Here is a 51593-nt window from a genome sequence, read left to right as displayed (position 1 = left end):
AAAATGTACCTTTTTGGTAGATTCGGGAAAGTTTCTAGGTTGTTGGGTTTCAAAGGAAGGACTCAAGGCAAATCCGCTAAAAGTTCAAGTTGTTCAGAACATGGCAATGCCGAAGTCCATACATGATGTGCAAAGGCTAACTGGATGTCTAGCCGCACTGAATAGATTCCTTTCCCAAGCAGCCGAAAAGCAAATACCATTCTTCAAAGTGTTAAAGAAGGCACCAAAGTTTGAGTGGGGAGTCGAGCAGAAAAAGGCTTTTGACGAGCTCAAAAGTTATTTAGCCGAGCTTCCTATTCTCTCTGCTCCAACAGATGCTGAAGTGATATTCTTATACTTAGCGGCATCGGATCAGACCATTAGCGCGGTGCTTGTACGAGAAGAAGGCCTAAAGCAGCTTCCCATCTACTTTACAAGCCGAGCATTAAGAGGTCCAGAAACAAGGTATCAACCTCTGGAAAAAATTGCTCTGGCATTAGTAAATGCAGCAAGGAGACTGCGGCCATATTTCTATGCTCACAAGGTATGCGTCTTAACCGATCTTCCACTTCGGCAAGTTTTGACCAAGCCAGAAGCATCAGGCAGAATCGCCAAATGGGCCATAGAGTTGGGAGAACACTCAATCGAATACCTACCTCGGAAAGCCATCAAGGGACAAGCCTTGGCAGATTTTCTTGCAGAAGCAAAGTTCGATCAAGCAATCCCTGTCATTGCCGAACAGAAAAATTCTACCAATGCCGAACTAGCACAGCCCCTGGAATCCGAAGTAGAGCCACCGGACTGCTGGAGCGGATTCGTAGATGGAGCTTCGAATAAAACGGGAAGTGGAGCTGGTATTTTACTTATCGCTCCCGACGGACACGAGGTAACTTACTCACTTCGGTTCTTATTCCCAACTACTAATAATGAAGCCGAATACGAAGCTCTCCTTGCCGGACTCAAGCTAGCGCAAAGTCTATTTATCAAGTCTCTCAAAATCCATTGTGATTCACAAGTCGTAGTGAATCACATGTTGGGTACAAGTGAAGCCCGTGATGAGAGGATGAGGAAATATTGGGACAAAGCGCAAAGCATTAGCCGAAGTTTCTCTTATTTTCGGATAATCCGCATTCCCAGAGCGGAAAACAGCCGAGCGGATATTTTAAGTAAGTTAGCCTCATATCCAAGTTCAAAGGTGGAGGAATTGATGCACAGAAGCATTGATGAAGCTGAGGTACTTTCAGTAGCCAGCTCGCCGAACTGGATGACGCCGATCTTACAGTATCTAGATCAAGGACAACTGCCCGAGGATAAGAGAGAAGCTCGGAAAATCACATGCCGAGCCCTTCGGTACGAACTTCATGGAGGAGTCCTATACAGAAAGTCCTACCTTCAGCCGTTATTGCGATGTGTAGGGCCAGAAGAGACGGACTACATCCTTAGAGAAGTTCATGAAGGATCTTGCGGTAGCCACATCGGAGCTAGAGCTTTAGCTAAAAAAGTTCTGAGATGGGGGTATTATTGGCCAACTTTGGTACAAGACGCAGTGCAGCTCGTCAAGACATGCACGAAGTGCCAAATCCATGCAAATATCCCAAAGATGCCGCAGACCGATCTATATGCTATGCAAAGCCCTTGGCCTTTTATGCAATGGGGCATAGACATAGTGGGACCACTACCACAAGCTCCTCGGCAAATGAAATTCCTTATCGTTGCCGTGGATTACTTTACAAAGTGGGTAGAAGCTGAACCATTAGCTACGATAACGAGCTCGAAGGCATTGGATTTCGTCTGGAAGAACATAGTGTGCCGATTTGGCTTACCCCACATCCTCATTTCGGATAACGGGACTCAGTTCACCGACAAGACATTCAAGAATTGGTGCCAAGAGCTGAATATTCAACAGCGGTTCACTTCGGTCTCCCACCCACAAGCAAACGGACAAACGGAGGTAACAAACCGTATCTTGGTGAAAGGGTTGAAAGCTCGGTTAGAACAAGCCAAAGGACAATGGGTAGAAAATCTCCCTCAAGTCCTATGGTCCTACCGAACTACACCCAAAGCTTCCAACGGTGAAACTCCGTACAGTCTGGTGTACGGCACTGAAGCCGTGATTCCGGTTGAGATCGGCGTACCCAGTCCCCGAACTCTAAATTTCTCCTCAGAAATGAATGATGACGGACTGAGAGCCGAACTAGATCTGGCCGAAGAAAGAAGAGAATTGGCCTGCATAAAAACAGCCAAGTACAAGGAGCAAGTAGCCCGGTATTATAACCAAAGGGTGAAAAAGCTGCAATTTCAAGTGGGAGATCTTGTCTTGAGAAACAACGAAGTAAGCCGAGCAGAAAAGCTGGGCAAGCTCGAACCCACATGGGAAGGTCCATATCGGGTGTCAGAAGTCCTCGGCAAAGGGTCTTACAAATTGACTCACATGTCAGGAGAACAAGTACCCCGAACATGGCACATTTCCAACCTCAAGAAGTTCCATTTGTAAGAGACAGTCCGGTCAGTCCGTCCTGTGTCTAGTTCGGTCCTAGAGGTATGTGTTTTCTTTGTTTTTTTTTTACTTTGTCTATGTGCTTTTTGTTTGTCTATGTGCGTCTCGTTCGTTTATGTGCGTCTTGCTTGTCTAGGTGTGTTTTGTCTGTCTATGTGCGTGTCGTCTCTTACAAATGTTACTGAGGTATCTTGTTCTTCAAAGGCTGATCCCCTTTTTAGAACATATATAAGCCAACGATTGTGAGTCCAAGCTTCTAAGGAGGATACAAGACCACAATTCAGCTTAAAAAACAAGCAGTTCGTCTGAAACGAACTGCAACAATAAGCCAACGATTGTGAGTCCAAGCTTCTAAGGAGGATACAAGACCACAATTCGGCTTAAGAAACAAGCAGTTCGTCTGAAACGAACTGCAACAAAGGGAAAGTCCGATCCACGCGATAAAACTCGCCGAATTAGGACAAGGGAAAGTCCGATCCAAGCGATAAAACTCGCCAAATTAGGACACAAGCTTAGTCCGGTCAAAGAAATTTACTTCATAAGACACGAGTCCGGTCAAAGAAGTTTACTTCATAAGACCAAAGACGAGTCCGGTCAAAGAAGCTTACTTCATAAGACCGAGGACGAGTCCGGTCAAAGAAGTCTACTTCATAAGACCGAGGACGAGCACGATGAAATTTTTTCGCTGAGCTGTAAATACGCAGTGATAGAAGCGAAATGAAGATTTCATTTATTAAAACTTGTTCGGCATACAACTCCGCTGCCCTACGAGAAGGCGTTACGCTATTACAAAGGACTTTTCTACTGTCCCTGGTTGCTAAAGTTGAGCCATCTATTCACAAAATCCTCGTGAAGCCGAGTTCGGGCGTTCTCGGCAGCTGAAGAATAAGCAGGTCGACGAGATGATCTAATCGACCTACCGCCTCTTCCCTGAGCCCGGGAAGCTCTAGCACCTCGGCGGCGAAGAGTCTCTTCACGAAGCATTTGTTGATCTTGCTCACTCATAATAACAGCTCCTCTACGAACTTCAGTCCGTCCTTGTCTTGACGTTTCCGGTTGCTCCTGAGTCCGTTCTCGTCTTGACGTTTCCGGCTGTTCCTGAGTTCGTTGCTGACTTGGAGTAGGGTTTTGAGCAAGTGAATCAGGGGTTTGAGCTGGAGTGCGACCATCTGTTGGCGGGAAATGCCTAAGGAATCTCTCGATTGAAGGACGCCGGGAAAGAATGATGTCGTACCGAGAAGCCCAGCGCCGCAATGATGTCACGACTTGTTGGCAAGCCGAGCTCTCCAGCGCATTGTTCCTCCGGAGTACGTGATATTCCTCCCACAGTTCGTCAACTCGTTCCTGAACTTCAGAGATGGTCATTCCCCCGCGCCTGCAGATGAAATCCTCATACGCAGTCCTCTCAGCGACGGCGGTATTCAGCTCGGCCTCCAGATCTTTCTTTTCGGACTCTAAGTCCTTATTGTCGGCCTCCAGCTTCACTGAACGAGCCAAGAGTTCGTCATTCTTCACCTGGTCAGCTATGGCTCTTTTCTCAGCTTCGTCTAAAGCCGAAGAGTACAGCCGCTTCCAGTGAAGTACCTCCAGCTCCTTAAGAGTTCAGAATTTAGAGCAGCTATGTCAGTTCGGCATTTCAGATTACTGAGCAGGTAGTAAACCACAACAGGAGTAAAAGAAAGTACGAAAGGCTATACGAAGACACAAGAGCAGAAAGAAGAATTTTTTCATTCATAAGAAAAAATTTTTTCTACACAAGGGCTTCAAGGCCGTTTTACAAGAAGGAAGAAACTAAACTAAGAGAAGGGAGACGAAATCATACTCCGCCAGCTTCGTCTCCGCCTTCTCGGTGAGGTTCAGCTTCCTTCTCCTTGTCTGCTTCAGCTTCAGCCTCGGCCTCCCTGCTCTCCCCAGCCTGCTCGGCGCCACCGTAGCCGATCTGCTGCGCCTCCTGCTCGGCCTGCTCATCGCCGGCCTGCCGCTCATGCTGCTCGGTCTCACCCTCTCCATGGAAAATTGGAGCGGGTGAAACTGACCCTATGGAGGCAAAGATAGCCTCCATGTTCTCATCGCGGTCAGCTCGGCAACTACGAACTTGGTCTGCAGAAAGCAGGACCGAAGACGAAGCAAGCTCCTCAAGCACCGGCAGACTCTGAAGCCGAGCTGCTATCTCTCGGCCGTACAGCGGCAGGATGACTTCGGGACCCTGCTCGGCTTTATCGGTCATCAGTTTCAGCAGATCACCGACAAAGGCTGAAAATTGGTTGCTCAGAAAGAGTTTCTCCGCGAAAGCACGGAGAACCTCCCCTTGGGCAACCACGGCGGCAGCATCCCTCCGTTTCGTCTACTCTCGCTGGATGACGAGCTGGTTTTTGGCAAACTGAGCTTCATCTTGGGCCGAAATCCTAGCAGCTCTGGCTTTCTCAAAGTTTGCCTCAGCCTGCTCGGCCCGGTGACAAGCAGCCGCCAACTTCCTCTGCATCTCAGCATAGTCGTTGGACGCTTTGGAGAGTTCAACGGCGACGAGCTTGGAGAGCATATCGTTCCTCTGAAAATGGAAAAAGCAAAAGTCAACAGAGGGGCCACAAAAAATACAAGAAAAAAAGCAAGGCCAGAAAATCAAGAAGAGAATTCACCTCGGCGAAGTCCGTGGGCCATAAAAATGGCTCACAGATATGCTCCGAAGGAGGCGCCAAGACCACGTCTTTCTCTGGCGCTCTTGGGGGCTTCTGGGTCTTCCCCTTCCTACTTGCCGAAGTCGACTCCGGCTTCTTTGGATCCGAAGAGGTCTTTTGCCTCTTCGGATTCTTCTCGGCATCAGACGCCGAGCTGGTGGTTTTTGGCCTCTCCGGTTCCTTAGATTCGGAGGATTTGCGGCTAATCTTATTCAGCATGTACACTGCCAAAAAGTAAGAAAACAAGGTTAGTTTTCGTCGTCAAGGCAGTAATGCATAAAAAAGAATTCCTCACCCTCAGTCTCTTCGTCCGAAGACGAGGAGTCGAACACGAAGTCGCCCTTGACGAGCTCAGACTCCAGGTACTGCTTCCTAATCATAGGAATCTTATTGAGCTCGGCCTCGAGCTCGTCCAACGGTTCTACCCGAGGATGAGGAATAACGGACTTCGGCCCCCTCCAGGAAAAGTCCGAAGCCGAAGTCCTATTATAAAAAAAGAAGCGATTTTGCCATTTCGGCCATTTGGTTTTGCAGAAGGCCCTAAAAGGCTGTAAAGGGATCAAGTAAAACCAAGATCCCTTCCTCTTAAACTGGAAGAAATTAAGGATTGCCCTCAGAGACAGATCCTTATCTAGCCTACGCAGTTCGGCAGCAAAGGCCGATAAGTGCCTCCAAGAGTTCGGAGTCACCTGACCTAAAGGGAGTTGAAAAAAATCTAGCAGCTCTACAAAGGCAGGGGGAAGAGGGAAACGAAGCCCGCATTCCAAGCTGGCTTCATAAACGGTGGCGTAACCCTCCGGCGGCGAGTCAGCCCTATGAAGGTCGTCGGGAATCGCAACCTTCCCCCCAGGGAAAAAATATTTTTCGTGTAAGGATATCACAGTATCCTTACTCAAGATGCTGTGAAAATACTCTACGGTCTTCTCCCCGGATTCCTTCCGGCTAGAAGACCCCTTATCCCCTTTCCTACCGCTACCTGACTCAGAAGAAGAAGAAGAAGACATGGTTCTTACTCTTTGAAAGTCTGAAGAAATTCTGAAGAAATTCTCGAAAGCGGAAGGAAATTTTTACGCAAAAGAGAGAGATTGCAGAAGAAGCAATAGCAAAAGTGTTCAACTGATGAAGAAAGGACGTATTTATCAGATTCGGAGAAGATTTCAAAATCATCGCACCGTTTCGAATCCCACCTTTTCAGGATTCAACGGCCGGATTTTACTGTCGCATTTAATGCAGTCACGCGCAAGGCACGTCCCCTGACGTCAGCCTCCCCCGTACCTTTATCCAGAATGCCGAAGTGACTCCCTTCGCCGAAGTGATTCACTTCGCTTTTCGGGGGGGGTAGTGATGGAGTACGTACTAAACAAGCCCAATAGCAGTGACGGCCCATCAACCCAAAGCCCAAGGAAGAGTATCAGTTCGGCATTACCAAAGAGTTCGGCCCTAGCCTACAGCTCGGTAAAAGCCGACCAATTAGTTCGGCATTACCAAAGAGTTCGGTCCCAGCCTACTGCTCGGTAAAAGCCGACCAATCAAGCTCTACTCTCAGATCGGCAAAAGCTGCTCGGCAATAGTTCAGCAGTTCGGTCTCAGTATTCGACCGAACTGGGAGATAGTGGACCCATGCAGGATCTCATGACCACTACACGATCTATTTAGTGGTGTCAAATCATGCAGGATCTCATGCGGGATAAGCGGACCAAACAAAGAGGTAGTGGACCCATGCAGGATCTCCATGACCTCCACGACATCCACAACCATCATTAGTGGTGATGCAAGCCACGATCTTAGTTCAATGTATAAATAGAACTTAGATCAGATAGACTGGGGTTAAGTTCTCTAGAGATCAAATATCAAATAGCAAGTCTGTATTGTAAGCTGTAGAAAACAGATCAAGCAATACAACTCTGCCCTCTTTTCTTCCCGTGGACGTAGATTTACCTCAGTAAATCGAACCACATAAATCTCTGTGTCGTGATCTGCATTTTCCTGCATTCATCACTATCAAAAATTCGCCAAACCATCACTACCTTCCTTAAAGTTGGAAGATTTTTTCAGATAATGACCCATATTAAACAAACATACTTAGGAGTCGTTTGGTTAGCATGATATCTCCAGTTAAATGTTTGTATCATGACTTAACCCAGTGTTTGGTTGCACTGATGGATAACATGAGGCCCGATGTTGGCCCAACAAAGCCCGCACTGTTCACACAAACAACATGAGTTTCGTATCAGCATTTGAGCTGCCGATTACAATCATACCTCGACTCCCGTGCCCGATACATCAACAACATTTCCATTTTGCCCTCGGTAGTTGATTTGAATTTTGGAAACACCTCCTCCAATCATTCATCCCCAAACCTTGTGTGTTCCTGTGCAGGCAAACCCTACAATTGAAGCTGGAGTTGTTACAACAATTGAGGACTCCATACCCCCACGCACAAACGGTAGGCCAAAATTGTTGTATTATTCCCCTCTATAACTGTTTGGATTGGTGTGTGTATATGGTCACAAATCCCGTCTGAATGTTGCGCCCACATACAGGGGGGTCGTCGTTAGGGTCGTCGTTAGGGCTCCGATCCAGCTACCGGAATCGGTCGACATAAACATCAGCAAGTTTTCTCCCAATTTCAGACGGTTAGTAATTGATGCTGCAGTCCGTGACAATCGAATGCCTCCATTTGTGTTTTTATTTTTTATGTGCTTGATTTTCCTGATCTCATTTTGTGCTTTATTTTTACGTGCTTGATTTTCCTGATCTCACAGTGTAATTGATCTCACAGTGCAAAGATTAGAAATTGTATATGTTCATACTTTGAGTTTTTCAAATTTGACTATGTGTATGTGCATCACAGGTTTGTGTTTTTGCCGCAAAAGAATACATTACTGAATCTACAGTTCTTCAATTGGAATTTTATGTCATGTGGTCCATAAATTATTGTGCGATTTGGGTCTGAAACACACGATATAGCTAACCTGAAATTCCCCACCGAGATGCACTAAGCGAGTCGCCGCAGGTTGGGGGAAATTTGCTGGGGAAAACTGCATGGGACTGAAAAAACAAAGGAGGAAGGTGTGGTATTAATATTTGGTGGATTATTAAAATAATGAGAAAACCCTAGGGGCAAAAAAGTAATCACACATTATGTCACTATATAATTCAATCAATCAAACAGCCGAATGAGCATTGTCTCATTTTAGTAAATGTGCAACCAAACACCAGTAATGCTATAATTAATAACATGCTTTGATTATAAACCAATTGGTGGCCCCGAACGTCTTCGTAACCCATGTTAACAACCAAACGACTCCTTAGTTTTGGAGAAAGTGATAGTTGCCTCTGACTTCCATTCTTTAATTGCGCAGAAATTAGTTGCGAATTCGACAAACGACATTAGGTTGGTTATATTTGGTGTCTAATTGTCTCAATTATGTCTTAAAATAAAATCCTTATAACAATTCACATGCACGTTAATAATTATAGATTATATATTGTCGCACACTTCTACAAATGTAAACAAAAAATTATTTGATTTTTCTCAAAAACTAAATTTTAGATTTTAAATTATTGATAAATTGCTAAAATTGAACAATAAAATGAGTAACGAAATGAAAATTTTGATGGCATAATATTTCTAATATATTATATTTAACATTTAAAATCCTATATAAATATTACAGTTGCACTCAAAGTTACCTTCCAAAAAACGGTAAAAAAGGGGAAAAAAAAGGATCAAATTGAATTCTGAGGAACAGTGGATGAAGCAGAAACCGAGCAAAATCCAACACTGTTTCGATTATCCTTAAATTTTCCGATGACGAAATGCCCCAACAAATCTTTAGTTTCCACCAAATTCTCCGCACACAGGAATTCCTCGCTGCAAACCCTCTCCACCTCCCGATCGAATTCGTGCACAAACACGTGCGTCTCCGCCGCGCCGCCCCTCTTGCTCCTCGCCATCACTCCGGCGGTGAAAATCGCCGACATCCTCCCCGGCGCCGCCCCGAAGTACCCCCTCGGCCCGTCGATCAGGATCACATCCCAAGCGACGTCGTACAGGTGATTCGGCAGGTCGTTGACGGCCAATTTGCAATCGGAGAAGAGGAGATTCTGCACCGGCCGGCACTCCCCCCTCAATTCCCCTTTTGAATACTCGATCAGATCGTACAATTCGCTCACCTTCGTCGTGAATTGGACGTCGTACGCCTCGATCGACGGCTGCTTCTCCTCCAATTTCGACACGAGGTAAGCGCTGTCGCTGACGAACACGGTGCGGCCGTTGTGGTTGAGGGAATTCCACAGTAGGGTTTCGTGGCTGAGCCCGAAGACGAGGAGGTTGCAAGGGGCGGCGCAGCGGCGGAGCACGGCGGCGACGGTGTTCAGCTCGTCGCCGGACATGCGGCCGGTGGAGGAGGCGTTGAGGGCGGCGTAGTGGAGGAGCGCGTCGAAGACGGAGTTGGGGAGGCTGGATTTGGAATTCTCCGCCGCGGCGGGGGTCCTGGACGCGGCGTCCCTGGTGGTGAAGAGGGTGAAGGCGAAGGTGAAGATGAAGAAGAGGACGAAGACGAAGAGCCACGCGCGGTGGGAAGGCCCCGCCGGCGCTCCGTGGTGGAGAACGATGAACTTGGCGCCGGTCTTCATGAGGATGAAGGCAAGGTGTTTGATGAAATGCGGCTTTGCTTCTTTTTTCTTTGTCAAATCTTTGATGTGGAATTAAAGAGAGAATGAAGGAGTATTTTATAATTAGGATTTTTTTTAAAATTTTGAAAGCTTAACTTTTTACTTTACTTTTTTTATGGCGGAAAAGGGTAAATAATGGGGAAATGATTTGAAATATGAAATTATGAAGATTTTGAACTTGGGTCCCAATTTATTGTGGTAGAGGGGTCAGAATTAAAGAGCTTGAAGAAAAAAGATATACCCACACCGATTGGCAAAAGATTTAAACAATGTTATCAAAAGAAAATAAATAAATAACCAATCAAATATTGACAGGACACTGAAAAACCAATGTCACTTCTTGAAATTGGTTTAGGGGGAAAAGAATTGGCTTAATCAAAGGTTTGTGTAGCGTCTAAACCGGCAATTTACATGAACTGTTATTAAATTGAAAAGGTAGAAATTTTGTGGAAAAGAAAAGTAGGTCAAGAGGAATTTAGTGGGACATGACACGCGTATAACATATGTGAGAATTTTGATACAAATGTAGAGTGGAAAATGGCTTGAATTAAGGGATTCTTGATAGAGTAGTGTGTGTGTGTATGTGTGTGTGTGTGTGTGTGGAGAGTGGAGTTTATGCTTTTTATACAAACAGTTTATCAGATGCAATGAATGAAGAAATCCATAAATGTTATAAAAATAATAGCGCCGACAATGGAATTCGCATATTTTATGGTGTAACATATAAGGCGTGACATGTTCAAATCGATGTTGTGATATTTTTCCATATAAAGTTGGATGATGCATAAGGTTACTACTTGTATTTAAAATGGTTGTTTCCTTTATGGGTTGATTATAATTTATGATTTGATCTCTAGAGCGATTTATACAGATTGTGTGCTCTTTCAAAAATATATACTATACTAACAAGGAAAGAACTTTATATGAAGATTGCAAACTGAATGGACTTATATTTAAAAGTTAAAATTTGTTAATAAATTGATAGAGAAATAAAATTTGTCGGACACAATACAGTGAAATGAGAAAGAGTACACTTATACAAATTGCATAATAAAAAATTGTAGTTTAACTCGAACAAAAAAAATTAAACATATAAATTATAATTATGAATAGACGAGTCGAGAAAGGTCCTTATCTGCAAGACGAGATATGCTCTGTTCGTGCTCTTGGTTCATGCAAATAATCACCAAAGATGAAACGACTTTGTTTTAGGAGCACTGCTAACCAAAAGAGTTTCGATAATCTGGAAGAAGCAAGAGTAGAGTTTCGACAATGAAGGGTACAAAGAACATTTTGTATGATTTGTGATATACCTATAAGATTTGGAGTGAAAATGCATGAATGACTACCCTTTTATACTGCAGGAGGAACCTTCTAAAATCAATATTGCACGAATTTTGTCATTCATACATAGTCGAATGTTGAATTACAAGCCCATTCATGTCGCCTCCTTATGGCTGATGTAACAAACCGACAGTTACAGACGTGCATTACAGGGAAACGCATCTATACAGGTGTTCAAGGTCAGTGGCGAAGTCAGAATTTTAATGTTGGGGACCCAACTTACTCATCATGGTTGTGAGATATTTTTTGTTTTTTCATCGCCAAAAACCGATGCGACCTAAACGAGGATTATGAAATAAATGAAAAATTACTTTACCATTTCTCCACTTTAACTATTTATTATCATTTTTATAAAACGAGTGCACAAAACTGACCAGGACTCCTAATGGCGGACAGAGGGAGTACTTACTAATAACATTTATAAGATACATTTATGGAAAAAACTAAGGAGTAATAAATATAAAAAATACATTGTGAAACACTAAAACTAATGGGATTCAAACTCAATAACTGGTGGTAAAAAGGCTGAGTGGTAAACCACCTGCACTAAGTATTAATAGTACATGATTTATATATATATATATATATATATATATATATATATATATATATATAGTAAACAATGAAATTAATGGGGGGATTGGCCCTCATGTGGCTTCGCCACTGTTCACGTTGTTGGTCGTTCGGAAGACGCATCTGGACGATCATATGTGCATGCATGAGCCAAATGTAGAAACTAGGTCATATCTAATTGGTCTTTTACTTTGGTCTAAAAGAATTAAGTTGAGTCTAAATCAAGCCCAACGATTTATTACCAACCCATCACTTGTGCATGAGGCGAGGTGGGTGGCGTGTGGGTTTCATAACCCGAACCCGTCACTTGTGCACATAGTATTGTACTAGGTGATGAATTCTCTTGAATGCAACATTAATTAAAGTTTATTTTTCATGAAATTAAACACAATTACCGATCTCATAGTAATTCCAAATTCGACAAATAAACTTCCAATTATTATTCTCATTCACTGGAAATAGATTTTAAAATGAGTATATCATGATTATCTACAGCTTGAAATATATATTAATTCTATAGGAGTAGTTAATTTTACAAAATTTATATTTTTGCACTCGTATGTATCAAACAACATTGACCTAGCATGATTTCAACAAAATCCACATCTTTAAGTTTTGTGTTAAGACAAATTGAATCTGTTAATCATTTTTGCAATTCATACGGAAAGTCATTTCCCTTTTTTAGCTTTTAATTTTTTTTTAAATGTTCGGACATCTTTATGTCTACAGTATATCTCTATTTTAAGATGAGAAATTGCAACATAATGGTTCAAATCGGAATTCAATGCAATTTTGAACGTTATCTCTACATTGATGTACAAGTATTATTTATGTAATAGTGTAATTATGATACATGTGCTATGCGTGTCTCGATAAAGTGAAGCAGAAGATGAAAGAAAATTATATATTGCGAATAGAAAAATTGCTAATGTGACATTCTAACTTATCCCATTAGGAATCATATTACTGTGATAATTACTTTGATAAAATAATGTCTACCTTTATCTTATAATCATGCTTGTTGAAAATGAATTAATTTACCAAACATCCTTTAGCAGACTCATTTGAAAGTTATCAATTACTTTTTGAAATGGATAATTGAATTGCATTTGGCATGACAAGAAAGTGCAGTATTGATTTAAATCTCACCAGTATTTATTTCCTTTAGGAGCGTTGTATGTCTGGTCCTATTTTTACACTCCCAAGGAAAATAAATTACTAACATTTAGTAATAATAATTGGCCTACTTTAAAACTCCAAATTTAACCAATATTATCCGTAGCTACATTATTATCAGAAATTAAAATTCCGATTGTATTATTGTTGTAATAAAATAACTGACGTGCACACATTAATTGTTCAACTTAGAAAATTTATACTGTATTCCGTAAGTGATACTGTTAAAATAAAAAAATCCTAAAATATATTGCACAGATTGGAACGGTTAATTACTTTTATTAAATGTTTTTGACGATTATTTCGAGCCTTCCGACGTCACCAACATCGAATGAAACCTATAATTATTAATAGTGACTTGGACTCTATCGAAATAATCCTGGCTTTGCTACTGTGAAGGAGTATAATTTTCTGCATAGTATTAATAAATGATAAAGGTTCTCAAATGAAGAGAGAGATTTCGGAATGTATGGTTGTTTTCTTATATTCCAAAATATTGACCAACCAAATGCCATTTTGATGCATGCCCTCCTAGTGTATACTCACTCCGTCCTAACTTAATTGTCACACTTCAATTTTATCATAAATGGTAAGTAAGTCGTATATTCCACTAACTCACTATACTCACATTTTATTATAAAACTAATGTAAAAAAATGGGTCTCACATTCCACTAACTTTTCCAACCAACTTTTCTTTACATTTCTTAATGTTTGTGCCCGCTCCAAAAGTGACAATTAAGTTGGGACGAAGAGAGTATCGTTTTTGGTACCCCATGATAAAAATAACTAGGGATGTCAGTGTAGGCCGCAACCAGTGGGCTGACCCGAATAACCCGCTAAATTTACATGGTTAGGGCCGGAAATTTCTACCCCGTTAAGCCCTCACCCGATTAACCCGCAACCCGTTAGGGCCAGACCCAAAAATCCGATGGACTGGCCCAAAAACCCGATAAAATTTCTATTATTCTATATTTTTACTCCTAATTTGACACTTTATTGACTAATTTTATGATATAGATAACTACAAAAATTACTTTCAATTTTATATTAAATATACAAATTATATATTGATTTTTTATTAATATTATAACTGTTAAATAAATTAAACTCAATAAAAATAATATTAAAATTTCTAAAACATACATTAAAATTTCACGAAATATCTCAAATGTTAGTATTTGATCATGTTTGTGATTGAGTTTAAGCATATATCTCAAATTTATCATAATTAAATATTTTATATTTTATAAATATAACTAATTTCAATCATGATTTATTGGATTGTTCGCATCTTAATCTTATCAGTAGAAACTGGATTAACCAGCTGGGCTAGCCTGAAACCCGAGCTTTTAGGGTTATGGTTGAACTTTTATAAACCCTGTTAGTCCGCACCTGATTGACACGCAACCCGAGTAGAGTTGACCCGAACCCGGTGGGCCGGCCCGATTGACATCCCTAAAAATAACCCTAGGTACCAAACATGTGATATTTTAGTTATGGAGGATATTTTTGTAAATTTCAATTAAATAGTACTCCCCCGTTCAACGTTACTTGAGCGTTTCTTTTCGTCACGAGATTTAAGAAAGTTGAGTGAGTTAAATAAAGAGTGATAATAAACAACCAAATTTTGTACAACTAAAATAAAGTTATATTAATAATTTAATGTATTAATTATATATTAAAATAAAGTGAACAAGTTAAAAAGACTTGATTAACCTTCAGTCTCATTTTCAATTTTTTATTTTTATATTTGAATTGTCTGTATATTGCTTTTCAAATTTGAATTAAATTATGCATTAATTATATTTTAAAGTTCCAAAAAGTAAAACATTTATTCACAATTCATTAATACGTGACCACAATATTATGCACGCCCATATGTTTAATTAAATGCATAAATAAACCGATTTTTTTTCAAATATATAAGTTTTTTGTTATACAAAATTTGGTCATAATCATAAAGAATAATTTTTATAATTTAAGAATATAAAATAATTATTTAATTCCATAAATATTTTAAAATATTATGTGATATTAGTTATATTAATTTTAATGTGATGCCCTTTATTACAAAAATCTACTATAGAAAATAACTCTTTGAAAATATGAAAATATATCATAAAAATATTAGTAAAATATATGTTTGTGCTCTAAAAAATCTACTTATTAACTAATAAAATTTCCCACCATCAATTTTTCGCTGGCGACTTTTTATGTGGCTCGCGGTTTCGTGTCATTAGCACTGATCACACTCAATTAATTCTAGTGGTGGTTTGGACTCCCCCACTTTTAAAATTCTGACTCCACCACTAAAAATGAGACTATTTTTCGTAAACCGATGAATTACCTTTCAACATCTAAAATTTCATTCTTTATTCCACACGTTTATCCTTTCTCTCTCTATAAAATATGAATTCGACGCTTTATGAAATACTCTTATCGATCGAGCCATGAATTTGATTGTAGTTGCACTGCCTAAATTCACTCAAAAAATTGGAAATGCGTATGTAATTACGAGAAAAAGTGGGAACATGTCATCTTGTAGCACTCATCATACTTGTTCACACAACTCGACTCGTGATAGCATTTCGGAGTCTGTTCATAACATCCATGTGAATATGACGAAGGATACATCAAAGATGATCGAGGAGGAGTTTAAGTCCACAACCTCAGTACTCCCTCCCCTCCGTCCTAACTAAGTTGGATTGTATTCCTTTTTTGGATATTCTAACTAAGTTAGTCATTTTCTTTTTTTAAGAAAAAAATCAAAACATCTAATCGCTCTTACTTTATTTCATCACCTATTTTACCCTCTCTTTATCGTTTCTACTTTATTTCTTTCTCCTACTTTTCAATATAATTTTTTAATCTTCGTGTTCCATAAGTTTTACTCAACTTAGTTGGAACGGAGGGGAGAGAGTACCTATTCATTTGTACTACTACTTACTCCCTTCATTTTTTAAAAATAGTAACTATTTTTATTTTCTTTTCCTCTCTTTTATTTTATCAATTTTTCTCACTTTACTTTACCAATTATGCATTAAAACAAATGTTTTTATTTTTCAAATAAGGAGGGAGTATTTTATTTTCTTTGGAGTCTTACTTTTAATTTATTTTATGCCAAAATTTCCAATTACCACTCTCTCCGACGCAGCTTCACTCGACGCCGCCGCGCCCTTCACTCTCCGAAGCTTCCGCCGCCGCGCCCATACTTTCTCCTTTAAGCTCCATGGACGTGAGAATTGGAGCTTGAAGTTCAACACCCTCTACATCAATTTTGCGAAATTAAGGTGACAAATTGTTCTAACCCACTCGTGTTACCTATTATTCTTGAATTTGATACAACTCTTTGATTTATTGCTTTGGTTTTTGATTGGGCCTCTAATAGTAGGTAACTAAGTGTGAATTAATCAAAAGAATGAATTTTGACAATGGCTGGGGAAGAAGTGCAAGATTTCTTGTTTATTTGATACTGTTGGAATAAGATTTGGCCACATGTTATTGGGGGATTTTGTTTTTATCATTGAATTGTTAGTTTCTTTATTTTATCATACTGTTTGGAAAGAAAAAGATTATGGTTGGAAAGAAAGACTAATTAGAAACGATAGAGAACGAAGGTCTTGTTCTGTTTCTGCTTATGTTGTGTGTATTTATAATCATGATTCTTAATTGATGAAGAAATGTGAATTAGTTGTTTTATGAATTCATTTGGGGCGGTTCTTGGTATATTCTTTGGTTAATAGTTGGGTTTTTTAGCAGATTATTTTCTTGAAATTTTATACTCCCATGATTATTTTCTTGCTATCCCATGTTGTTACTGCTACAGCCTCTTGGAACCTAAAAACTTGCATTTTAAATTAGTGAAATAAAATACTAGCAAAGTAGACAAAAATCATACATAAAAATAGTCCTAATACGTGTCTTGTTTGGTTGGGGCAACATAGTTGCTCAATTCCTCAATAAGAGCATTCAAACTATTATAAGAAGATCCACCTTCTTCAACAGCCTTTGTCGCCATTCCCTTATAATTCTGAGCTCTTCTTCTCATCTCCGCCGCTCCTACACCCACCATAACCTCCTCCACTGCCCTCGCCACCGCGTCCTGTTCCACTCCCTCGCTCTCCCTCATCATCCACTTTTTTATTCCCAACAGAAACCCCAGTCCCCAAAACCTCTGTCACCAGCTTCTCATTGAAAAACTGATCTGCTAACACTGGCCACGTCACCATCGGCACGCCCGCGCAAACCCCCTCCAGAATTGAGTTCCACCCACATTGCGTCACTAAAGCCCCCACCGCCGCATGATCGAGAATCATCACTTGAGGTGCCCACTCCCTTATGATCAGCCCTCTGTTCCCCACTCTCTCCTCGAATCCTAGAGGCACCCAATCCTCGTCGTCTTCTTGAGCTAATAACTCTAAGGACACCAAAAGGTAAGACAAATAGATTGGATAAGAGCTTGGAATTGTGCATCGAATCCTTGAGTTCTACATTTTTCTTCATATTATCTTTTCACATCTTGTTTACTTGTTCTCATTTGTTTACTTACTTATTATATGCTTTTATTAGTTGTTAGAACAAACCAAATTGTTTCTGACTGTTTAGATAGTAGTTAATTTTTGTTCGTGGTAGTTAAGTTGGTACAAATTTGTGTCTGTGGGATATGATACTCTTGTTTGCTAATTGCTACACTAGCCTTGTACACTTACGAGTATTACTTGTGTTAAAATAAGTTGAGTCAGCTAGCATCAATTATTTGGTTTAAGTCTATATGTTTGCAATGATATCAGTCATCTATTATAATTTGCTAGTGGTAACCTGTGCGATGCACATATATTATGTGTTTATATTTTTATAATTTGTGAATTATATGTCCAACATTGTATATATAATATGTTATATGTCCGAAAAATTCCAAAAGGTTGAGATAATGAGAATCAATCTGTCATTAGGAACTAGCTTTTAGAACATTACGAAAAGGGGAACGAGCGTGTTTAATGAAATACGCTTGACGGTGTCGCATCACCAAAACACATAAGGCTCTTGCATAAACGTGTGTCTACCTCAAATACATAAAACCCCATTTCCCTACCCCCTGCGCGCAAACAACTTCATTTCACCACTCCAGCTCGTGAAAATCAACAAGAATCCGACTTCCAGCGGCTCAAGACTATTTTTTTAGACGGAGGAAGTATATGTTTGTGTTTAGTTATATATGTCTTTGTTTATCTAGTAAATGGATAAATTGTTGTTGTAGTTTATTTGGATGTCGTACGTGGATTGCAAGTTGCCAAACTTGTGCCACGGCATGAACAGTACTTGGAGTTGATCAGTTACATATATGGTGTGTTGGCTACTGTCGAGGCTCATGTGCCTGAGTGTGTTGTGCGGCAATTTGGAGGGACTCATTTCATTCCACAAATGTGTGATTGAGGTTTCGACGTGAATCAGTTGTGGGGATGAACACTGGTGCATCATCATCAACGATAGTTGTAACTTGTAAGTATCATTTTATGTAGTAATTGTTTTATCATTGCATTTATTTATTTCATTTACTATGCATGGCATGTTCTTTGTCACAATTTCAGTTTTGAATCATTCGGCCTAGCATGCATATTTGACTGAAAGACTGTCATTTGAATTGAACACTCACTGTTTTTTTCATGATTGAATAACCTGGAAATTCAACTCTTTTAAGTCAGCTCAGCTAAATTCAACTAGAAATTACATATGTTAGCCTTTGATATCTGGTGTGGAGATGGATTCCTAGCCCTTGCCAGTAGCTCAAATAGTGAAAGAGTCAGTAGAAAATGTATATGCGAACTAGGGAAATGGAGAAATCTTGTATTTTCTTACTTAGTTTACATAATTTATTAGTTTACGATAGAGCTATGATGATCAAGGCTGTTGAAAATCGTCCCTCAGCTTAAAGGAGAGGGGGGCGAAATTTGATGAAAATAATGTATATTTTATGTCTCATTTATTCTCCTATTTACATTAAGTCACATATTGGGCTTAGTCAGGGATATATGGAAGAATTTGGATATGGCATCCCCCAATTAGTTTCTTACTAATTAAATTGAACTCACAATTTAATATAAGCTTATATTGGAATATTACGAGCAACCACTACAGAAGTAATATTGCACTGCCCATCCAAATCCAAAATTACAAGTATTTCGGGTTTCCATTTGTTTGTCATTTATTTCTCATGCTTAAGATAGAAACGTCCATTAATTAATAAATGTTTACTATGGATTTAATTAATTAACATATTATTATCTCCAAGAGTGGACTTAGCAAGAAACGCTTATTTATTATTCATAGAGTAACTAAACTTCAACTAGCTAGGTTCCGAATAATAATACCTTGTTTTGAACTCCTCTTGTGGACATTATCAAACGAGACTCACCTCGCGCACGATTCAACATAATAGCAATCCTAGCACTTCTAGATATTAATCATCACTACCTAATATACCAGGATTCTTGGGTTGCAAAAAATCTGCACCTTTTGGTAAGTCAAAGTAGTGCATAATCAATACCGTATGCTCAATGCTAACGTACATTGATTAAGAAATTAATTATCAAGACTTCGTCTTTCAGTGGATACAATAAAGACTCGTCTTGCTGTTAGATCTAATTCAGTGCTATACCACACCAATATCATCTTATATCAGTAAGGCTTAGAAATATGCAGACTGACATTGCAACATTTCACGATAGGTAGTCTAGGCCTATTTAGGCTGTGAAATTTTTATTTTTCTTTGTTCAGAACTGACTGTGTTACCTTAAAGTGGACGACGCCCACAACCAGTCTACTAAAACAAAGACTTAGACTTTGTTATGTTGCTTATACATTTAAATATGCAATAAACATCCATTAAATATAAAACATAACAACATTATGACAAAAATAATCGGTTGCGTTCATTGGAAAATAAAATATAGAGTTTTACAGTATTCAATAACTCGAAAGGTGATTTTTAGTATACAACCCCTAACATACTCTAATTTTGGTGATGACCCAAAATAGTAAAACTAATCTTTTTTTAGGATGGATGAAGTGTTTTTTTATATATACTCCCTTCGTCCATGAAATGTTGTCCACGTCCTAGCACGGATTTTAAGAAATGTGAAGAAAAGTGAGTGGAAAAAGTTAATGAAACGTGGATCCCACATTTATATACTAGTTTTACGATAGAATGTGAGTGTATGATTTAGTTGAAAATGGACTCCATAAAAATAGAAAAAAAAAAGTGGACAACAAAGATGAACCAAAATGACAAAAATGAACAATATTTCACGAACTGAGGAAATATGTATATTTTGTTAACAATAAAAATTTTTAATAAAGTCCCTACTAAAATTTATTTCTACTTGTTAGAGCATAAATGAAATAAACTATTGAAATAAGATGCTAAGTGAAACTAGATTGAAACCGATCAAAATGACAAATTGGCTATTAAATTTAGAATGAAGAGACAAATATTTATTTGTAATTTTCTTAAATAGCCTGAACTCTAATATGTACCATAATCCTATTTATATATTGAGAATTTTGTGGGGCCCCCAAATATTGTGATATTCTTCGACCATCATTGTGTTTTTAAATTAGTGAGTATGTTATTGATTAGTGTGGAGCTCTTCACGCTTTGGGATATCAAAAGTTTTGTCAGTTACATTTTTGCTCTGATCTCTCTTGATTCCATAATTGAATTTACACTGTATTAAAATAGAGGGATACATCCTACACCTATGCTTGTCACATGATTTGGCGTTACTCGATTTTTTCAATGGATGGTATTTAGTAACTCGGTTTTATGATTTTATCAAAGGATAATAAGCTTTCATAAGAAGATCATCACTCAATCAACATTTTCACCATAAATAAGGAATTGGTAGAAACTCCACCATCCTGATTTCAGTATTGATTTTAAATTCAACAAAGGAGATGATATGCATTTGAGTAACACATTTTGAATTATAAGTCACTTGTAAAAGTTTTTGCTTAAGATGATGATTATGGCTAATCAGCCAGATGCTTAAAGTGCATTCTATCTCAAAAAAATGCATTCTATTTCATTAAAAAAGTGTAAGCAAGTTCACCGCACTGATCCAGGCACATTATAGAATTGCAATTAAACAAACAGAAACTGAACAAGTGAGTTCTAAACTATCATCAGATTCATCGAAATGACTATAAATCTTAGATATATCACATATTTGTTCATGGCGTAAGGCATTAGGGGCCATGAGAGATAAATCACATTATCCATGTCCACCTTTAATCATAACTACAGTTCTGTAATCTAACGAATGCCGAAAAATACAAACATAACTACAACTTATATGAAGATGTTTCATCAGAATGGAGTGCTTGTCAATATAATTGACACCTTCTCGCTTACCTACGCAGTCGTGACTGCCAAATATCAGTAGAAGGTTGCAGTGTGTCGATATTCCACAAATTGATGTAGTGGCATCGGCAACAGAATAACTGGAGAATCATGTATCCAGTATAACCTTAAGGTCACTAATTTGGACAACAATCACAATTCATCACCAGCTTGCTTTATCTGAAGAGCAGCTCTCACAATGTTGCCCCTCGTAATAATCCCAACCTATCACAAGGAAAACACAAAGTTGTATAAAGAATTTCAAAATAAAGTAGTACTACTATATGATATGCACTGAAATGAAGAAGGTGGAGAAAGTCATTATACCAGCCTTCCTTCACCATCAACAACCGGTAGCCGCCGGAATTTTGTTACAAGCAATATCCTACAACAACATCGATATTCAATATAATATCAACACAAAAACAATCAAGAAATATTGCCTCTTTCAGCTAGGTCCTCTCTGCCCAAAAAAATCTAACAGATATCATTATGAATACGCATTAAAAGGAAAAGGAAATCGCAAAATACCTCACAGCATCCTCAAGATTGGTATTTTCACGGACGACAAGGGGAGCAAGGGTCATAACGTCACTGATAACCTTCCCATTAGTTTTACTGAGTAACTTCTGGATTTCATTGAATGTCTGCCATGAGATAAACTTAAACTATCAGAACTGATAGACAAAATACTACCCTGATAACTTAATCTTGTTCATTGTAACAAGAACAAAGAGAGATCAATAACAAAGACAGATTTTCATAAACTATGCAAAAAGAAGTAAAAACTACGATTCTCACTTTCCCAAAATGATCGCAGGCCATACACAGAACCACTATACATGGTAGTGAGATGTTTGCAGAATCATACTAGAACTCAAAAGTCAAACAATCTTGCTGGAAAAGAACATGGTGTCTAGAAGAAACAAATTCATAGTTGCTAGGTGTATTATACAAGGAAAAGTTGTACATACTTTCCAGGAGCTATCAACATCCGGGAATATAGGTATTTCCTGTTGTCCACCACCTGCATTTGACAAAGAAATAAAACATAAGAAAATAGCATCATGTAAAGTAGCCTCTACTGAGACGAATCCCAGCCCAGGTAACTCCCACAGAAATTTGAGGCAGGAGATGACTATTGGATGGAAGCAAAGTAATGACCAAGAAAAAAAGAAAACACCTATCTCAGACAAAAGGATTATAATCATCTGACATGAGCAATAAAACATAACTGTCCTCCAAGGGATTCTAAATAGAATAGCTAGAACTTAATGATTTCAATGAATTCATCCAATAACCAACAATACCCCAGCAATCGTCATCTCTAACAAAGCATTCTGGAATTCTAGATTCGTATGGAAAACAAAGGTAACACACACTGGATTCACACCAAAATTATACTCCATCCGTCCAACTATTTCCTTTTTAGTGCGTCCCTATATAGTATGAACTTTCTGATTTTGGAAATACAACTACACTACTAATAATTTGGACCCCACTTTTCACTAACATTACTTCCACCGTCATTTCTCTTCCACTCTCTTACTTTACCAATTGTGTATTAAAACCCATGTCCAACCAAAAATTTATACAGTTTCAGGGACGGGGAGGGAGTACCTGAGATGGAGTCCAATGCCAATAGATCATAGTCAGAAACAACACCAACCTGCATTAAACAACAACACGTCTCAAAATTTAAATGAAAACTATCACAACATAGAACTGAGGGTTACAGGGATAGAAGATAAAACATATATGCAGCATGATAGATGAACAATAGCCACTCTTGGTTCAAATCTGACTTGTGCAAATATTCCCCTAGGTAATCACCAACCAAAACATTTCAAATGAACTTTAGAAGCCACTTGTCTGAGTAAGAGTAACCCAATAATATTCTTAGCAGAATTTACATCATTGCTATGGAAAGCACTTCCTTTTTCTCTCAAGAACCTTTACCACAAACCATTATGTGCAAAATATACAACAATCCATCAGCATAGTCATCACAATATTTTCAACAAATGCAAACCAATATGGATCCCTCTCATTTTAATGAAATAACTTGGCAAAATGCAGCTATAGAGTCAGTGTGGTGGGGCTAACCAACAACAGCAGTTTCATATCAGTGGTTGGTGGGGCTAACTATACTTTTGGAAGCACACAATAAAATGTTATTGAGAGCTAAAACCCCCTTTTTTCTCAAAAACTGAGCAGTAAAGTGAGACATATCCAGCAGTCCATCAGAATAATCATCAAAATCATAGAATTTGAGGGACAGAGTCAAGTCAACGATAATGCATATTCAAATTTCTAATTTTGGTTTACTGGTTAAAGCAAAAGCTATTGTATTGTTCATACCATTGGTGGGTAAAACTAACTCACGTTTGTTCATAAATGGACCAGAACCTTTATTGCAACCACATAGGCCATACCATCTATATAACCCCTCAAAACATGCAGACGTTCTTTCAAGCAAAGCATAAAATATAGCAGATCTAACATTACCAACTTCCAGTCATCATCAATCACAGGAAATCCAGTGATTCGTTTCTCAACAAGGATATCCAGAGCTGTTATTTAAGAGAGAACATTTCAGCGAAAAGACTAAACCAAATCAAGAAACATTTTAAACAAAGAGACATGAGAAATACCTTCATCAATAGTAGTTGTAGGTTTCACCGCATGCAAATGCTCTTTCCCTGTCATAAAATCACCAACGGTATAGACCCCTTCTCGAGTCTGTAAATGACAAGGATACCTAGAGTGCATAAGGATCAAGACTGCATAATGTTATGTAGGAGACAACGGATATCCAAATGATTGCATATGCTCTCCATTGCTCATTTGTTAAAACTACAATATTTACCAGTTGTTCCTTGCTAAATTACGAATTCAATTGACCTAATTATTCAATCAATAGTTCAAATGAACATGTAAAATATTGGCAAGGCCAGATCCAAAAATATTTCAATTGAGAGCAGAGCGTTGAGCGTCATTGAAATCCTCTAACCAGAGTGCAACATGTAAGCATACCTTCTTCCTATGACTTTCTATTAGACAGAAGCTCACTAGCAGTCGTTCAATTTCATTATACATCTTCATAAAACGCATACAAACGTGTAGCCAAGGCAAAGGTGACAATGACTACTCACGGGAACGGAACTGGTGGAACCGTTGGAGGCGAATGAAAAAGCATCCAGCCGCCGAAACTTTGAAAACTGACTCCGCCGGGCGGAACTACTTGCAGAGGCGGGCGCGCGGAAGGAGCTGCTGCAGTGCGCTAGGGCGCAGGGTAAACTGTGGCCATGAACGGTTGAGACTACATCCGGACGTGGAACGACGGCGTGGAGACCGGCAGCGAGCGGAATCGAGTCCATGAGGGCGCAGATATTGCAAAAATCAAGCGATTTAGGTGGAATGGGAAAGAGAGAGAGTGAGATATTTCACATTCCTTGTGTGATTGGTGGGCGACTGTTATTTAACGGTTGAATTTCCGCCTTTGCGTGCCAGTGTGAGCCTTCCATTTCTACTAGCGCCAAAAAAGATGGGTGGAAATTTCTTTATCACGTTTTAGTGTTGCGTTTCCTTTCATTTTCCTTTTTACTTTACAAATAAATGGGTTTCATACTGTTTGCTATGAAATTTTAAGGCCTTAATATCGTCGTTCACCTAAATATATTGGGCGGTGCCGAAAAGTCGAACCCCAAGATTTACTTCACACAGATTTTACAAAATATAATAAAAATTAAATTAAAATTTTTTTGAAAGATATAGTTATGTATATTAATGGTTACTTATATTAATTTTATAATAAAATATAACTAAAATAAAACTAGTGGAATAGAGCCATTCCAAAAAAAATATACAATTACTCAGGAATGAAAAATTAGCAAATTAGGACAATTTTATTTTAATCCGAGGTACTCCCTTCATCTCAAGTAGTTGAAGCATTTCTTTTGTGCAAAAATTAAAAAAGTGAAGTATAAAAAAAAGTGAAAGAGAAAAGAGTAAAGTAAGAAAATAAATAAAGTAAGAAAAATAGTAAATAATGAGAGATGACTGAGCTTTTGCCAAAAAAGAATAATAACTCAATTACCTTGAAATAATCCAATCTCAACTAACTGGGAAGAATGGAATGGAGTAAAAGGATTATAGGGGCCAATATATGGAGGTATATTTGAAGCAACAAGCACCATTCTATATCTTGTAGAGTAGTACAATGTCAAGTTAAAAAGAAAAGAAAAAAAGCAAATATAACTCTACAAGAAAGTCAATCCAGCAGCCATATTCATATTCATATTCACAAGGGGCAAATTTGTTTGCCTACTATTCTTCTTCCTCTGGAATAACGTGCCTACGTATCAGCCCTGGATGCTGCTCTCTGTCTTCCGGAATACCACGCCCGTGTTGTCTCATAACTACATTCTCTCTCTCCCCATAATTATGGAGCCTACGCCCAATCAAGTATCGATCATCTCGTATCGAGTTGTGGAGATTTGTGAACCAAACGTGGAACCGCTTCGCACAGAAATACAGCACGCTGAAGATCAGACATCCCAACCACGCATATCGGTACACAGCTGAGTTCACGACCAGCGGGTACCCGAATATGGGAAACACCCCTCTCGACAGAACATACGGTACACATAACGCGGTAAGCAGCTTCATAATGATCGGGAACACAATCTCCCGGAGAACCCGGAATGCTTGCAGACGTGAGAAACCATCTTCTCTCACCCTTTCAAATTTTAAACGCCAGCTCTCGTCCACCAGTGGCATCATGTGATCTAGCATAACCTATTGGAACAAATAAAAGTTCCAGAAAAAAATTTGAGGTTTCTCTGATTCCACAAAAAGCAATAAATACCAATGGAAATAGAGATGCTCACCATTCTAGTCCAAATCTTCAAAAAAATTAGTCCCATAGCCCAATCTTGATACAAAAGGAAAACAGGACTTTCATCCACTGGAACCCGCATTGGCACAATCACGAGGAGTTCAAACAGCAGCCCGATTAACACTGGAATCACGAATATCTGCAATTGCAAGAGTGAACTGTTAGCTGACAATGGATTTAAAAGTAATTTTATTCTTTTGCACAATTGACAAGATTCTTACCCATATTGACAACAGCACAGAACTCTTGAAAATAATGCCACACCATTTCCATATCTGGTTAAGCAATACTCTAGTTCTCTTTATTCTAATGAGATCAACGCAGTACCTTGCTCCAGCCAAACCAGTCCAAATGACATAGCTTCCAATAACAAAAGCGTATAAATCTGGAGAAGAAAATCCACATGTAAAATTTTCAGCAGCACTTTCATTCTGGAGTAAATGTAATTCAGTCGCCATCATATTTTATCACAACTTTCTTACCATTGCACCTAATGCCATGACTCAATGGGAGAAGTGGGAGGGCATCAAAGAGTGTTCTCCCAAGGGATATTGGTACAATTATCAACGCGGAGTTGAGTATAAGCAGTGTCATCCAAGCAACCATCAACAATAGCACAATCCGAAGTACAAAAGCCCACCTTCTGAGAGAACAGCCAGATAATATAATGTGAGGAGTACTACAGATACACACACCACAAAGAAATACCAAAACTCAGCTACCAAATGATTCATCGTGAAGCTATCATTATCCAGAAGCAACAGCTTAAGACGCAGAAAATAATTACTGTTGACAACAACATAACAGACAAGTAACATTGAAAATATTAAAGTTGCAAACCAATAATAACAAAGTCAACTAATCATTTAAAAGATAACACGAACCAAAGCCAAGCTGAACAAGAAACAAAGATCACACCAACCAGTGACTCCAAGGCTGTATACCCATTGATTGACATGATCTATGGCAAATTTCAAGAGAGCTTAGTGCTATGTTTCTCTGCACTTACGGACGGATAAGAGAAAAAAACTAGTCTGAAGATTCAAAGAGGAAACACTTAATCAAGCTCCTAAACTGCCTAGTGCCACTCAACTTACGCGACTACGCCACATCTTAAGATACATACACAAAACAAAGGAGCGACCGAGCAACTATAGAGCTATATGTGCACTACTTAAGGCAAGGCAAAAGATCTTGCACTCAGTATATGTCCCCTGAATCTCAGGACCTACTGGTTTTATCCTTTGACTGATGAAATAGAACCTGAGTACTGTTAGAACTTACTCTGTATCAGTTAGTTCATCATCAAGCTCCTCAGTCGATTCGACAGTTGCAGCCAAACGTCTGGGTCTGTTCACATCTTCTAGGGCTGCCACTCGTTCCTGACCAACTGCGGGTCCATGTCCTCTCTCATGTCTGCCCATATCAGCATTCCCATTTTCATGTCCACCATTATCATCTGGCTTTGGGAGTAGAAAATCTGTTAAGCCAAGAGCCCAGCCAACAGCAGTGAACCAATACCGGAGAAGGGATTTGAGAGTATGTCGTAGTTTGAAATGCTCAATTGCAAAAGGAATGCATATTTGAAATAAAAGCATGTCGGCTGGAATTTCAGTAAATGGATCGGAGACACTGCAAAAGAAAGTATGCATCCATAAATTAGAGCAGATACAGTAAATTGACAGAAAGACCCAAACAAACTTCAAAAGATTGTTAAGAAACTGTCAAAGGCAGTCTTACGAGATATCCAGAGGGAAAATGGAAGGAACCATCTTCATTGCTAGTTTAACAGGCAAAAATACCAACATGACTATCAAACTCCCATATACAGCAACGGATAACAAAACTCTACGAGCATGCTTGTGTACAGGATCATCAATGAGATCACGAAATGGATTGTAATTAGGATCAGCAGGATCACGGAGAAAGTAAAGAACCCCATTGCGCAGGACCTACAACATATGGACTTTCAGAAGTTATTAAAAAAAAAGATAGTGCTGAAAAATAATTATTATAAGTTTGGCACAATTCATACCCCTCGAAGAAGGCTGACAAAGATACTTATTTGCAGCATGTACACAATTCCCACAACCCAATGAACCAAGGAGCTTGCTAATGGCGAGACTGAGAAGAACTCAACTCTCTGAGAAATCGACTTCCCAAACATCCTTATAGTACAAACATCCAGCCACCAACCACACATCAGAGGGAAAACACCCAGCTCAATCACCAGAAGGAACGCAACTTTAATCATCGTCATAAGATGCCGCATTGCAGCCACAAACTGCCTGAAGAGGGACGGAATAGTTTCTGCAATGGAAGCAATACCATAGAACCTCCCCATGGTCAAAGGTTCTCCTCTTGAGTACCTGATTAAGGTAACAATCCCAAGATAGAAGATGACAAAAGAAAATATAAACATGTAGCCAACAGCAAGAGTAGTAACATCAGAGAGACGTGACGCCCCAACTGACTGTGCTTTCAAGATATCTGTTGCCACTGTAGAGCTTATATTGCTTGAGATAGTTTGTCCCGTTGCATTTGCTTGCAGTACATCTGCAACCTGACCAAGCATCCTTTGGTCTTGATTATCAGATGTCAGATTTACAACAGCAGTCAGAGCTGTTTTCAGAGTGATATTGGCCAAAGAAAGTGCTGATTCAGTCAGTGGAACAACTGTGGACAACACTGGATTGGTGGCAGATGACAAAATCCAAGATAGGTAAGATATTATAAACCGCCCCAATGAGAATGGCACAAAGATTACAACTCCAAGGAATATCATATTACTCGCAAGAACCTGCAAGAAACAAAGGTGCAAACATTAACTTTCTCAATGACAATGCATATTAATCCAAAGTATCACATGGATGAAATTCGCTCAGGTCAGAAGGTTAATTTTTCAATAACTCATTAAAACGCGAAGACAGTACCGATAACTCATTAAAAGATTTCATGCAGGAAAAGCATGATTTTCTCAACCATGCCTCACATAAGAAAACCAAAAGGTCACAGCGCATCTCATAAATAAATAAGAGCACCCGGTATGGAATTTTCTGTGGTTGAATCGATGACAGTGTGAATTACTAACTAAATGAAAGCAAAATATGGAAACAAATTTGATTCTCAAAAGACTAAACATAGTTGTTAAATTTGAAAGTTATAATTGACGGCATAGTGCATTATTACAATAGGAAAAAAAGGGCGACAAAATGATTTGACATGTCAAACAAGTAAAAATCTAATCATAGCTAACTATTAACTAAGCAAATCAAAAGCCTTAGCAGAATTAGCAAGAAAATAACAGTATGTACTACTACATGTAGAATGGAGAACATGCACCACAAAGAGAATTCCAGTTTGGAACCAACAATTGACAAGAAGAGACCTTCAGGGCCATTTAGCAATTAGGACCACAAAAAATCAAATGAAAATAAAATTCAGAAGACTTACTGTAAATGCATTTTCAACCAGATGAAACACAGGCCCCTGCATGCCAACCAGTTCATCAAAAGGTACATCTTCTGCCCCATCAGCATCATCCAAACCATCAAACATCTGTTCAACCTGAGCCTCAAGCCGAGCTGCCTGCATCTCCAACCTAGCTGCAACATTTTCTGCATTTCGTCGAATCATCTGACCAGCACCAGCAATTCCTTGGGCTCCACCAGCATCTTCACCATTCCCCTCAACAGGAATATTTCTATTGACTTGAGCTGGATTCCTTCTTGCAGCATGAGCTCCATTTCTGTCTCCTTCATCTTCTCTATCAGCATCTTGTCCACCAAGCTCTCGTAAATGTCTAAAGTAATCTCTCAAGGAAGTCGCCCCGAGAAAAATGAAAACAATGCTAGCAGACAGCAGAAATCCATGCAAGCAGTCAGTGAGGATGACTGTGGTAGATAAGTGGCTCAAGAATAATCTCTGGGCTTCTCCAAAACTTCTAACAAATGCCAGCCTCCAAATCCAAAATGTGATGAATGGAATGATGAGAAGCCAAACAGAAAGCACAAAACTAAGACGTAGAAAGAATTGCAGAACATGGCAGGCTTTCATAGCTATCCCAACAATAAATTCCTGAAATGGAAGCCTTGTGGGGGCATTTTCAGCATAAACTGGAGAAAATGAAAATGGATGTTTGCAGACCTGCAATGCAGAAAAGATCAGTTAAGGTCTGCCATAGTTTTAGGAGTTCCCTTGACTATAACAATTCGATATGCCTGAAACAATACAAACAGTAGAAAACAACAATCTCCATATATAATACTTTGAGAGCAAGAAGCTGTTAAGGACTTAAGGTTCATGCATATTGTTGGGACAGAATTTCACGAACTCCTCCAAAACTTTGAGAAGATGAAGGAAAAACATGCATATGTGACATTGCCCGCTTCATATAAGCTTAGCCTGGACATCCAAAGTTATATATATCCATTTTCACGCTAGTTCTTACAACTTACAATATCACGTTCTAAAACCGTCTAGAACTTCCAAGGAAACAACTGGCAATCATGAATCACCCAAAAACAAGAAACAAGTAGTAGAAACATGATTTAGAGGATGAAGAAAGCGTAAATAACTTCAACATATTAATACAGCTAAGGCTTCATAATATCCGCCTCTGCATGAACCAACCAAACAGAATCCGCTTAAGTCGAAATTCCGATACTATTCCACCAAAACAGCTCATTATTTCCACGAACAAGCCAATCGAACAATTCAAGGGGATAATTACACAATAACAAAATCGCGTCCAGAAAGAAAAGAACAACACATCAATAAGAGCACTCATAGTTGAAACCTCGCATTGGCGAGCTTGGCTGTGATTCAGCCACTGGAGAAGGCAATCCTGGTGAACGAACTTGATGCTGCCGCTGCAAGCGCAGGGGTATCGCAACGGATTATCCGCGTCGCCAGGATTCCTGCAGATCCGGCAAACATCCCCCTCCTCATCGTCATCCAACAAATTAAACCTGGTCTTAGCATTATCACCTCCGCCGCCGCCGCTACTGTTCTCTCCCGGCGAAGAACCGATCGAAGACGCTGAGGATTCCAAAGGCAAGAGCCTCGCAGCCTCCGCCGCCGTCTCCGGCCCGATCTCCATCGAGTCGGTGGATGAACCGGTGGATCGTTTCTCTCTCTTTCTTAGGGTTGGTGGGGATTTGTGGATTTTGGGGAGCTGTGTGGGAATAAATGTTTCCGAGAGGGCTGTTTGTGAATTTTGTGAAAATTGGGGAAACGGAAGTGTTGAACGTTGTGCGCGTCAGACTACTGATTTTTTTAAATGGTCATTTTTTAGGATGAGATGACCGATTTGCCCATGCGTCCAGTATTGCAGTTACAACAAGGAGAGGGGTAGATGTGGAATTTACAGACTGAAGGCGGCGGTGCATTGCCGCAATAGATTTGGTTAAGGCATGTGACAGAGTTGGTTTGGTTGTATTGGATTTTTAAGCCCCACTGGATTGAAATTACTTCATTTTAATTTAATTGGTAAATTACATAAATCAATTCGATACATGATTATAAAATGCGTCACAATTCATAACAATCCTGTAGTCCAAATATTAACAATAATTACATATTATTGTTTTCCTGTGATGAAAACCACATAAAATTTGATATGTCATGGGCTGGACTACAATCTATAAACAATTTGTACCGACCTATTAATTGGTCCCAGGCCCACTACATTAAATGCTCAAATACAATTTCCAGATTGGAGATAAAATTACCCAATATTGGACAAGTAATGAAATCCACTATCGTATTATTCCCTATATTTCGATTTATGCATTTCATCTTTGCATATGGGTAATGTTGTAACGCAATCTTGTTCCTACAACGCTCCTAGCTTTTTGTATCCAACTTTTTAAATTATAACGTTTTCAAAATATTTTTTTTATTCAATTGCATCATAAACTCTCATGAGAATATACTAATCCAATCATCTCAAAATTTTGCTAGTACAAAAAATCATCTTTACATTAGGTTCATACTTCGCTTTCCATTCTCAGTTTGGATCTACCTTATTTTTGTCCTACTTTGGACAAATTATTTTTCTCTTCTTTTTATTTATGAAAATTTTGCAGTGATTTAAGCTCCTCTCATTTCTGAATTATTGTTATTTTACAAAATTTTAATTTACATAAATTATACTACTCTGATTTTTCATATAGTCTTTTATAAATTTCTTGTGCTATGTAAAATCGAAAACTATTTTTAATTTGCCTCGCTAAAGAGTAACGCTGCGCATATACCACAAATATCTTGATTGAAATCAATGAAGCATTTTTCCTAAACTTTTTTCTCTTTCCCTACACAAATTATTAGAGATAGAATCAAAAGTTGAACCACTGATTAAAAGAAAGCAGCACTAAAGCAAAATAAGATAAAATTAATATGAAAAAGAGTTCATTTGCAGGGTCCACTTGATTCCACATCCTATGAAAAAGGTAGAAATCCCAGCTGAATTACCAAACCATAGTAGGAAGAATGTAACTTTATGATAATTAAATAAAAGGAAAAAGATATGCCGACGAAATCATTGTGTTGCTAGCTAGATTAAATATTACTGGTATTAATGTATTATTAACCTTAAATCTTCCTCCTTTTCCGGTCGATTTTCTAAATTAGACTCTCTGACTTTTTATTTTTATTCCAGGAGCATTGAATTTTCTTTGCACATACTATATTACTACTATGTTACAATTTTACAACTCATATATTACTAGTTAATACAATAAAGCACTTATATCAGCATCGAAAATTAATAGAATTGTTGGGGGTTGGTGTTGTAAATTGTAATGACATATGGAGTACTAGTATTTTCCAACTGTATTCCTTCAATAAAAACTAACCCAAAATAAATACACACGCAAGAAAATAACCATACACAATTTACATAATGATTTTCACAAAATTGGAATAATTATTTTGTAACTAGTCGGAATAATATAATTATATAAACCAACCACAAATAATCGTTACCACAAAAAATTCATGTGGATCCAAATCAATCTCACATTATGCTTAAAATAAGGTGCAATGTGTCATCACAAACCTCTCAACACATTCCATCATGCATGTCTTTGTTTTTCAAACGCTTCTATTTTTCCAATCAATGGAAATAGTCAAACAAAAATAAATTAAACATTTTTGCATTTGATGCACATTTCACCATTGTTCACTTTATGACTATTTTACAGCTCAGGTTTTTGTCGGTGGAGTTTTGTGCGCATTTATTTACACAAATTTAATCCAAGTATTCTCTCTTCTTGTTTCATGTTATTGGTGTAGTATTATATAACTCCCAAAATTCCTCCACTTTATCTTCATATGCAAAAATCAAGCCTTGCGGTGAACCTGCATTTATTATTACATGCTTTAATTTCTTCACACACATATAGCATTTGTGTGTGTAATTGGTTGGCAGAAGGTTGTGATGATGGTGAGTGGTGAGTAAAGTATGAATGCAGAGAAGTTTGATTAGGCATATGCAGTTCTAAATTCTAATTCAAGTAAGTATTTGCAGCATCATATTATTGCAAGCTATCTAATTCTAAGTTTCCGACACAAATCTTATTTCCAAATTTTTGTCTGCATTTTTTACAATTCACCTCTATTTACTTCCCATGTGTAGTGATTTTAGCCAGGCTCAATTTATTTTTCACCATATTGCAAGCATGCACTATCTCTTTTAGTTTCTTGATTTGTCCTTCTCTGTAATAAATTAGACTCTGGAAAATGAGTTGTCACATTCATGTTCAAGTTGCTCTGTTGTTATAGATTTATATTTTTATTTTGTTTTTTCTCTAAAAGAGAAGTGATTTTTTTTCAGCAATTTAACTCACTTCTCTAGGCTTTTCAGATGAATTTCTTGTGTCCCTGATGCAAAAGTTGTTAATTTTCTACAAAAATTAAGATTTTGTGTTTCTGTTAACTGTTTTTGCAGAAAGGGACAGTTATGGCAGGATATAGCATTTAGTAATATTTATTTATTTTTGGGTTTTTTTCAGAATTTCCATTCTTGATTATAGGAAATAGTAATGGATCAAAAAACTTGGCTGTGGAGGAGAAAGTCTTCAGAGAAGACCATTCTTGCAAGTTCAGATGAAGTATGTCACACTTTTTTACTTAATACAGTTTAGTGTTTTAATCAGTACTAAATATTTTGTTCTACACATAATTTACTTAGGCACAATCTGTTTCGAGTGACAAAGAAGATCTTCAGAATTCATTGAAATTATTGAATGAGAAGTTGGCCTTTGCTGCTGAGGAGTGTTCAGCCAAAGATGAACTTGTGTTGAGCTTCAAAAGAGAGGCTGAACTTGCTGCAGCAGGTATGTGTATATATATATATATACACCGCGCTTGTTCGATGATCTTCATTGTTTTTGGTCTTTGAATAATGTGGTTTTGTTCTTGAATCCATCCCACTTCAGACAGGGAAAAGGCGGAGGAAGAGATAGGCCGTCTGAAGCAAGAGCTCGATGAGGCCCAGCAGCAGAGATCAGCTGCGAACGAGAGACTAGGCGACTTGAACTCGACCTTGAAGAACTGCATGGAGCAGTTGAATCTTGCTCGGCGAGAGCAAGAGCAGAGAATGCATGATGCTGTGATGCAGACGTCTGAGGAGTTTGAGAAGTCGCACAAGAAGCTCGAGGAGAAGCTGTCTGAGACTAGAAAGCGGCTGGCAAGCCTGACTTCGGAGAATTCTTATCTCAGCAGGGCTCTGATTGTGAAAGAGAAATTAGTTGAGGATCTCAATAGTGTCAAGATTCAGGCACAGGCTGAGTTGGAGGCTCTGATGGCAAGATTAGATTCTGTCGAAAAGGAAAATGCTTTTTTGAGGTATGAGTTCCGGAGCGTTGAGAAGGAGCTCGAGCTCAAGAACGAGGAGGTGGGGTATAGCCGTCGTTCTGCTGAAGCTTCCCACAAGCAGCATTTGGAGAATGTCAAGAAAATCAAGAAGTTGGAAATGGAATGCCAAAGATTGCGTGGCCTGACACGTAAACGCCTCCCTAGTCCGCCTATGTTGTCCCGGGATATCGAGGCTCAGGGGAGATATCAGATGACTACTCGGAAAAAGGCCACGTGTGGGGGTTCGCCTATGCAAGACCGCGGTGATGTATATGGCTTTGACAACATGACCAAGCAGCTCGGGTTCTTGATTGATCAGGTGCAGGATTTGCAGAAAGAGAACACAATTTTCAAGGAATTTTTGGCCAAGAAAGATGAGGAAATATCACAGCTTAGAAAACTCAAGGATTCGGAGTCTCGTGAGAAATCTGAACGTAAATTGCTGACGAATACTGCTGAAGCAGATGAGATCAGTTCGAGGGCTCTTGCATTAGTTGCTGAATGTCAAATGATTGGAGCTTCTGAGATGATGAGCCTAATGGATGATTTTGTTGAGATGGAGAAACTTGCTATAGTTGCTGTCGATGGGTCGTTTGATGCTTCTGAAGTGGACTCGAACGCCCTTGCTCTGGTGGTGCGCGATAACTATAGTGAAACGGGACAAGAACTCAAGGCCAAAGACAAGAAACCTGATGATGATTGGCTACAGAATGTGACTAACATGATCTTGGAGAAACACAATGCTTCGAAAAGAAGCATCGATGAGCTCCTCGAAGACATCAGACTGTCTTCACACAGCATCAGACATCCGGAGGCATCATCCCAGCCACTTCCCATCACTGGATACATTACATGGAAATCGCCTCCTTCGTCTCCAAGCCCAACAGCGTTGATCCAAGAACCGAGCACTGAGTTTATGCAGCCAGAGATGAACAGATCCATCACCAAATTAATAGAGCTTGTTGGTGACTTGAAACCTTCAAAAGCAGACGATGACTACGAAATTCATACTTCCCGGTGGAAAAGGAGTGATCTTACAGCAGTCTTGGAAGAATTCATTGATAGTAGCAATAAGCTACTAAATGGGAAGATCAATATTGAGAAATTCACTGTGGATTTGGTTTACATTGTTGAATGGATCATTAACAGTTGTGTCTCATTTCAAGACGATTCCACCGTGACAGACGAATTCAGGAAGCACCTCGGTGGAGATGGGCCAGGAACGGCCTTGCAGCTCGAATCCGTGCAGAATCTCATGCTTGAAATGGAGAAAATCCATTCAGCGTGCAAAGTAGAGATCAAAGGATTGAAGAATGAGCTGAGTCTCATCAAAACATCGGGTGATGCTAGTAGTCCGGTGCCGGGGAGGCAGGGCAACGAGGCGCTGCTGCATAAGCTAGCGCAGTCACAACGAGGCACTGCAAGCCTGCAGAATGAGATGGAGACACTGAAGGAATCGAAGAGGATGACCGAGGATCAGCTAGAGAATCTGAAGGTCGCAAACGAAGATCTCGAGACGCAGCTCACCTTTACAACAGCCAAACTACATGAACTTCTACAGAAGCTATCTTCTGCAGAAGTTGAGCTGGATGATAAAAGCCACTGCTGTCAAGAACTAGAAGGAACATGCCTTGAGCTTCAACTACAACTCGAAAGGTATCTATCTCGTGTTCCGTTGAATGATCCTAACCATCAACATAAATTTGTACTAATTTGCTTTGTGGTTTTTGTCATCTGCAGCATTGCAAACAATCCATATGCAGAGGAAGGAAGACAGCTGCAAACTGTAAATTTCTTGAATTCTAACCTTTTTGAGGTGGCAAAAACAGATCAAATTTAGCAACGATTTCTTAAAAAATGAGTTTTGAAAATGGCAGGGGATGGAAATTACTGCAGCAGCATCTGCTAAGCTAGCAGAATGTGAAGAAACCATAGTGAAACTAGGGAAGCAGCTAAAGGCCTTAGACATGAGCGACGGCACAAAGCTAAAGCTGAAGCAGCGGTCGTCTCTGCGCGACCAGATGATGCGTGAGCACAACGGAGAGGCCAGCAACGAGGAGTCCCCCAAGACAAAACAGATCATAAGCACGACAGTGGAGAACGTGGTGTCTTCTTGCAACTACAACGCTATCACTTTCCCAGACGGCCAAATTGCAACACCAACAACTTATCTTGGGACTAAGAATGAAGGCAGAAACGTGAAGTCCGGGGCTATAGTCGTAGCCCCGGACAAGAGGAAAGGAGGCGGAGGAATCAGCTTTCTGAGAAAGCTGCTCATCCGGAGAAAAAAAGGTAGCACCAAGAACACCTCCATTTACTTTGGTAAATAAACCAGATCGCAATATTTTCTCCATAATTCCGTACATGTAAAAAATGTAGAGTTTCTTCAAGAATGCTATATAAATTACTCTGAGTTTATCAAGATTTATGCCAGAAACATGTAGCATCTCATTTCACAAAAGTTAAATAAATAAAAAATCTTGTCCTTCAAGATTTGAGGGCAGCCTCTGCAGCGGCCTTGAGTTCGAGCAGGGCATCTTGGAAGCAGTTTGCGAGAACTCGGGGGTCAGGGATGACATCCTTGGCCACCAAGATTTGCATGTCCGCGATCCCTGCATAACTCATCATATGCATCGTGATCGCCTGCATGCATGCAGATGTAACGACAAAAAAAAATCAGCTATAAATCGAAACTCGTACTTAAAAGAAACACAGGGCATTACATGAGGCAGGCTGCTGGAAGTGGGCCGGATGTACTTGACCGGGTTCCCGGCCAGTGTGATCTCCTCCTGAGGCCCCACGACGTTCGAAACAGTGAACGTGGTGTTGCAAAGAAGCCGGTACTTGAGCATGCTGGCCAACTACAACAACTCATGGAGATAGTACATGCATTCATTCATTCATTTGGATGTTTTTTTCAAGAAAAAAGTGGTAACAAATAATGTACCTTTGGACCCAAGAGAGAAATGATGGAGTCCATGAGTTTGTAAGAGAAGGGGGCCTCCAAAGATAGTTTTTTCTTGTCAATCATAGCTTTCGATCTCTTGACGAACTCCAGAGGATCCGACTCGCTTCCGTGGTAATAAACAGGCAACAGAATCACACCGAACTTGTTGCCCCACCGGCTACCGGGATCACCGGTCATCAGCTGGGAGAGTTCCTATAACAAAACAAAACAAAACTAGGATTCAGAAATGTACCCAAAAATTATCAATCTTCAATTAGGATTTACTTTACCTGTAATCCAGTGTGGGGTCTGAGATTGACCATGGCAATGCCTGTGATTTGAATACCATTCCTCAGAGCTAGAGAAGACAAAAAAGGTTTTAATAATCATTGACGTTATGTTATGTAAAAGGAATCAAATGAAGTTACCTTTAGATTCTCTCATGTCAAGGTATCTAGAGAGCCCACTTGAGATTATTCCAAAGAGTACATCATTGATGGTCTGCAAATTCAAAAGCTTTTAATATTCCATACCTTCACATTTCATGTCTTTTCCTTCCTTTAAAAGCATTTATTTATTACCAATTTATGTGAGGTTAACTATTGTATATATAGATGGTACAACAACATAAACATGGCCAAAAATGACACAACTAGCAAATCATACCACACGAGAAACACATGAAACACCGAAAACAATAAGAGAAAGCATGAATCGAAACTCAACACAACCAAAAATGTGGCCTTAGCGACGGAAATGGATATTGCAGTTAACAAATTAGCTGCTTATTAATGATGTAACAGGAGTAAATTATAACTTGAATAACAGTTTAAGAAAAATTTAAATTAGAACATAATGTTTAAATAAATTAAAAAATTTTACCAATTCAATAACAGCTACGCTTACGAAAAAGTAGTCTAGGAGTACTATATAAAAAAATTTGCTAAGCTAGTAAACTGTAAGCTACACCTATTTTGGATTTTAGAGTATAAATTAATGCTCTACCAGCCCCCCATTCTAACTTATCATAAATGCAATGTCATGCAAATTTGACATGCGTATCACTCTTGTGCCACTTTCAATTTTTTACACTTTTTTTAATGTTTTCTTCAATTGTAATTTATTATCTATTGGTTTGATTTGCAATTGTTGTTTAGGATTGATCACACACAATTATGAATACAAATCAACAATCTCTTACGAATGAATATAAAGATGGACATATCTTGCATCTGAATAATGCACATGCATGAGCCTAAGTTTAGTTTCATACCTACTTTTGCTCTCCATTTTGGTTAGGAATATTGTTACAAAAATAATGTAATGCGAGTAGAATATGAATATCACTTACTAAAATATAATGAGATTTTTAAATAGACATTGCCAAAATAGAAAAATAAGACTTTTTGAATAAAAGGATTTTTATTATGACTGACTATGAAACTTACCATATGGAATAGTCCTTATTCGCCCCCGTAATATTTTGAATAGGTATTTACAATAAATATACACTCATCTTATCTTTAAAATTGTATCAATTCTCTTTTCATAAAAAATAAGACTTCCAATTCTGAAACATTATTAAATTTATTAGAAATCTAAAATGGAGAGACTTCCTCTAGCTACTATATTTAAAAACTAGTACTAGTATTTTGTTAAGTTCGATCATCATAAAGATTAACAAGAAGATAATTCAATGCACTTGCCAAGAGAAGTATGTGTGCATACAGAGTGCAAAGTTTTAACTACAATCTACATCACCATATCTATTACATGCATTGTGAAAATTTAACACAATTTTCCAATTTTAGCAATTAGGTAATGAATTCCTGAAAAGTCTCCATCCAAATTAGACCACATATAGTTTATACCCCAATATACTAATGTGTCAGATCAGATCAGCGACGTATCGTCTAAACTAACATTGGTGCTACTCCATCCGTCCGTCATTAAGAGTCATGGTTTACCATTTTAGTCCGTTCGTCATTAGGAGTCCGGGTTCACTTTTACTATATTTGGTAGGTACACCTCACTTTCTACTAACTCATTCCACTCACATGCTATTATAAAACTAATATATAAAAAATGGTCTCACATTCCACTATCTTTTCTCACTCATTTTATATTTCTTAAAACTCGTGCCGAACTCAAATGAGACTCATAATGGCGTACGGAGGGAGTACTACTTAATAACACTCCCATTTCTCCCTTATGTGGAAAATCCACATATCATCTTATACCTATCCATTATTCATATTTTAAATCAAAATATTGTGATTGTTTTCTAAACTCTTTGAACCAAGTATTCAAAAAAATATACTACTTCCATCCCATAAAAATAGATAGTTTTAAGATGTTCAATTGGCGAAGTATGATAGTGATAAAAAGAAAATGGGTTGGTGTATTTTAGTAGAAAATATGGCCTGCCAAAAAAAATTATTAAAATAAAATGAATATTTTTATGGGACGTACTAAAATGAAAAATAATAGAAATAACGGAATAATTTGAACTCACCGAGTCAGGCACGGCTCGCTTCACGATCTTCATATCCGCGAGGCGGAACCTGGCCGTGGCGAGGCGCCGCGGCCAGAGCTCCACTCCGGATCCGCCACTGACAACAGTCCTCCGATCGCTGAGCCACGCCACCCTCAAAACAAACTCCACCACATAAAAAATGGTAAACCAAACCACCTTCACAAACTCCCAAACCCCCCACCCCCGCCGCGTCAGCAACGCTGACGCTGACGCGGCAGAGGCTCTGCTCCCGCCTACTGTTGGCAGCCGCGCCGGGTCATCGGCGCGGCGGCAGTGAGTGAGGAGCAGCGAGAGGAGCGACACGCCGTCGCCGAGCGCGTGGTGCACGCGGAAGACGACGGCGTTGTGCGCCGCCAGCACGTGTATCTCCCAGAGCGGCTTGTCGGCGGCGAGCGGCGACGAGGAGGCGAGGCCGGCGACGTAGCCGCTGACGGCCTCGTCGTCGTCGGCGCCGGCGAGGCGGGCGCGGAGGACGACGAGGTGGCGGTCGACGTCGACGGCGGTGCGGCGCCAGTGCTCGCGGCCGCGGCCGTCGCGGAGCATGAGGCTGCAGAAGCGAGGATGCTTGAGCATCAATGAATTGGAGATTTCGGATTTGAGGGAGTCGAGGGCGATGGGGTTCTCGCCGGCGACGACGCAGTTGATGACTTCGTCGGAGCTCGGCTGCATGAAGAGACGCCCGGTCGGGGACAGCGGCTCGTCGGGCGTCTCCGTCATTTTCTTTTCTTCCTTTTTTATGGTAGTTTTTGAGAGGGATTTTATCTTTGTGTGTTTGGTTTTCTCTTTCATTCAATAGTATCTAGTCTTTTTTATGCAGTGGAGTTGGTGGAATTTAATGGCTTCAACCATTTCTTCATAGTGATAGCATCCAACGTTAGGGTTTCTTGTTAGTTTTAGGGTCAAAATTTTGTGTGGTGGTCTTGTGTGATTCTGGGGACCCCACACATGTAATCACTAATAAACTTTAGTGAAGAGTACAAATTAATATCATTACTCAAACTTGTGGCTTTTATATATTCAATTTAGTGAAGAACGGTCATAGCGCAGTTGGCAGTACGGAGCTATAATGACCTTAAGGTCACGGGTTCAAATCCCGCCACTCGCTGAGAGACTTTCGGCCTTAATACGTAAACCCGATCTAGTAGGATTAGTCGGATTCTGCCAAAGGCGGATTTGGTACAACTGTGATCAAACCAAAAAAAAAAGCTTAGAAAATGACCATGCGTACGGTACCTGAGCTACTCTTTTGAAGGATTTTTTCAAGAACTTTAACAGCTTCAGTCAAGTTTAAATTTCAACTAGCCATAAAATTCACGACTCAATTTACTTCTGAGTACATAAACTTAATAGTTAACACTGGCTTGCTATTGTCGGTCGAAAAGAGCCCAAATATGTCTGACAAGTAGTGTCAGAAAAAGGCTATAAGTAGAGGCTCAAGTGATTAGACATGAATTCAGTAAGAACTAAAGGGAGTTTTTAATTAACCTTAATTTAAAAATGTTTCACCTCCCAGAGTTCTGCCCAAGCTAATAAGAGCATCCGCAGCGATGTCTCGCTGCGGGCTCGTCTCACCGGCCATCTCGTCGCTTAGCTCGGGGGAAGGGGGGTGGCGAGACACCCCGCCACGCGCAAGCGCCTGTTAATCGGTACAAAGGTTAAAGACATAGGGAGAATTCATTTACTGTGTTGTTTTATTCATTGTATAACTCTCCTCTTAAATAGAGGCTCAATACATTTTGTACAAGGAAGGTTTCCGAGAAAGAATCAATCTATTCTACTATAATTATGCTCCTAATCTTCTTGATTGATTCCCACAAATCATTCTAATTGATTTCCTGAGATCTTTCCATTCTAACACTCCCCCTCAAGCTTAGTAGTGGGGTCACCAATACTTAGCTTGCTCAACACCTCTTCAAAATTCCTAGAACTGACGGCTTTGGTGAGGATATCTGCCAGCTGATCTTCTGACCTTACAAACGGAAATTCCACGATTCCTTTCTCAATCTTCTCCTTGATGAAGTGTCTGTCGACTTCCACGTGTTTGGTTCTGTCGTGTTGCACCGGATTTTCAGCAATGCTTATTGCTGCCTTATTGTCACAATACAGTTGGTTTTTCTGGGGTTGAAAGCCAATTTCTACCATCAACCTTCTTAGCCAGAGTAATTCTGTCAACCCGCTCTTGATTCCTCTGAACTCTGCCTCCGCACTGGACAATGCTACCACATTCTGCTTCTTGCTCTTCCAAGTCACCAAGTTTCCTCCAACAAAGGTGAAGTAACCGGAGGTGGATCGTCTATCTACTGGATTTCCGGCCCAGTCTGCAGCCGTATACCCATTTATCTCTAAATGTCCTACCTTTTTTAATAGTACTCCATGACCAACAGTTCCTTTCAAGTACTTTACAATTCTCAGCGCAGCTTCCATATGATCAACTTGTGGTGAATGCATAAACTGACTCACAATTCCCACTGCGTAGGCGATATCTGGTCTAGTGTGGGAGAGATAAATGAGTTTTCCAACTAAACGTTGATACCTACCACGATCTGCCAGTTCAGCACCTTCCACAATCTTCAGCCCATGATTCACCGCAATTGGTGTGTCAGGGGGCTTGCACTCTAGTAGTCCAGTTTCCGCCAGGATGTCGAGAATGTACTTCTTCTGCCTCAAGAATATTCCCCCTTTGGATCTCAGCACTTCAATCCCTAAGAAATATTTGAGGTCGCCCAGATCTTTCATCTCGAATTCCTTAAACAAGTTATCTCGCATCTTCTTGATTTCTTCTGTATCATCACCAGTAATAATCATATCGTCTACATAGATGATCAAACATGTTACTTTCCCTTCTTGCCTTTTTATGAACAATGTATGATCCGAGTGACTCTGGTGGAATCCATACGAAGTCATAGCATTAGTGAACCTCCCAAACCACACTCTCGGTGACTGTTTTAACCCATACAATGTCTTCTTCAAATGACAGACTTCTCCCTTTTTAAATCCCTGTGTAAAACCCGGTGGGGCCTCCATATATACTCTTTTCTTCAGTTCCCCATGCAGGAAGGCGTTCGTGACATCAAACTGGTAAAGCGGCCAATCTCGATTAGCTGCAATCGACATAAGAACTCTTATTGTGTTCATTTTCGCAACCGGAGAAAAAGTTTCTGCATAGTCCACGCCATATGTCTGAGTATATCCCTTCGCTACCAGCCGTGCTTTATACCTTTCAATGGAACCGTCTGGTCTCCTCTTAATCGTGAACACCCATCTGCACCCAATTGGCCTTACTCCCTCCGGTAGCTTGCTCTTATCCCACGTCTGATTTCGAGCTAGGGCATCCATCTCCTTCTGCATGGCTTCCCTCCAGTGTTTGTGCTTCATCGCCTCCTCCGCTGAGTATGGTATCTCTTCCTCCTCACACAGTGTTGCTTCAAATGCCCGTGCCATCTCGGACAGACGACTGACGACACTGTTTGCTATTGCATAGCGTGTGTTCTTGCCAATTCGTTCTGGGGAATACCTTTTCGGCGGAACTCCCCTATTCGACCGGTTGGGCAACACATATCGCCTGGTATCCTCATCAACTGCAACTTCTTCTGCCATGGAGACGTTGTTTTCGATCACCTCTTGCGACTCATCTCCCCCTGCCTCCTTACTACCAGTTCCAGGTTCATTATCAGAGTCAAGAGTATCGGAATCAGGGAGAACACTTACATTGGATATCAGAGGAGGATCTTGATCCGGGGCACTGAGTTGGTCAGGTTGTTGTGATGAGACCTGCTCGGTGGTTCCGACAACTTTCTCGGGTGGATCCGCATTGAGATAGCTTGGCAATGGCAACCAACTTAGTGGGTCACTATTTATTGACTCTCCCTCTCTCCTATCATTCTCACTCTCCCCCTGGCCACTAAGATGGTGAAAAATATATTCTGACTCCAAGCAATTACAATTCATTGTGACGTGGATTCGTTTGGTTTTGGGATCATAGCAACGGTACCCCTTTTGATTTACCCCATATCCCACAAAGACACATTTTACAGCACACGGCGAGAGTTTGGTTCGTTCATGTTTTGGGATATGGACAAAGACTGAGCTCCCGAATACTCTAGGTCGGAGGGTCAAGGCTTGTGGGATTCTAGCTTGAGTTGAGAGAACTTCAAGTGGGGTTCTGAATTTCAAGGTTCGGGTGGGCAAACGGTTTACTAAGTAGGCTGCAGTGGCTAGAGCTTCAGGCCAGAAATGTTTCGGTGTTTGGGATTCGAGAAGCATTGCTCTAGTCATTTCTAGGAGGATACGGTTTTTCCTTTCGGCTACGCCATTTTGTTCCGGTGTGTGGGGACAAGTGGTTTGATATAGGATTCCATTATCTTTACAAAAGGTTTGCATACTCGAGTTAACAAATTCCCCCCCATTGTCTGATCGAAGGGTTTGGATATTTTTCTGGTACTGGTTGTGCACAAGTTTACAAAAGTGTATAAAATGAGACACGACCTCAGACTTATGCTTCATAAAGTAAACCCATACCATACGAGTACAATCATCCACAAAAAGCAAAAAATATCGAAATCCTTGTCCCCCCACCACTGGTGCGGGTCCCCATATATCAGAGTGTACTAAAGAAAACAAAGTCTCAACCCGTGTATTACTTAATTGGTATGATTGTCTTCGGCTTTTGGCCAAGATACAGGTTTCACAATGCAAATTCTGGGAAAAACTGGGAAATAACAAATTTAAATAACTTGCAGAGGGATGACCTAGACGATGATGCCACAACCAAGCTTCTTGATTCGCAGATCCTTGAGTTAGCAACGCGGTTCCTTTTTGAGCTATCTCGTCGACGTAGTACAACCCGTCCTTCTCAGTGCCACGTCCAATAAACTCCTTCGTCCTGATATCCTGCAGTAGGCAAAAATTGGGCTGCATTAGTAAGGAACAATTTAGTTCTCGGGTGACGTGGCTGATCGATAATAGTTTATGTGATAGAGACGGGACATAGAGACAGTTTGACAATTTTAATGTTGATGATATGTTTACTGTCCCAGCTCCTTCAACAGTTGACACCTCTCCACCAGCTGTCTGTACCTACGCTTTCTCCGGTTTTGTGGATTCAATGATGTCGGAGGCATCATAGGTCATAGTATCCGTTGCCCCAAAATCAAAGATCCACCTGTCATTTTTTTTTTCACTAGAAGACACCGCACATGCAATTGACAAATTTCCGAGTATTTCAAAATGGTTTTCACACGGAAAAAGTTCCACAACGTCCATCTTTTGACAATTAGGGGCCTGACTTATATTTTCAGAATTATTGGGGTCAATTTGCAGGTTCTGCATAGTTGGGGGATCTGGGGGCAAACTGTGGGGTGGAATATATGGTTCTTTAAAAATGGAGGGGCTTGGTTGCAAAATTGCACCAAGCCCTAATTTACCTTGTGTAGGAACCGCAGCTTCGTCACTCACCCGATTTACCAAATTCGCATTGGCGATTCCGCCTCCACTCATCTCCTCCATCGATCGTCGGTCGCCTATGCCGCCTCGGGTTGATGCGGCCTCGGTGTTGCCCCCGATGGTGGCGGGCGTTCCGTCTCCAGCCACCGATACGGCTGCACGCCCTCCTCTGCCTGGTACCGGTTGACCGCCTCTGTTCGAGCTTGGTGGCGGTGGTCGGCCATATTTGGCTTCCCACCACTCCGGAAACCCAACTACCTCGAAGCAAGTCTCCTTGGTATGTTTTTTTCGCCCACATATTGAGCACACCATTTTGGATCGGTCTTCATCCGTTCGCCGGTTCCAGCCGTTTCCACCTCTGCCGCCGCCGCTCCTCTGCGATTGAGGCGGTCTACTTCGCACCGCGAGGCCGACGCCTACTCCCTGCATTGTGTTCTTCCCTTCATTGTGGGCAGGTTGTAAGACGCTCATTCTTGCGTCCTCTCTCCTTATTGTTGCGTATGCCTCATCCAGTGAGGGAAACGACTCCATCTTCAGAATTTCCCTCTTTGTGCTTTCGTACTTGTCATCTAGGGCAGTGAGTAATTGATACACCCTATCTTCTTGGGTACAATTATCGTATATCTCGACATCTTCCTGATACTTCATCGGATTTGGTGACTTTTGGTCGATGGCTAGCCATATTTTTTGCAATTGAGACCAGATTTCTTCTAATGTTTCACCTTTTCTGTTTCAGGGTGGTCGCGCGGCGACGGAGGTAGTAGACCTGTATCCTATCTCCGCCACTGGAGTAGGTTACGGCCAGGCTCTTCCATACTTCTCTGGTTGTTGCGTGTTTGGATATTCGACTGACTAGTTTCGGTTCAATGTTTTGAACCAACCACGTGAAGACACAGTGGTCCGCCTGTTGCCACCGTGCAAAGTCCGGATCTGTCTTCGGCGGAGGAGGAGGATGCCCGGTGAGGTGGGAAATCATTCCCCTGCCACTGATGGCTCTCTCCATGAATACTGCACACAACGAGTAATTCTCGTTGTTTAGTTTGTAGCCGATATCCAGTGACTTGGTATCCACTATGATCTCCGGTGGTGGGTTGTGTGAATTGTTGGTCGCATCTGTGTTTGTCATGGCAAAACTATTGCGCATGAAGTTTGCAAACATCCTTGCAAACTCTTCTGTCTACTTGCTGTCGGTAACTATTTGTTTGGTTTCGTAGGATTCTGACATCCTTTTACTGGTTTTTCACAGGTTTGGGTTACAATTGGTCGGGAAAGGTATAGACGATGATGAGATTTCTCTGAGTCACAGGAGAAAATCCCGCTCTGGTACCATGTTAATCGGTACAAAGGTTAAAGATATAGGGAGAATTCATTTACTGTGTTGTTTTATTCATTGTATAACTCTCCTCTTAAATAGAGGCTCAATACATTTTGTACAAGGAAGGTTTCCGAGAAAGAATCAATCTATTCTACTATAATTATGCTCCTAATCTTCTTGATTGATTCCCACAAATCATTCTAATTGATTTCCTGAGATCTTTCCATTCTAACAGCGCCACGTGGTGAGCTCTGGCGCGCGGCGTGACGCCCACTCGCCAGCCCGCGAGTGGGCGTCGTCATATTGACGCAATAAATAATGTTTTTAAAAAAATCTATTTTCCAAAAAAAATACAAAAAATTTTAACGGTAATTTTTTTTTCTTTTTTTATTCTATAAATGCTCCTATTAACCTCTTTCATTTTACACACAAACACACTATCTCTCATCTTTTTTTCTTCTCATCACTACCATACCATCTCTCTTTCCTCTCTCATTCTTCTCCCTAATTTAATCCATTCATGAATCCATTTGAGCAAATGCGTCGAATAATGGAAGAATCGCTAGAAGAAGATCGACGTAGGGAGGATGAGGAAGCCGCGGCGCATCAAAAGCGACCCTAGAAATACATCCATCGTGACCGAGAGGAAGCCTCCGCAAGGTTGGTACGAGATTACTTCTGTGAGAACTCGGAATAGGGAGATACCTACTTTCGTCGCCGTTTCTGCATGCGGCGGGAGCTATTTCTGCATATCGCAAATACATTGGCGGCCCGGGAAGAGTACTTCCAAGAAGGGTTCGACGCTACTGGCCGTCCCAGTCTCACGACGCTCCAGAAATGTACTACAGCAATCCGTCAACTTGCTACAGGACAAACGATGGACTTGTTCGACGAGTACCTGCACATTGGGGAAAGCACTGGGAGACTGTGTTTGATGAACTTCTGCAAAGGCGTCCGGGGAGCCTTCATCGATGAATTTCTCTGGAAGCCAAGCACCGCAGATTGTCAGTTTCTGCTCTGACTTCACGAACAAGGTGCACGGATTCCCCGGGATGCTTGGCAGCGTCGATTGCATGTATTGGCAATGGAAGAATTACCCTGTGGCGTGGATCATACACGAGCGGCCACAAAGGCACCCACTCCACCGTTATACTCGAGGCCGTTGCCGACTACCGACTATGGATTTTGCATTCATTTTTCGGAGTCCCCGGATCGAACAACGACATCAACGTGCTCAACCAATCCGACCTCTTCACCGAAGTTTTGAATGGTAAAGCGCTGGCCATCAACTTCACCGCTAACAACCGCCAGTTTAAAATGGGGTACTATCTTGCCGATGGCATCTATCCGAAGTGGCCAACCTTCGTGAAGATGTTCAACAGGCCGATAGACGACAAACATGCTCATTTTGCGCAGAAGCAAGAGACTGCTCGCAAGGATGTGGAGAGACGTTCGGGGTTCTACAAGCTCGATTCCACATTATCAAATCACTGGCTCGTACGTGGTTTATGGAGAATATGGTCGACATCATGTATACGTGCATAATCTTGCACAACATGATTGTCGCCGACGAAGGACCTGAGGCGGGAAATTGATTCGACCCTGAAACCCCGGGAAGCTCTTCCGCAAGTAGTCCGCCTCGCAATGGAGTGCATCCTTCTTTGCAAGAGCGGCTGTGTGTTCGGGTAAGGACACGTGATTCTATGGCCCACGCCCAACACCAGGAGGATCTAATGGAGCACATTTGGGCAAAATTTGGCAACCGTTAGACGATCACCGCATTACTTTCCATGATTATGCGGATTTCAATAAATTGTAATATTAGGATTTCAATTATGTATTTTTCGTATTTTCGGATTATGTAGTTTTCGTGATTTTTAATAATTTTATGAATTATTAGTATTAATTTAATATTTCAATGAAATATTAATTGAATTTGTTGGAAATAAAAATAAAAAATAAAATTGAATGATTAGTTAAGGAATGAGATGGTTAAGAGATGAAGGGAAGCATGTGTTGTCTCTTAGCTAAGAGATTGAGGTAAAAAGTGCAGTGGAGTCCATGAATAGTTAAGGGATGAGACGGTTAAGAGACTGTATTGAGACATGAATGTGGATGGCCTAAGTTTGTGACGCAGTCTATGCAGTTTATTAGGTAAACAACTATACGTACTACTCCATCATTTAGAAAACTAAATTGTGAAGTCCACGATTCCACGTGATTTCTAAGCAATTAAACTTCAAACCATCAACTATTATGAATTTATAAAGCTAATTTAATGAATTTGTAGTTTGTTTTAATTGTCCCGCCAACTCGGCCAAATTAAAATCTCCATTGGGAGGAGTTTAGATCACGAGCACGATGAAATAGTTTAGTAATATACACGCAAAATATAAAAAACCATTGTGTTTAACATAGCATACAAAAGCTTTATTGCAGTTGTGTATGTTTTATCTTCTATATTTGGATTGTGTTACTGATGGATCCGCGAATTTCTGATGTTAGTAAATGCTGGTAGAGAATGAAAATTACGACACAAAGAATTTACGTGGTTCGATTTACTGAGGTAAATCTACGTCCACGGGAAGAAGGGAGGGCAAGATTGTATTGCTTGATCTGGGATTACAGCTTACAACACAGACTTGCTATATGGTATTTTATCTCTAGAGAGCTTAACCCTCTTCTATCTGATCTAAGTTCTATTTATATCTTGAACTAAGATCGTGGCTTGCATCACCACCCTAAGTCGTGGATGTCGTGTAGGTCATGGCCTAAGATCGTGGATGTAGCGTAGGTCATGGCCTACGATCGTGGCCTGAGTTGACACCACGTGGTAGTGGGTGTGTTGGACATCCTGTATGGGTCCACTAACTCCTTGTTCGGTCGAATACTGAGACCGAACTGCTTTGGTTGCCGATCTGAGAGTAGAGCTTGATGCCGACCTGAGAGCAGAGCTTGATTGGATGGCTTTTACCGAGCTGTAGGCTGAGGCCGAACTCTTTGGTAATGCCGAACTCATACTCCTGCTTTGGTTGCCGATCTGAGAGTAGAGCTTGATGCCGACCTGAGAGCAGAGCTTGATAGGTTGGCTTTTACCGAGCTGTAGGCTGAGGCCGAACTCTTTGGTAATGCCGAACTCATACTCTTCCTTGGGCTTTGGGCTGATGGGCCGTCATTGCTGTTGGGCTTGTTTAGTACGCACCCCATCACTACCCCCCCCGAAAAGCGAAGTGAATCACTTCGGCGAAGCGAGTCACTTCGGCATTCTGGAAAAGGGTACGGGGGAGGCTGAAGTCAGGGGACGTGCCCTGCGCGTGACTGCATTAAATGCGGCATTAAATGCGACAGTAAAATCCGGCCGTCGAATCCTGAAAAGGTGGAATATGAAACGGTGCGATGATTTGAAATCTTTTCCAAATCTGATAAATACCGCCTTTCTTCATCATTTGAACACCTTTGCTATTGGCTTCTTCTGCACTCTCTATCTTTTGCGTGAAAAATTTCCTTCCGCTTTCAAAAATTTCCTCAGGATTTCTTCAAACTTTCAAAGAGTAAGAACCATGTCTGCTTCTTCTTCGTCTGAGTCTGGTAGCGGTAGAAAAGGGGGTAAGGGGTCTTCTAGCCGGAAAGAATCCGGGGAGAAGACCGTAGAGTATTTTCACAGTATCTTGAGTAAGGATACTGTGATATCCCTTTACGAAAAATACTCTTTTCCTGGGGGGAAGGCGGTGGTTCCCGACGATGATCATAGGGCTAACGACCCGCCGGAGGGTTATGCCACCGTTTACGAAGCCTGCTTAGAATGCGGGCTTCGTTTCCCTCTTCCCCCACCTTTTGTAGAGCTTCTTGATTTTTTTCAACTCCCTTTAGGTCAGGTGACTCCGAATTCTTGGAGGCACTTGTCGGCTTTTGCTGCCGAACTCCGTAGGTTAGATAAGGATCTGTCTCTGCGGGCAATCCTTAATTTTTTCCAATTTAAAAGGAAGGGATCTTGGTTTTACTTGATCCCCTTACAGCCTTTTAGGGCATTCTGCAAAACCAAGTGGCCGAAATGGCAAAACCGCTTCTTTTTTTATAATAGGACAGCGGCTCCGGGCTTTCCCTGGAGAGGGCCGAAGTCCGTGATTCCTCATCCTCGGTTAGAACCATTGGCCGAGCTCGATGGCGAGCTCAACAAGATTCCCGTAGTTAGGAAACAATACACGGAGTCTGAGCTCGTCAAGGGCGACGTCGTGTTCGACATCTCGTCTTCGGACGAAGAGGCCGAGGGT

The 51593-nt window shown here is 40.3% G+C and overlaps 5 protein-coding genes and 1 long non-coding RNA gene across 13 annotated transcripts; 2 read left to right on the top strand and 4 right to left on the bottom strand.

Moving 5' to 3' along the window:
- Nucleotides 1-8752: 8752 nt before the first annotated feature.
- LOC121753527 (protein IRX15-LIKE-like) lies at nucleotides 8753-10161 on the bottom strand. Its single transcript, XM_042148726.1, has one exon. The coding sequence runs from the start codon at nucleotides 9790-9792 to the stop codon at nucleotides 8884-8886; it is 909 nt and encodes a 302-aa protein (XP_042004660.1). The 5' UTR covers nucleotides 9793-10161; the 3' UTR covers nucleotides 8753-8883.
- A 5873-nt stretch (nucleotides 10162-16034) lies between these two features.
- On the top strand, nucleotides 16035-24585 carry LOC121753953. Of its 2 annotated transcripts, none has more exons than XR_006040524.1 (3): nucleotides 16035-18424; nucleotides 24281-24349; nucleotides 24450-24585. It is a non-coding gene; the product is annotated as an uncharacterized LOC121753953 (long non-coding RNA). The 2 variants fall into 2 exon arrangements; XR_006040523.1 differs by having other exon boundaries at nucleotides 24247-24349.
- LOC121753952 (CBS domain-containing protein CBSX1, chloroplastic-like) lies at nucleotides 21112-24909 on the bottom strand. The gene is made up of 8 exons (XM_042149260.1): nucleotides 24479-24909; nucleotides 23978-24065; nucleotides 23832-23896; nucleotides 22944-22992; nucleotides 22298-22350; nucleotides 21855-21970; nucleotides 21651-21708; nucleotides 21112-21548 (listed from the first exon to the last, which is right to left on the bottom strand). Exons 1-8 carry the CDS (start codon nucleotides 24701-24703, stop codon nucleotides 21477-21479), a joined length of 726 nt encoding a protein of 241 aa, XP_042005194.1. The 5' UTR covers nucleotides 24704-24909; the 3' UTR covers nucleotides 21112-21476.
- A 593-nt stretch (nucleotides 24910-25502) lies between these two features.
- Nucleotides 25503-31475, bottom strand: LOC121753949 (probable E3 ubiquitin ligase SUD1). Its single transcript, XM_042149250.1, has 9 exons — nucleotides 31022-31475; nucleotides 29677-30369; nucleotides 28259-29023; nucleotides 27964-28175; nucleotides 27508-27855; nucleotides 26706-26866; nucleotides 26445-26608; nucleotides 26216-26362; nucleotides 25503-26123 (listed from the first exon to the last, which is right to left on the bottom strand). The coding sequence occupies exons 1-9, from the start codon at nucleotides 31322-31324 to the stop codon at nucleotides 25653-25655; spliced, it is 3264 nt and encodes a 1087-aa protein (XP_042005184.1). The 5' UTR covers nucleotides 31325-31475; the 3' UTR covers nucleotides 25503-25652.
- A 1860-nt stretch (nucleotides 31476-33335) lies between these two features.
- LOC121753950 (filament-like plant protein 7) lies at nucleotides 33336-37504 on the top strand. Of its 6 annotated transcripts, none has more exons than XM_042149251.1 (6): nucleotides 33336-33670; nucleotides 34260-34337; nucleotides 34418-34562; nucleotides 34665-36738; nucleotides 36823-36868; nucleotides 36960-37504. In XM_042149251.1, exons 1-6 carry the CDS (start codon nucleotides 33665-33667, stop codon nucleotides 37410-37412), a joined length of 2802 nt encoding a protein of 933 aa, XP_042005185.1. In that variant the 5' UTR covers nucleotides 33336-33664; the 3' UTR covers nucleotides 37413-37504. The 6 variants fall into 6 exon arrangements, with proteins under 6 accessions (XP_042005185.1, XP_042005189.1, XP_042005190.1 ...); XM_042149255.1 differs by having other exon boundaries at nucleotides 33337-33670; nucleotides 34239-34337; XM_042149256.1 differs by having other exon boundaries at nucleotides 33337-33677.
- A 39-nt stretch (nucleotides 37505-37543) lies between these two features.
- LOC121753951 (wax ester synthase/diacylglycerol acyltransferase 3-like) lies at nucleotides 37544-41379 on the bottom strand. Of its 2 annotated transcripts, none has more exons than XM_042149257.1 (6): nucleotides 40545-41379; nucleotides 38458-38530; nucleotides 38320-38387; nucleotides 38030-38242; nucleotides 37806-37943; nucleotides 37544-37725 (listed from the first exon to the last, which is right to left on the bottom strand). In XM_042149257.1, the coding sequence occupies exons 1-6, from the start codon at nucleotides 41352-41354 to the stop codon at nucleotides 37570-37572; spliced, it is 1458 nt and encodes a 485-aa protein (XP_042005191.1). In that variant the 5' UTR covers nucleotides 41355-41379; the 3' UTR covers nucleotides 37544-37569. The 2 variants fall into 2 exon arrangements, with proteins under 2 accessions (XP_042005191.1, XP_042005192.1); XM_042149258.1 differs by having other exon boundaries at nucleotides 38320-38360.
- Nucleotides 41380-51593: the final 10214 nt, after the last annotated feature.

The sequence above is a fragment of the Salvia splendens genome, chromosome 11 (assembly GCF_004379255.2).
Source record: "Salvia splendens isolate huo1 chromosome 11, SspV2, whole genome shotgun sequence".
Classification (NCBI taxonomy): domain Eukaryota; kingdom Viridiplantae; phylum Streptophyta; class Magnoliopsida; order Lamiales; family Lamiaceae; genus Salvia; species Salvia splendens.
This window is presented reverse-complemented; position numbering and strand designations above follow the sequence as displayed.

Bases quoted from the DNA above. Each gene is read 5' to 3' on its own strand.
- LOC121753527 (XM_042148726.1), bottom strand. From the start codon at position 9,792: ATGAAGACCGGCGCCAAGTTCATCGTTCTCCACCACGGAGCGCCGGCG.
- LOC121753952 (XM_042149260.1), bottom strand. From the start codon at position 24,703: ATGGACTCGATTCCGCTCGCTGCCGGTCTCCACGCCGTCGTTCCACGT. The intron at 24,066-24,478 runs GTGAGTAGTCAT...TGTCATTTACAG, and splicing joins GTTCCACCAGTTCCGTTCCC to ACTCGAGAAGGGGTCTATAC. The intron at 22,351-22,943 runs GTACTCCCTCCC...TGTCAAATGCAG, and splicing joins GGCATTGGACTCCATCTCAG to GTGGTGGACAACAGGAAATA.
- LOC121753949 (XM_042149250.1), bottom strand. From the start codon at position 31,324: ATGGAGATCGGGCCGGAGACGGCGGCGGAGGCTGCGAGGCTCTTGCCT. The intron at 30,370-31,021 runs GTTTCAACTATG...TCTGCATTGCAG, and splicing joins GCCAAGCTCGCCAATGCGAG to GTCTGCAAACATCCATTTTC. The intron at 26,867-27,507 runs GTAAGTTCTAAC...CTGTTCTCTCAG, and splicing joins GATGAACTAACTGATACAGA to AAGGTGGGCTTTTGTACTTC.
- LOC121753950 (XM_042149251.1), top strand. The intron at 34,563-34,664 runs GTATGTGTATAT...ATCCCACTTCAG, and splicing joins GGCTGAACTTGCTGCAGCAG to ACAGGGAAAAGGCGGAGGAA. The intron at 36,739-36,822 runs GTATCTATCTCG...TGTCATCTGCAG, and splicing joins CTTCAACTACAACTCGAAAG to CATTGCAAACAATCCATATG.
- LOC121753951 (XM_042149257.1), bottom strand. From the start codon at position 41,354: ATGAAAGAGAAAACCAAACACACAAAGATAAAATCCCTCTCAAAAACT. The intron at 38,388-38,457 runs GTAACTTCATTT...TGTCTTCTCTAG, and splicing joins TGACATGAGAGAATCTAAAG to CTCTGAGGAATGGTATTCAA. The intron at 37,944-38,029 runs GTACATTATTTG...GAGTTGTTGTAG, and splicing joins TTTCTCTCTTGGGTCCAAAG to TTGGCCAGCATGCTCAAGTA.